Here is a 72089-nt window from a genome sequence, read left to right on the forward strand (position 1 = left end):
ATGGCGAGGGTCCCTTGTTAGAACTACTTAAACCTAACTAACCTAAGGACATCACACAACACCCAGTCAAAATTATCAGAATCTGAACGTGTAATGGTAGCTGCAGCTATGCACATGGGACATTCCATTTCGGAAATCGTCAGGACATTCAATATTCCGCGATCTACAGTGTCAAGAGTGTGCCGAGAATACCGAATTTCGGGTACTACCTCTCACCATCGACAACGCAGTGGTCGACGGCCTTCACTTAACTACTGAGAGCGATGGCATAGAGTTGTCACTGCTGACAGACAAGCAGCACTGCATTAAATAACCGCAGAAATCAATGTGGTTCGTGCGACGAACGTATACTTTGGGTACTGCAGCAAAATTTGGCATTAATGGGGATACGGCAGGAGGACCGACGCGAATGTCTTTGCTAACAGTACGACATCTCCTGCAGCCGCATCCCTGGGCTCGTGACCTTATCGGTTGGGCCCCAGGCGACTGGAAAACCGTGGTCTGGTGTGATTAATCCCGATTTCAGTTGGTGAGAGCTGATACTACCCCACGAAGCCATGGTCCCATGCTGCCAACGAGCACTGTGCATGCTGATGGTGGCTCCATAATAGGTGTGGGCTGTGTTTACATGGAATGGACTGGATCCTCTGGTCCAGCTGAACCGATCATTGACTGGAAATGGTTATGTACGTCTACGTGGAGACCATTTCCAGCCATTCCTGGACCTCACGTTCTCAAACAACGATAAAACTTTTATAGATGAGAACGCGCCTTTTCACTCGGCCACAGTCGTTCACGATTGGTTTGAGGAACATTCTCGACGAGTCGAGTGAATGATTTGACGACCGAGATCACCTGACATGAATCCCATCGAACATTTATGGGACATAATGTAGAGGTCAGTTGTTGCACAAAATCCTGGACTTTCATAATTACGAAAGTTTGTAAAGGCAGCATGATTCAACATTTATGCAGGCGACTTCCAACGATTTGGTCAATCCACACCACATCGACTTGCTGCACTACACCGCGCAAAAGCAGGTGTGCCACGAAATTAGGAGGTATGCCATGACTTAATGTCACCTCAGCGTATTTTCTCAGGAACGGGGGTGATTGCTGTAACAAACAATTTTTTTTTAATTTTGTGATACGGTACACTACAGCATCACCAGCCTCTCGTGGTGTAATTGTGTTGGTGAGCCAGTAAATAAAAACCATTGGGCGGTGACACTGCGTCACTGTAATATACTTTGGAGGTGTGGCGGTGGGACTTTGAGTCCCATACCACCTTGCAACGGTGACAGTACTCTTCTGTCCGGCATAACAACGTAGTCCGACATCGGTAGGTAGGACTGGAGAGTCGTGGACGTGGAATGGAGGGCAAGTCCTGCCAAAGGAGGCAGCCGTGGTGGTCGTGCCAGGCCCGGCGCTAGTCCTGTTCGGGAGCCGATTCCTCGAGGATGGTCAGCGGAACCGGATGGCGATCCCAGCCACGTGGATGTGTAGTCCCAACGTGGGGTAGCCCATGGACAGTGTCTCGTAAGGCAGCCACTTTCTCATAGAGCTGCCGCGCGTTGTTGCGTATGGTCTCCTTGAGAGGGACGATATCTGCTCCCTCACGGAGAGTCACAATGCGTGTGAGTGGCGGGGTGTGCAGGCTCCACCTGAGCACCTTGTTCTGCAGGCGCTGCAACGTCCGCATCCTGGTGACACTAATCGTGGCCCATGCAGGGGAGCCATCGTGAAGGCAGGCAGGATAACGGCCCGGTAGATTTGGAGCTAGGTAGGCAGGTTAAGTTCCCTACTGCGGAAGAGGGGCACAAGGCCCTGGTCAGCTTTTGCCCCTTGTTGGCGACATACTCTGCATGACAGTGGAAGAACAGCTTGTGGTCCACCCGGACCCCGAGATAGGTGGTCGTCGGGAAACTGAGTAAAGCGTAATCACATTATTATTCTGCAATTAGCCACTGGTGACCTTGTGTCCTTTACACCAAAATACGCAGAAGGTATCCCTGAACAACCTCTGCAAGTGTGTCCGCGGATTTCTGGTTCAATATGTATAGTGCAATAGTGGAGATATGGATAACTGAGCACAGTTGTCAGTTGTACGCTTCATTGTTTGACACTTGGCGATAAACGTGACAACTTCCGACTGGTGCTGCTCTCTTCTGAGTGAGCAGTAAACGGAGCAACTGGACAGGCCTCATTTGAGCTGTGGAATGGCTCAGTCTGGGACAAATAAAATTGGCCAGTTTCCTGCTACTTTCAGCAAACAGATAATGGGAAGGTAAGCTAATAACTACAACTGATTTACTTTTATCTGAGTACTTTACTAAAACACGTGATTCGTTGTATCACAGCATGCATTTACTATATACAAGCGTAAGGTGACAGAAATGATTTTCCAGTTCGATGTAGATCACTTACGTATGCAGCTACGAACATCTGTGTACTGCAAAACCACTGTCGAGTGCATTGCAGAGGATACTTCATCGGCTATTATACACAAGAATTTTTTTCCTGTTCCATGCAGGTGTGATGTGCTGGAACAATGATTCCTTGAACACCTCTGTACGTACTGTAATTAGCCTGATCTAGTTTCCACAGTCCCTACGGAAGAGATACATAGAAGGCTGTGGTACATTCCTCGATTCTGTTTCTTTCAATGGTTCTTAAAACTTATGAGGATAGTGATTGGGTATTTCAGCACGTAAATGGAGCTGATAATCTAATAATCATAGGTGGCTCGAACGTTGTAACAGTAGGGTAAGATGTTGAAGAAAGAATTACGGGTGAATATGGCCTAGGTAGTAGGAAGTCAGTGGAGAGAGGCCAGTTGAACTCTGCAATTTCTGCTAGTAACAGTGAATACACAGTTCACATTTCACAAGAGGAGGTGGTTTACCAGGGAAAGGTCTATAGAAATGGAAAGATTCAAGATGTAGGATGTAAGGTCCACCTGTTATGCAAAACACCGTTTTTTTACAAGTACCCAAACATGTTTCAGCACCACTGCGCCATCATCAGTGGGTTTCCGTTTTATTTGTTCTGTAATGTGAACAGCTTTTTATTAAATGATTACAAAATTATATGGATATTTCTTTCAAACAATAGATCGTTTCTTTTTGATGATACCTTTCCACTTGGTGTGCATGATTTTTCAGGACCACTTGTGTATTGTTTATTACAGGTAGCTTGTCATCTCCCATCTGTAATAAACAATGAACAAGTTGTCCTGAAAAATCATGCACACCAAAAGGTAATAACAAAAAGAAACGGACTATGGTTTGAACTAAATATCCATATAATTTAGAAATCATCTAGTAAAAATGTTCACATTACAGATTAAACAAAACGGAAAGCCACTGATGACGGCACGGTGGTGCTGAAACATTTTTGGGTACTGAGAAAAAACGGTGTTTCGCGTAACAGGCGGATCTCACATCCTACAGTTTTAACTGCAAACGCTGTTAACACAAGGAGCTGCAAATCCAAATGGTGAAGATTCAAGATGGATTACAAGATGGTCAGGAAGGTATTCCGAAAGCAGATGTGGGATTGTAAGCCCTATCCATAAACAGATATGGCTTTGGATCACAATTTCGTTATGATGACGTGTATAGTGACCTGTTAGAGAATCGTCTGGGAGAATTATTGTGGAAAGAAGTGGGATGTGGAAGTACTTGTAACGTAATAACACTAACTTCGCACTCACGCAACTCCTATTGGTATTTGTTTTGTCAAATGTCCTTTTTTTAATTTATTGCTAAACCTATTTGAGTTATGCGATTATGGTAACATTGTTTGTTATTTTTTTCTTTCACTCAAATATGTAACTGTAGAATTGTCTGGAAATATATCAAAGAACATGCAATCGTAAAACATTATGTAAACCCTCACCTCGATTGGGATTAATATTGGTGTATCTTCGGTATGGGGAGACGCCGATGACGTGGAATGGCGCGGCAGATCAGCACGAGCGCCAGACGCACAGTAGTAGGTTGGTAGCTGGTAGTCAACAATGTCGTATGCATACAGTGGAAGAATGAACTGTGGTCTGTGCTAAAAAGCAATTAATAGCGAGAAACCGTATGATAGCAGTGTCGAATGGACAGTGTCGTGTGCTCTGCTAAGGATGTGATTATCTGGTGCTGTAAAGCGACAAGAATATTTGACAAAATGTTAGTCTGAGTTGCAATTAGAAGTCTCGACTATATATCACATACAACTCATGGCATAGTAATTCGATGTTACGTAATATCCAGAGAAAAAAGATATGCAAGCACTACATCCATGTACAAAATGGAAACTTAGAAAGATGCACCTTCAAACCGAACACGGACCTCATTTTCGTCCATCAAACTCAAGGCTTGCTCGTTGTATAAACGTATTTATGTAACCAGGTGCAGATTCGAGTTTTGATTAACTTGGCGTAATATGCGTGTATACGTAATCATAAGTTCTGTTTACTTCGTTAGTTAAAGACTGAAACGCAGCCGCTCACTCGTTCCCATTATATACCAGTAGGACCGTGTGAACTCCACAGTGTGGTCTATGCAATTATTTCTGCACAATGGATTCGGGAATGAACCAATTAGGCAATGTTTCTCTTCATTTCCTTGTACCCTGCGGCACACTCATAGGTCTATTACGCCTGACTCATACAGGTTAATGTGTTTCCTTCCACGTTTACGGTATTTGAACACGTCTTTTCTGCACATACAGTTTCTGTGTGTGTAACCATTGGAACCGATAAACAGGGTATCAACAGGACCTTTTGTATTGTTTCTGTACTTAGATAATCCTCGATCTCCCTATAACTGATTTTGCAAGGCAGACACCTATAATTCATTTGCGATGCCCCCTTCCTTTTTCATTTGTTTCGCTACCTTATGTTTTAAATTACGTATCTTCAGCTATTTGATTGCCATATCTGCTTTACAGAACGATTTGAAGTGTGCAACATTAAAGAAGCTTTCTTTTAGCGTGTTGTTAGGACAGATTTAGATGTTAAAAATAACTTTCAGTTGTGAAATGTAATAATAAGCTAGCTTAAAATTCCTGAAGTAGGAGTATCCATTTCAATTTAGTTATGATATGTTCTGATGGCAAGTGCAGTATATTAAGATTTTGAAAAAAATTACTTAAAAATTTCAGGTGATTTGTGTAATGATAAGTACTGGCTTCTGTCTTAGGCGTGCACACATATTTAGCTACGTAGTATACTTGTTAGTATCACTTTCTTTCAAAGTTCATACATAATTTAAACTACAAACAGCCGTATGTTAACTTGAAAAAGAAATACTGCGAATTTGTTATGTTCATACATAATTTAAACTACAAACAGCCGTATATTAACTTGTAAAGGAAGTACTGCGAATTTTTTATCTCAAAACTAAGTTAAAGATGATTGTACTCATGTGAGCACATTTTTACAAATGAAGCAACTGAATTAAACTGTATCGATATTGGTGGAGAATAAGCAGGTGGGAATTCTTCCAATCCATCTGTGGCATGAATCATCAAACCATTGCTTACTAGTATTAGTTGAAAACAGTGTTGGTCCTAAGAAATAACAAATTAAGGTATTTGCTCTTTCAGTATTTGATCTGTTTATACATACTTTTAGGTTATCCAAGTCTGCACAACGCGATCGAAATCCTTAAATAGATTTATTTGTTCTCTATTTTCTATGTAGATCAGCCTGAAGATGCCTAAATAAGGTGAAACGCGTAGTTGATAAATAAAAAAAAGGCAACCAAGGCTGGTTTCCACTAATGCCAGGTAGGAATTGATGTGATCCAATGTGTCATTGTGTCTTCGGATACTACTGCCTAAAATGTTAACTTGGGTCACAGTTTTGATACATTGAAACTGCTTCAGTCAGTAGCAAATTAGTTACTGTACTAAGATTGAAGTAGAAGACAAGTATTTATTTCATAACTAAAGAAATTCATAGTAACAAATTTATAAGGCGACTGTTTATGCACACAAATGAAAGTAATCAGTCCAATCAGTCGCACATTACTAAATGTATAGGTAGTCCTCAATAGCTTTTGTCACTGCAAAGTGCAATTAGTTCAAGAATACTTAAAGGCGAGACAGACTTGTCTTTGCTGTGATAGGACGACGTTAGACGAAGAGAGCTAGTTTCATTCGGCCCCTAGTGACAATATTAGGTCGTACAATTCTGAATATTTTAAATACTTGTTAGACAGAGTTGGGAGAGTTAAATCACGGCTGTTAGATACTGGCAAATGATGAGGTGCGTTTGAAGTTCTCTGGGGCTATAGATAGTGCTATAATGAAATCCACAGTAGGCATTTCAGTTGAAGAAGAACGGACACATCTAGAAAAGGAAATCACTAACGTTGCCAGACAACTAAAGAAACGAGGTACAGAGTAGATATCACTTTGGTAAGAAATGCATAGGAAGTGCTTGTATGCTAAAACGATATGGCTGCCAGAAAAATGCGAAATCGAAAGACAAAGGATCGTTGGAAGGAGAGATTCTGCACGTACGTAGAAATGTCAAAAGAGCATTTGATGAAATTAAAATGAAGAACTTCAATATTAGGAGTGCAATGACCAGGGCATTCTTAAAAGCAGAGGAGAGAGACGAAGAGAGCATATAGGTGGAAAGAGTATGCTTGAATGTCTCTACAAGGGACAATGGCGGGTGTGGAAAGTTGAGGGGGAGGGGGGGGGGGGAACTTATCGGATGACATGATGGAAGGAGAAACTGGTGTAGACGTGAAAGATACAGTGGTCCCAGTGTCAAAGAGACAGTCTGACAGACCTTTGATAGTCTTGCGATTATAATAGGCAGAAGGAATAGGAAATATTCCTTGCAAATTCCTAAAGTCATTGGAAGGAGTGCCAATCAAACGATTATTCAAGTTGGTTAGTAGAATCTACAAATCTGAAGATAAATCACCAATATTGAAAAAAATATCATCCACACATTCCCAAAGATAGAAAGGGCAGATAAGACTAAAAACTTATTTGTAAGCAAAGAATTAATAAAACACGAAGATACAGAGAATGTAAGAACAAATAACGCATTACAGAGAACAGTTCTCAACTACTACGAGGAAATCCTGTACAGAAAAGAAGGCGGGTCAGCTTGGATTTCAATACTTAGTGTTTTTCTCTCAATTTAGTCAGTTCTGCTAGAAGTCTACTGAAATTAATCCTGCTCAGTAGTGTACACCTTTCTGTACAATACTTAAGCAATTTTTATCGTTGAATAAATATTGCAGGTTCTTCATGATGAATAACAAATCCCATGATGGATTATATGTACAGTGACGGCAGCGTTAGAATTCCGAGATACCGAACAACGGCCTACAGAAAATTCGAGAAGAGACATCACAGATCACTGTAATTGCCTGTTTATGGGTCAAGAATAGCGGCCCAACACAGTTCGAGAAATGGCATCACAGTTCGCTGTTACTGCTTGTTTCGGGGTTAAGAATGTTTTTCATAAGCGCACAGTGTTGCCTCAGAATATAACAACATACAAGATAACAGAGCAAAAGGAAAGAAAGGGAACAAGCCTTCCTATTTCAATGTAGGTGAGAGTGGAGACTTCTTGTTGTGAGGCTAGCAGAGTTCAGTTTCTGCAAAAGATCTTGAAAGTGAAAGTGCCAGGACAGTCTGCCATACTTTTTGTGCAAATAGTTTAAAACGGTAGAATTTACGGACTGTTTGACCTCCTCCAGACAATTAAATTTACAGTACTATGATTAACAAATGCCCCAGCTTTTATCTTGAACAGACCGGTAGAAGCTTCAGAGTAAGATATCGAGAACACATGAATGCAAATTGACTAAAATATGCAAATAAATATGCAAAGCCTCTAACATGAATCAATATGGAATCCCCGTTTCTCACATTAATGACTTATTAAAGATATTACACACCACTAAAAAAAGCAAGAAAATGGGCTTCTTAGAGGAACCAAGTTCACTCACCCACTTCATTCCATTACTATGTAACTGTGCACCTGGAGCTAGCCAATGAACAATTCCTAAGTAATTTCATTGGGATGTTCACAGAAATCAACCCCAAACTGGCTCCATAACTCAGAGTAAAAAAATGTGTAAGATATCAGTATGAAATCCGTAAGTATAAACTACTATGAAGGACAAATGTGTTGCTCTCGTCACATCCTCCAACTTCTTAATTTTATATTTCCTGCAACTAAATTAGAAACTGTAACGATAACCAAACGTCTGTGTATTTAACTATGTGTGCATATATATCTGATTTATAGTATGTGTTTCATCCAAATTTCCACAGACAGTTAGAATAATAAAAAAGAGTGGTATCATACTGAAAACAATTTGGCAAAACGTCTTTTATTTTTAATAAGTTAACTCTTAGAGGGCCAGAATGTTTCTGGTAGTAACACAAACAAAAACATCACGTGTTTACACAATTATGATGCTCAGCACTGGTATTAAGAATATTATGAAGTGTCCCACTGTAATTTATTTACAATATGTGTACTGTTTGTAACTCAACTATATATATATATATATATATATATATATATATATATATATATATATATCGACCTGGAAAACCACATGGACTACAAAACAGATCACCATCTATTGATACATATATAACTAAATAGGACTATTTCGGATTGTATCTAAATAAATGCAACCAGTTTACCGAGTCTTTATTAGTGAAACAACTTATAAAGTGACACAAAATAGTCGAACATACTTGTGTGGTGTAGAAGCAATGACATGCTGTTGATCGAAACATGAACGTATTAGCCGTCTTAAGATGGACATGATAGACCGAAACCGGTTATGGCACTAAAACAAAACGTTTAAAAAGTATTTGTGGGTGGGTGCATGATTCAACATTCATCATCGGCCGCAGAGATCACAAAATCCCAGAAATATAAAAAAACAACAAATTTTGCTTTTACAAGAATTCTGTGGCAAGAAGTGAATGCTTTGCGTTTTTTTACAATCCAGTGTTAATCTATTCTCTGAAAGACTCTACTGACTATCGTATTAGCTAAATCATGTATATTGCATTCCATGTCTTTCACAAAGCACTTGTGTAGTAAGCGAAGAGCATAACTTTTGTGTGACCTGTCATGTTTAGTGGCAAATCATTGATAAATACCAAGAAAAGCAATGGATGCGGAACAGAAACCTGAGACACACTTTTCCAACTATACATTGTCCCAGGCAATTTCAGATCTCTTACCCCGTTTGTAGAAACTGGAGGACAACCTTTTGCTTCCTGCTTTCCACATATAAAATAAACCACTGTTGAGCTTTTCCTCGCATCTCTTAATGTTCCCAGTTACATAAAACTTTTCTGTGGTCCACACAGTTAAAGGTTTCTGTTATTATTGAACATTTTACATAAATCTGGTGGACCACCAAGAGTTTAATCCCGACACAATATAGCTGTAATATGAGGAGCAGCCACTTTCTGGCCTATACCTCTTTTACAACTGACTATAAAGTTTTTATTTGGTTCTGAGAGCTTTCTAGACTCTTGGTGTAATTCATTGTTTTAGCCCTATTATCTGCAGTAAAATTCTTTTACTGGGCTCCGACTACCCTTCATATTATGATACAGCTCCCGTTTCCTTGTAGGTGATATTCTGAGGTCACATGCCATTAATGCGAGAGGTGTTAATCCGGCCGGCAGTTTGAATCGCCGTGTTTATGGAGTGCGGGGCCATTTCTGTGCCGTTGTTCTCACGCGGCCGTGTTCCTCCATGTTACCTCGTGAGCACATCGGAGTGAGGAGGGCCTCTCGGCCGGCGTGGCAGTCTCTGTTTGCAGGAATGCGAAAAACTGACCGGTTAAAATGGATACCGGTATTTTCGTTCAGAATAACCGGTACTTTTCGGTGTTTGTTTGGTCCCGATTGTAACAGGTCTTTATAATTTTTTGCTAATATCCGGTTTAAAAAAAAAAAAAAAAAAAAAAAAAAAAACAGAAAAACCAAGTAGCCGTAGCAGCAGTGCTCTAATTTTTGGTTTTTAAATAAACCTTTTGTTTGAAAAATAGAGTAAATTTCGTCGTAAAATTTCCAGTGCTTTGCAATTTCACATTATTATAGAAAATGCGAAAGGATCAGAACTATCTTTATTACAATGCAGACAAAAATGAGCAACAGACAAATGGCATAAGAACTGGTACAGCACTGTTGAGGCAATGTAGCTGTCGACATGTGGTGGTGCCTGTTAAATGGCACGTGTGTACGTACATTCAGCGTGCCAGATTTTCCCTAGCTGGTCTATAACATGTGGTGGTTCTCACTGTCGTGGCTGGACTTTAATTGGTTACAGAATGGCGCCATTCCTAGTCTGGAAGTGTTTTACGAAGCACGTTGTCAATGAAACACAATGCTCCATTTGCTTAAAATGATTTAAAATGGGGTACAAATAACTTGCGACTACAGGACAGGGGAAAATTTAAAACCTAACAAATCAGTCATAGTTTAAAATGGAATTAGAAAGTAGCTAATTTGCTGCCTTAGTCTACAAAAGATGCCTTTATTTGCTTGTCGTGTTGAAAATCGACAAATTAACACGAGAAATAGAGTTCTTCATCTACAGTTTTCACTCTTTAGCACCGACTATTCGTAATGCCCGAATAGTGGTACGATTTCGATTACAGCATGATTTTTGAGCAGAGTTTAGAAAAATTCGAATCGGTAGGGGAATACTGTTAAATTTTCTAGTATTAAAACTCTTACCAGTTTTCGAGTGGTGAACGATGGACATACTGTATTCCTTTATTTGCAAGTTTAATATTGTGACTCTATATATATCTTGAAATTGAGGGAGTCAAAAATTTTCGATCTTTGTTCGACTTCTACTTTTATTCCAGGAAATAATAGAAATAAAATATCCGAAAATCGGGTACTTGAGAAACCAGTTATTTTGAGCGGTTTTAAGACTCCATTTAAACTGGCGTTTGAAAAAACCGGTGTAACCGAAAACCGGTTGTTTCGGCGATAACCGCCATCCCTGTCCTTTCGTCGCATGATGTGACAGGGCGTGCAGTTCATACACGACAGGGACAGTTTTGTCGTAGTGAGTGCGAAAGCCGGCTTCCTTGGACTTTTACGCTTTCCAGTTCGGGTGTAGCACAGGCTGTTGGATTCCTGCGTTTATGGAACACGGTGGAAAATTGGGTCTTGCAGTCAGCTAAATTTGTGGATATCGTGCTTGTGTGCCAGTATATTCCTGCTACAAGTTGGCATAGTCTTGTTGTGAACAATGGGGTTGCTAGTGATGTTACAACTATGATAAATGATGTTCCGCATAAACCTCTGCTTTACTCAGGCAACGGTATAATTACGGACTTAAGTGACTGTAGTTAAGTGTGTAGCGCTCGCCGATCACGGGCCCGCAGATAAGGTTGTGTATTATTTATTTCTGCGCGACGTCATTACTACGAAGCATTTAAGCACGCAAAGTTGCCTGAGCACTACTACTTCCTCTTACGCTGGAACTATTTTGCTAGCCTGGCTACGAAGCAGTCGCTTCTAGGTTGCTCCTGTGTTAGTGTCTTTATCTCAGTCCGCCCTCGAGGGGCTGCTGATGCGACTTGCTCGTGGTGCTCTGTTTGATGAACGACGACTGATTTAACCTATCGTGTCCATATTTGGAGAGTGAAGCCACTACTGCTTGCATCTGACAAATTTATTAAGACAACTGTAAGCAGAACATTGTGTTGATCGTTACTGTGTAGAGCCTACTTTGTGGATGTTCCCGAACGTTGGTTTGTGTCCTCAGTAATGGCTACTGCGAACGGCGTTAGTGGCCATGCTCACGGTTGCTGATTTGGTTACACTTAACAAAATGCGCCAGGCTTCTAGTTCCTTAGTGTTAGCTACTAGCAGCGTGGTCTCACTCAAATACGTTGAGTGAGCTCTGTGGTTCTAGCCAAAGGTTAATTATCGGTGTAAGACCTGGATGGTGAATATGTCTAGACCATAACTACTAACTGAGTAATTATAAATTACAAGTCAGGTTACTGCCCACTTAAGCATTGACGCGCAAGTCGCCGAAGTGGCGTCAAATCGAAAGACTTGAACCAGGCGAGCGGTCTACCCGACGGGAGGCCGGTGTCACACGACCCACTAAAGTTATTATTAATACCAAAGCTAGTGATAAAAACATAGAACTAGTACTAAGTTATTCGTAAGGCACGCTACCCTATATAAGTAGTGCTTTTTCGTTACGGATGCTTATACTAGCGGCTCTGTAACATGTGTGCTAACGTCGTGGTGGTGTTTTGTACGTGCCTTTATGCCCAATGACGATCAGCATTATACACTCATGCTAATAAATTAAGGATAATTGTTGAATGTGGTGCCACACAACGTGGCACTACACAATCCTGGCGCTAATAGCATAGGCACATAGGGAACACACACGACACAGATCTGTAAGTCCACGGTATTGGTGATAAGTTAAGAAAACCGTCCCAAAACACACGTGCTACAAAACGCCACTGTTTCCTGTGCATGTACCCTGACATAGATATGAGATATGATCACCATGCACACGTACAATGGCCGCACAACGAGTTGGCATATCTGGATCAGGTGGTCGAGCAGCTGCTGGGGTATAGCCCCATTCTTGCACCAGTGCCTGTCAGAGTTCCTGAAGTGTCCTAAGGGTTTGAAGACGTGCAGCTATAAGTCGACCAGAGCATCCCAGACGTGCTCGATGGGGTTTAGGTCTGGAGAACAGGCAGGCCACTCCATTCGCCTGATATCTTCTTTTTCAAGGTACTCCTCCACGATGGCAGCTCGGTGGGGCCGTGCGTTATCATCCATCAGGAGGAAGGTTGGACCCACTGCACCTCTGAAAAGGCACTCATACTAGTGCAAAATGACGTCCCGATACACCTGACCTGTTACAGTTCCTCTGTCGAAGACATGCAGGGGTGTACGTGCACCAATCATAATCCCACCCCACACCACCAAACCACGGCCCCCATACAGGTCCCTTTCAAGGACGTTAAGTGGTTAGTATCTGGTTCCTGGTTCACGCCAGATGAAAACCCGGCGAGAATCACTGTTCAGACTATACCTGGACTCGTCCATGAACGTAACCTGGGACCACTGTTCCAATGACCATGTACTGTGTTCTCGACAGCAGGATTTAAGGGCTCTCCTGTGGCCAGGGGTCAGTGGAATGCACCTTGCAGGTCTCCTGCCGAATAAGCCATGTCTGTTCAGTCATCTGTGGACTGTGTGTCTGGAGACAACTGTTCCAGTGACTGCAGTAATGTCGCAAGCAAGGCTACCTGCAGTACACCATGGTCATATGAGGGCACTGATGGTGAGATATCGGTCTTCTTGTGGTGTTGTACACTGTGAACGTCCCGTACCGTAGCGCCTGGACACAGTTCCGGTCTGGTGGAATCGTTGCCATAATCTTGAGATCACACATTCTGTTTGACTAGTCTCGAGTCGCCCTAGTGTTCTACCCCTCACAACGTCATCAATATGTGTTCTTTGAGCCATTTTCAACCCTCAGTCGCCATTAGCACGTCTGAAAACGTCTGCACACTTCCACGCTGCACCGTACTCTGACATGCACCGTACTCTGCTATGTGGTCTGCTGCCAGTGCCACCGTGCGACGACCACAGGTCAAATGCACCACATGGCCATACCCTGAGGTGATTTAAACCCGCAAACCACCCACCAGAGCGTTGTTTTACACTGTATCAGCTTTATCCTTAATTTATGAGGATGAGTGTATATACACTCCTGGAAATGGAAAAAAGAACACATTGACACCGGTGTATCAGACCCACCATACTTGCTCCGGACACTGCGAGAGGGCTGTACAAGCAATGATCACACGCACGGCACAGCGGACACACCAGGAACCGCGGTGTTGGCCGTCGAATGGCGCTAGCTGCACAGCATTTGTGCACCGCCGCCGTCAGTGTCAGCCAGTTTGCCGTGGCATACGGAGCTCCATCGCAGTCTTTAACACTGGTAGCATGCCGCGACAGCGTGGACGTGAACCGTATGTGCAGTTGACGGACTTTGAGCGAGGGCGTATAGTGCGCATGCGGGAGGCCGGGTGGACGTACCGCCGAATTGCTCAACACGTGGGGCGTGAGGTCTCCACAGTACATCGATGTTGTCGCCAGTGGTCGGCGGAAGGTGCACGTGCCCGTCGACCTGGGACCGGACCGCAGCGACGCACGGATGCACGCCAAGACCGTAGGATCCTACGCAGTGCCGTAGGGGACCGCACCGCCACTTCCCAGCAAATTAGGGACACTGTTGCTCCTGGGGTATCGGCGAGGACCATTCGCAACCGTCTCCATGAAGCTGGGCTACGGTCCTGCACACCGTTAGGCCGTCTTCCGCTCACGCCCCAACATCGTGCAGCCCGCCTCCAGTGGTGTCGCGACAGGCGTGAATGGAGGGACGAATGGAGACGTGTCGTCTTCAGCGATGAGAGTCGCTTCTGCCTTGGTGCCAATGATGGTCGTATGCGTGTTTGGCGCCGTGCAGGTGAGCGCCACAATCAGGACTACATACGACCGAGGCACACAGGGCCAACACCCGGCATCATGGTGTGGGGAGCGATCTCCTACACTGGCCGTACACCACTGGTGATCGTCGAGGGGACACTGAATAGTGCACGATACATCCAAACCGTCATCGAACCCATCGTTCTACCATTCCTAGACCGGCAAGGGAACTTGCTGTTCCAACAGGACAATGCACGTCCGCATGTATCCCGTGCCACCCGACGTGCTCTAGAAGGTGTAAGTCAACTACCCTGGCCAGCAAGATCTCCGGATCTGTCCTCCATTGAGCATGTTTGGGACTGGATGAAGCGTCGTCTCACGCAGTCTGCACGTCCAGCACGAACGCTGGTCCAACTGAGGCGCCAGGTGGAAATGGCATGGCAAGCCGTTCCACAGGACTACATCCAGCATCTCTTCGATCGTCTCCATGGGAGAATAGCAGCCTGCATTGCTGCGAAAGGTGGATATACACTGTACTAGTGCCCACATTGTGCATGCTCTGTTGCCTGTGTCTATGTGCCTGTGGTTCTGTCAGTGTGATCATGTGATGTATCTGACCCCAGGAAAGTGTCAATAAAGTTTCCCCTTCCTGGGACAATGAATTCACGGTGTTCTTATTTCAATTTCCAGGAGTGTAGCTTTTAAGTTGTGATCTATTACCACTTCAATCTACGTGCCAAGTTTCACGCCCTATCAAATTTAAAGTGATTAAAATCGTTTGGGGACCTTGTTATTAGATGCTTTCAAGTCATAATGTTTCTTTCAAAATTATCGAAACATTTTTAGTTAAGGAGTTCATTCTAAAGTAATACATTTTTTAAGACCAAAAAACGTCAGTCAGTTTAGAAATCTGAAGTTTCATAATTGTAGTAGTGAATTGTTTTAAAATGAAGAGACGATTGTTGCCAAATAATCGAGAGTTTAAGTGTCACAACGTCTTTGGTAGATGACTAGCTTGCCTCCTGCCATCTATCGCAGGCGCCAGAAAATGCAATGTGATTGACACTAACAGTTAAGAGCCTGTGACTTACACAGACCTCTATTTCAGAACACACTGCTGGTCCTTGTCGCTAGAGTCTGTTATACCTGATTTCATATGGAGCAGTTATGCCCTCGCTTCTAGAAAGAGGATGGGCCAGAATCTCTGACATACATTCTACTGCTCTTACGAATATGAACAAGAAAGTTCATTTCAAACGTATCAGTCAAATAAATCTAACCTTCCACTCCTTAACCATATACTTTCCAGTAGTGGGACAAAGAGAGGGTAAGCATATTTAGTTAGTGCAGGTTGCCTACATCAGGGGCAGGTGTGCACTCAGGAGCAAACCTATTGTTCTGCTTTGATTGACAGGTCATTAACCTATTGTTCTCCTTTGATTGACAGCATTTAGCAGAACAACAGGTTAAGGACCTGTCAATCAAAGCAGAACAATGGGTTTGCTCCTGACTTCATACCTGCCCCTGATGTAGGCAACCAGCACTAACAAAATGTGCTCGCTCTTTCTCCCACTCATGATTACATTATTCAAAAATAAAAGAAAGAACCCAGAATATTGCACGTTCAGAGCAGTACAGGTGCATTATAGCGGCAGCTCAATGTGGCGACCACCAACATTGTTACACACATTGTACCTAGGACCCAGAAAGCATTCTCTGGTACGTGCTCTCCATCCCACCTCGTGTCTCTTCAATTTCTATTGCTGCGGCCATAACTTGTCACAGCAGATCTTCCTCTCCCTTCAGGAGGCAGATGTTAAGGGAGATCAGGTGACTGTCTGTTATAATACACGTCATCCTGTCTACCCTACCGCACATCTGGACAACTCTAGGACATTCTCTTTCCCTCAGCAGACATGGACGCGTTATACATCTGAAATGAAACTGTCGTGGAACAGACACATTACACTTCCAGAGATGGGTTCCTTTTCAGAATGTTATGTACTCAATTCCCTCTAAAAACCCCAGTAGTTTATAACGGGAGTTTCTGGGCACCATGTGTTTGTCCTTTCAGTTGACTGTATTGTATGTAGACTTCTTGCCAAGCTTCCCCTTCGTGATTGGCTTCAAATATCTGCGTTGTAAGTGGTCTGATATCTCTAAATCCGTGATATACTATTTCGGGATATGACTCTACCTTGAGTCTTTTCAGTATTACTATCTGTGGCACACAGTCCGACAGTCAACTACTGATTTATCACGCATTGCACCAGTCAACGAGAGAAAAATCTTTAAAGGCTTTTTCTACGATCGTGCTGCTGTTTTCTAATGCTGTAGGTGGAAAGGATACTACCATACAATTAGCTTAACAACACACACATGCAGTCTGGTAACAAGAATAGTTTTCCGAAGAAGGGAATGAAAATCTAGAAGTTAATACATCTATGAACTTCCGGATTTCCTTTTCCATCCTTTTCCATTCCAGCAATTTGACTTTAGGAGAGACAAAGGCACCAGAGAGCCGACATTGCTCTCGATAATGGTTGCATGAATTAAAAAAAATCAAGACAGCACAGGATTTATCGACGAAGAAAACGCATTCGACGATGTACAATGGCGAAACATGATCCAAATTCTCGGAAAAGTAGGTGCAAGCTATAGGGAAACACGGGAAATATATAGTATATTCAGGGGAGAGCAAGAAGAATGGAGGAAAAGGAACTATGTACTCAAATAAAAAGGGAAAATCACATAGCAAATGAGGGGACGAGGTTCTCTGCAGAATCGGCGAGGAGAAGGACATGTGGAAAACATTACCAAGAAGAAGGGTCAGGATTATAAAACATGTGGCGTGGCGTAAAGGCATGACTAACAAACACTTGAGGGACCAGTAAAGCGCAATGTTGTTGGGGAAGACAGCGATTGGATTATATCCAACAAACAATTGAGAATGGATGAATAGTCTACAGTAAATTGAAGAGGTTGACACAGGAGAGTTGTTAGCGATGGGCTGCACTAAACCAGTGAGAGAAATAACGAGAGTAAAATAACCGACAGTATTGAGTACATTTCGGATAAAGGTTAGGCTCCGGTGCTGATATCCGTGGATGTAAATGTGAATATCGGCAACATTAATTAATTTGTGCTTAATTGATAAAGGATCGTATCGATGTTACGATTGGCATTTATTTACATTAGATACAGAAAAATAGCCTTCGGTGTGAATTCAGTGAATTTATCGACGTTTCTCTTACTCGTATATATATGTCCACGCACGCAACGCAAACCATTGAGATGTGTAGACCGTTAAAATTAGCTAACACTGTGGTGAATTAACGTAAATTTTATAAAAGTACTACGTGACTAATATTTAACAGTATGTAAGGCGAGATGTCATCTGGTAACTTTTCTTAATTTTACTTCCCAGTATTATAGAAATATTCCAAGAAAACCTACTTTAGCAGACGAAAATTCCGGCCAAGTGCAAGCCTATTGTAGGATCTTCGGAGTATTGAATGGATTATTATAGTTTTTTCTCTTTTTTCCTGGCCTTCATCCAGTATCTTCACTGGATCAGCATATTAATGACAACGTTAGTGTGTAGAGGGTAGCCTGATCTTTTTACTGTCGTCCCTTGCCGCCCCCCCTCCCCCCTCCCCCCGCGCCCTCCTTTCCTCCGCGAGACAGAACTTCTGTACCCCAAATGCCTGCTCATAGTGATATCCCATGAGAAAATGTGCGACCGTTGACAAAATCGCGGAAATGAAGGCGGGACATGGGTAGCAGACCGGTATTCACCTAGTCGGATGTGCGTGACCACCCCAAAACCGACTCCAGGCTAGCTAGTACGCCAGGCTTCGGTGTTAATCCTCCCAGTGGGCTCGATCCGGGACCGGCGTGCCTCCCCATATCCTGGAAGAGGTGTGCTGAAGTGCCAGACGGCTGGTCCCGGCGGAAGTTAGAGTCCTCCCTCGGGCATGGGTGTGTGTGTTTGTCCTTAGGATAATTTAGGTTAAGTAGCGTGTAAGCTTAGGGACTGATGACCTTAGCAGTTAAGTCCCACAACATTTCACACACATTTGAAAATTTTTTTGAAGTGCCAATCTATCAGAGCGGGTCACTGGATGAATTAAGACGGTTCAAAAAATTTTAAAATCCCTGTATACTGATAATAGACTGGAAATGTGGTTGCAGGGGCGCATGATGTGAATGCGGATAGCATTTCACTTACGTATGCAGACATCTAATGAGGCGCTGTCAAAGTAACACTAGGTATAATTGTAGTTTCACTCACCAAAACACTGGCGGAATGTTGTTATCTCCTGTCGTCGACCAGACTACTCTGATCCGAAGAAGTGAAAAAGTGAAATTTATCGCTGAAAATTATGTGACGACACTAATCAGCTCTGTATGTTTCCTAGCTACTACTCCCCCACCAACGTAATATTGACATTAACAGCGGGTTACTTGCGAGTTGTCGGTTCAGTAGCTCTGTTTCAATAGTCTGTACAGCGCAAAATATTTTCCTTCTTCATACGGTATTCATCTTCAGTGGTCAACCCTGACTTGGGTCTCCAGTAGTACGCCACTCCACTATTCTGTCGGCATTCCTTTTGATTTCCGCACACTCCTGTCAGACTCAAATTGTGCTATCTGTATGATTTGGTCGTCAGCGGCAATTCTTTCTCTGAATAGCTCATTTTGCCATAGCTCCAATGTTGTTATTGTGTTTTAAAATGTGTCCTACGAGTTTGTTTCTTCTTGTTCGAATGTATATCCAAAGATACCACGCACGACCGCTACGGTCGCAGGTTCGAATCCTGCCTCGGGCATGGATGTGTGTGATGTCCTTAGGTTAGTTAGGTTTAAGTAGTTCTAAGTTCTAGGGGACTTATGACCACAGCAGTTGAGTCCCATAGTGCTCATAGCCAGCCAAAGATACCACGTTTCCAACAATCTGATCAGTGCCTTACACTATACTACTGAAACTATTATCTTCGCTTTTCAATCTCCCCAAATGATCTTCAGCATCCTTCGGTACCACCACATCTCCAGAGCTTCTAGCAGACTTCTCTCTTCTTTTCCTATTGTCCGAGTTTCACACCCATACTCGTAGGTCCATACTCTAAACACCTGCTTTCACGGTTTGTTTCCTTACTTCTAGACTTACGTTCTTACTGGTGAATAAGGTCTTTTTTTCCCGAAGTTAAACTCAGTATTGCAGTTTTGGTCTGAGGTATACTGCTCACAATTTAGTTTCGCTTTCGCATATAATGCTGTTTTCCGTATGGGTAAATTCCCCTATCACTCCTAACTCTTCCAATTCTCATTGTCTGAGACAATATTATTCTCCAGCATTGCATAGCATCGCTTTAATTTTTCTCTTGTTTATTCTCACACCAAACTATTGAAAGCATTGTCTCAGGTGGGTCAAATTATATTAATTGCACACACATTCGCTGTCGTTACATTCCCGTTGCTCCACAAAGCTCTATTTGCGACCTTTGGTTATCCGGAAAATTTTGCTCGATTCGACATTCCTTGCCCTTGTCCAACTTTATTATCAGGCTTCTGCAACCTGCAGACTTGAGGAAATAATTACATGGTGAGAACACTAATATGTAAATGCACAGGTTTTCACAATCAATGCCAGTGTGAATAAAATCATTCTCTTTGTTAGTCGTTCTGAAGAGAACCGCTGCAAAGACCAGCGAAACATAGATGGGCCTGTTCGTATTGCGTATCGCGCAGCGCGCTATCATGCGAGACAGGATAGTGGATCAGACCAGGATCGAGTCCCCGCAACGGGATATTGACCACGGCTGGTGCACCGGCCACTCTACGAGGATTTTAGATGGTTTCCCACGCTCGTTTAGGCAAAATGCTCTGCTTAACCCCACTGTCCTCCTTAGAAATTGCGATACGCAACCAGCGAAAATACAATCACACACGGAACTTTAACAGTTTACAGACGACATGCACACACGACTTTCCTCCCTAAGATAAGTCACGAGTGTGGCAGTAGGAAGGGCAGCTGATTATATAATTAAATAAAATAAATTTGACATACTTGGAGCAAAGGACTGCCCGCTCTAGGGAGGTAAACACTAACGAAAAGAATAAGTGTTCCATAATGATGAAGCGTAAAATGCAAAAGAATTTGATCAAAAATCACTAATGTGCTCTGGTGGCCGTGATAGCCATCACATGGGGGTTCAGCTCTAATGAAATACATATTTACTTGAAGATATGTACGGAGAGTACTTTTGCTTCTTATTACTGCTCTCGCTAGCGTACCAAACATCGACTCGGGAGAGATTTCTGAAGGCCGAAAATCTCCACTGCAGGAATTAACATGGATTCCGAAAAGAACGATTTTTGTCAGAACAACACATTTTTTTCTAATAATAACTCAATTTCAATTAATACAGCGAAGCCGGATACCAGTGTCGGAAAGAATGACAATTTATTTATTTAATTGATCACATGTTCACTCCCACAAAATAAATCCCTACATCCTGTTTGGTGAGATCTGTGAAATGAATGAATGTATGGTCGTCTGCTAACCGCAGATAGTGAATGTGAATGTATGATCATCTTTGAGACGATGCTTTGGCCACCTTTGGTGGGACCAAAGAGATGAAATTTACCTGAGCTTTGAGCGCCTGAAATGTGGCTAACCAATATGGTAGCATGGTCTTCCTCCACCTCGACAGAGGCGCGAGAGGACCTGAAGAACGGCCATGTTTCGGCACTCTGCCGCTGGATCTTGTGCTGTTAAGACCTGTCTTACTTGTGCTCCGTAAAGACAAAAGAGTGGAGACATGGTATGCATGTGGAATATTTAAGAGTAGTTTGAAATAATAATTTCTCTATTTCAGGAACTTTTGTGGGGAGAATTAAATGTCAGGCAGGTAATATTAATGGGATCGTAGTAATCTTCGGAAGTGACCAACGGTCACAATGAAACCACGTGTAGCAATAAGTTGAAATACTTCCGTGTGCTTAAGTTAAGTTGAATTACTAGCGTGTGTACAATAAGTTGAAATATTTAAGAAGTAGCGTGTGTACCATAAGTTGAAATATTTAAGAAATGGCGTGTGCAGGACTTGACATTAGAGACGAGTACTTCCACGTGGTGAGTACTGTGTGAGTCTCAATCTGTGTATGAGACAAAGGATAAAGTGAAGTACTCGTCCATGGTATCAGTTGAGGACTCGCATGTGTGATGAATATATTCTTAATATTACTTTGCATGATATGATTCCGTGTGACGCTAGATTCAAACTCTGAGAGAGAAGCAAGGTGAGTCGGCCGTCTATCCAGCAACGCCACTTGGCTTGCATTGCACAGGAAGACGTGCATATATCTCCAGACTTCATAGTAGGAAAGTAGAATTACAAAGTGAGGCAGTGTCGTGTGAAACTGGGATAAATACTAATTGAAGTTTGAAAGCTGAAAGTGATAGTGTTGTGACTATTCATTGCATTGTATTCCATGTTGTAGTGTGGTGTATGTCATGTAATTTGGGTATGTGTGGTTTGCATGGGAGAGTAGCAAGGCAGTTTCAAAAGATTAGTGGGTTATGCTTGTTCCTTGGAAAGTTTAGTGATGATGATTGTGAGAGTCGAAGTGTGAGGTATAATAAAAGATCCACCATCCTATCCAGAAAGTGCACTGTAGCGTTAAATAATTACGAGACCATAAGGTAGAGAATCACCAATGTAAAGCCATGCCCACTGGGCGGAATTTCTCATATGTTATTGTTGTAGGTTATAGAATTTGTGTGTTTAGGTTGTAGAATATATCGGAATAAATAAGATAGTGAAAAGAAAAAGATTGGTGGACTTTTCCTTCGAATTGTATGTTGTCATGATGTCCCGAATTTATAATGTGTGCGCCATTGATATTCAGTGCGGTGGCCACGTGTTGATAAAAGCCGTTAAATAAAAGACAAAAAGAAAATGTGGTATTGCAAGTGCGTAGTGAACAGTCAGAGTTCCGTAAATTACTGATAGTCAGAAGTGCGTTTCCGTTGCGTATTATTCATACAGGAGGATAATTTGTAACTTAATTGAGAGTACGAGAGTTCATATTACTCGATAAATAAGAATGAATCCACTCGGTTGGCAGACCACTCATCTTGCAGGCCTGACTGCTTGATGCCACAGTACGAGCAAGGCATGTGGGTGCCTTTCAACGCCTAGCTACCCGATAGAACGTTTCACAGTCTAAGGTATGTAGGATTCTTCATGAGAATGGACTGTATCCTTTTCAGTTGCAGAAAGTTCACCATTTAGAGCCACATTATTGTGCCAAGCGTTTGCACTTTTGTAACTGGTAACTGGCAGCTCTATCGCTTCGTAATGTTCAGTGCTGAGGCAACCTTTACAAGAGATGGCATCAACAACATGCATAACATGCATGTCTGGGCAGACGAAATTCCTCATGCCACGGTAGTACTTCAGTTTCAATGCAGACTCAGTGTCAATGTCTGGTGTGGTGCTGTGTGTGACCTGCTACTGGGGCCGTTTATTCTCCTGAGAAATTTAAATGGTCAGATGTACGGTAACTTTTCACGAGAAGACTTACCGCAGCTTCTTGAAGATGTTCCTCTGGAAACAAGACGCCACATGTACGTCCAACACGACGGGGCACCTGCACACTTCCACCATGTGGTAACAGCTTGTAAGAGGTCCATGATTAAAGAATTTGTTGCTAGCGCACATGAGCAGATGTAATTTTGATGGATTGCTCACGCGCTGCCTGCGATATGTAGGCAATAAGAGAATCTCAGACCGAAGAGCAGTGTTGACTGCAGTAGGAACTGTGTGGTAGTTGGAGTAAGTAGTTGCTAACGTGCAGTCTGGTGTATCGAGTTGGCTGGGCCGGTCGTGTGGAGCGATGGCGATGCCTGAGCATTGTAGTATAAGCTAAAGCAGCCTCGCACGTATGTTGTATTACTATATCAAGTCCCATGTAAATGTTTAAAAAAAATCTCTCAATAATAATCTTTCTCATAATAAGTAACTTTTGACAATCATTCATCTCAATTTAAAGAATTTACTAATTTCTCCAATCCATGGTCATCCCGATTATTGTAAAGAAAAATCAGTTGTTTCTTTTTATACATGACAAATCTATCGGCCAGCATTGCACTGAGCTGTGCCAGAAAAATTTCATATAGGAGCAGATATATATGAGCTATCCGGCGACCTTATTGAGGTAAGAATTTTCAATTTATTCTGGGTGATCTTTCAGAGCCATGATGCAGCACTGCTGACGATCAAAATTTACCAGTTTAAATTCACAGTCAATTATTGAAAGGTTATAAGTGAGCCACAATTTTTATTGAGAGATTAGTCACATTTTATTATTGATAGGTTACGGAAAAGGAGAAAATACAAAAATGCAGTAAATGAAGCAGGCAAACAGGAATACAAACGTCTGAAAAATGAGATCGACAGGAAGTGCAAAATGGCTAAGCAGGGATGGCTAGAGGACAAATGTAAGGATGTAGAGGCTTATCTCACTAGGGGTAAGATAGATACTGCCTACAGGAAAATTAAAGAGACCTTTGGAGATAAGAGAGCCACTTGTATGAACATCAAGAGCTCAGAAGGAAACCCAGTTCTAAGCAAAGAAGGGAAAGCAGAAAGGTGGAAGGAGTATATAGAGGGTCTATACAAGGGCGATGTACTTGAGGACAATAGTATGGAAATGGAAGAGGATGTAGATGAAGATGAAATGGGAGATACGATACTGCGTGAAGAGTTTGACAGAGCAGTGAAAGACCTGAGTCGAAACAAGGCCCCGGGAGTAGACAACATTCCATTGGAACTACTGACGGCCTTGGGAGAGCCAGTCCTGACAAAACTCTACCATCTGGTGAGCAAGATGTATGAGACAGGCGAAATACCCTCAGACTTGAAGAAGAATATAATAATTCCAATCCCAAAGAAAGCAGGTGGATTCCGTAGAAATACTGGAACACGTGAGGCAATACTGACCTTACGACTTATCTTAGAAGAAAGATTAAGGAAAGGCAAACCTACGTTTCTTGCATTTGTAGACTTAGAGAAAGCTTTTGACAATGTTGACTGAAATACTCTCTTTCAAATTCTAAAGGTGGCAGGGGTAAAATACAGGGAGCGAAAGGCTATTTACAATTTGTACAGAAACCAGATGGCAATTATAAGAGTCGAGGGACATGAAAGAGAAGCAGTGGTTGGGAAGGGAGTGAGACAGGGTTGTAGCCTCTCCCCGATGTTATTCAAATGGTTCAAATGGCTCTGAGCACTATGGGACTCAACTGCTGAGGTCATTAGTCCCCTAGAACTTAGAACTAGTTAAACCTAACTAACCTAAGGACATCACAAACATCCATGCCCGAGGCAGGATTCGAACCTGCGACCGTAGCGGTCTTGCGGTTCCAGACTGCAGCGCCTTTAACCGCACGGCCACTTCGGCCGGCCCCGATGTTATTCAATCTGTATATTGAGCAAGCAGTAAAGGAAACAAAAGAAAAATTCGGAGTAGGTATTAAAATCCATGGAGAAGAAATGGCAATGGCAATGGCAATGGCAATGGCAATGGCAATGGCAAGGAAAGCGTTTCTGAAGAAGAGAAATTTGTTAACATCGAGTATAGATTTAAGTGTCAGGAAGTCGTTTCTGAAAGTATTTGTATGGAAGTGAAACATGGACGATAAATAGTTTGGACAAGAAGAGAATAGAAGCTTTCGAAATGTGGTGCTACAGAAGAATGCTGAAGATTAGATGGGTAGATCACATAACTAATGAGGAAGTATTGAATAGGATTGGGGAGAAGAGAAGTTTGTGGCACAACTTGACCAGAAGAAGGGATCGGTTGGTAGGACATGTTCTGAGGCATCAAGGGATCATGAATTTAGTATTGGAGGGCAACGTGGAGGGTAAAAATCGTAGAGGGATACCAAGAGATGAATACACTAAGCAGATTCAGAAGGATGTAGGTTGCAGTAGGTACTGGGAGACGAAGAAGCTTGCACAGGATAGAGTAGCATGGAGAACTGCATGAAACCAGTCTCAGGACTGAAGAACACAACAACAACAACAACAAGGTTACGGAAATTAACTGTTGGGAGGTTACGCTGAATGTTAATTATATACTTATATTTTTACTGTTGGGAGGTTACACTATAGATATTTTTATTGTGTGGAGGTTACACTAAATGTCAATGTTATAGTTATATTTTTTACTATTGGTAGGTTACGGAATAATAAACTGCTGCTAGGTTACACTAAATGTCAATGCTATTCATATTTTCACTGTTAGGTAGTTACGCTAAGTGTGAATATTATTAATATTATTTTATTGTGGGGAGGTTACACTCACTGTTGGGAGGTTACAAGCTTACCTTAATCAGCAATTCCCACATTGATGGATAGGTCGCGGGGGCCCTATCAACTGGCCTGCCAGATCCCCAGGTTTAACACCCCTAGATTACTGCATCTGGGGGTGGATGAAAGACATCGAGAATCAAGTGAAGGTGGAAACACGAGAAGAATTGATACAACGCATTTTCGATGCCGCAACGTCAGTAAGGAACGAGCGTGTGGAATTACGGAATGCTACTCGAGCAGTTCACTCCCGTGCGAAACTGTGCCTTCAAATGCAGGGAGGAAATTTTGGACTCTTTCTTTAATCCACTCTGAATGCAAATGACTGCTACAAAACTGTTTATTATCTGCATATTTGATAGTCAAATCCTACAATAAAAGTTTTTTTTCTGCGATTTTCCACAGTTTTTCACATCTACATTTATACTCCGCAAGCCACCCAACGGTGTGTGGCGGAGGGCACTTTACGTGCCACTGTCATTACCTCCCTTTCCTGTTCCAGTCGGGTATGGTTCGCGGGAAGAACGACTGTCTGAAACCCTCCTTGAGCGCTCTAATCTATCTAATTTTACATTCGTGATCTCCTCGGGAGGTATAAGTAGGGGGAAGCAATATATTCGATACCTCATCCAGAAACGCACCCTCTCGAAACCTGGCGAGCAAGCTACATCGCGATGCAGAGCGCCTCTCTTGCACAGTCTTCCACTTGAGTTTATTAAACATCTCCGTAACGCTATCACGGTTACCAAATAACCCTGTGACGAAACGCGCCGCTCTTCTTTGGATCTTCTCTATCTCCTCCGTCAACCCGATCTGGTACGGATCCCACACTGATGAGCAATACTCAAGTATAGGTCGAACGAGTGTTTTGTTAGCCACCTCCTTTGTTGATGGACTACATTTTCTAAGCACTCTCCCAATGAATCTCAACCTGGTACCCGGTTTACCAACAATTAATTTTATATGAAAAAAATGGTTCTGAGCACTATGCGACTTAACTACTGAGGTCATCAGTCGCCTAGACCTTAGAACTAATTAAACCTAACTAACCTAAGCACATCACACACATCCATGCCCGAGGCAGGATTCGAACCTGCGACCGTAGCGGTCACGCGGTTCCAGACTGAAGCGTCTAAACCGCACGGCCACAGCGGCCGGCAATTTTATATGATCATTCCACTTCAAATCGTTCCGCACGCATACTCCCAGATATTTTACAGAAGTAACTGCTACCAGTGTTTGTTCCGCTATCATATAATCATGCAATAAAGGATCCTTCTTTCTATGTATTCGCAATACATTACATTTGTCTATGTTAAGGGACAGTTGCCACTCCCTGCACCAAGTGCCTATCCGCTGCAGATCTTCCTGCATTTCGCTACAATATTCTAATGCTGCAACTTCTCTGTATACTACAGCATCATCCGCGAAAAGCCGCATGGAACTTCCGACACTATCTACTAGGTCATTTATATATATTGTGAAAAGCAATGGTCCCATAACACTCCCCTGTGGCACGCCACAGGTTACTTTAACGTCTGTAGACGTCTCTCCATTGATAACAACATGCTGTGTTCTGTTTGCTAAAAACTCTTCAATCCAGCCACACAGCTGGTCTGATATTCCGTAGGCTCTTACTTTGTTTATCAGGCGACAGTGCGGAACTGTATCGAACGCCTTCCGGAAAAATAGCATCTACCTGGGAGCCTGTATCTAATATTTTCTGGGTCTCATGAACAAATAAAGCGAGTTGGGTCTCACACGATCGCTGTTTCCGGAATCCATGTTGATTCCTACATATGGCTCTGAGCACTATGGGACTCAACTGCTGTGGTCATCAGTCCCCTAGAACTTAGAACTACTTAAACCTAACCAACCTAAGGACATCACACACACCCATGCCCGAGGCAGGATTCGAACCTGCGACCGTAGCAGCAGCGCGGCTCCGGACTGGAGCGCCTAGAACCGCACGGCCACCGCGGCCGGCGATTCCTACATAGTAGATTCTGGGTTTCCAAAAACGACATGATACTCGAGCAAAAAACATGTTCTAAAATTCTACAACAGATCGACGTCAGAGATATAGGTCCTTCATTTTGGATATGATCCCATTACATTTTTTGTTCCAAATAACCTAAGGAATACCCTGCAGAAACCGGGGAAGACCTCGTGACTCATCCTTGCATGTGCTGTGTTGCTAGTTTAAATCCAGGGCTTCCACCTTCATAATACCCGTCATCATAGGCTGTTAGCGCCCATTTGACCGTACAGCCGTCTTCGAGAGCAGTGGAGTGGGCCACAACACTAACTGCTGGTGAGCCATGGCAGGCTTGACTGCTGCTTTGACTACCCGCACGACATCACCGCTGAGTCCTGACTTACACAACGACCACAGCTGGCGAAGGGCTGTGTCCGCATTCCTTGCCGCACACTCGCGAGTGCGAATCACCATGCGTTCTGTTGCGCCAGAGAAGACAATCCATACCGTAGAATCACAAGAAATAAACATATTTGCGGCCAGCATTGCTTCACAAACGGCTTAGGGCGAATGACAGCAACCCACACCAGGTCCTGAACTCGGCCTTCTGCGCGAATAGCGCCACCACCTCACCTGCTCAGCTTCCTCGTCCACTAAAAATCCTAACCGCTATATAGCATCAGATACTGGCGTTTTTGAACAACTTTGAGACATTTGCACCGTTCCTAAAGCATCCTGCAACAGAACACCCTTGTCTTCTTTAGATGTTCTGTACTTCCTCCACCAATCCTATCTGGTTCATACCCCAAACTAATGAGCAATATTCAAGTAATGGTCAAACAACCAGTTTGTAAGTTACATCTAACATTCTTTGCTGGTAGATTATACTTTCTAAGAGTACTTCTGATCAATTTCAGTCTGTCATTTACCTTAAAATAGCTCTGAGCTCTATGGGACTTAACGTCTGAGGTCATCAGTCCCCTAGAACTTAGAACTAATTAAACCTAACCAAGGACATCACACACATCCATGCCCGAGGCAGGATTGGAACCTGCGACCGTAGCGGTCACGCAGATCCAGACTGTAGCGCCTAGAACCGCTCGGCCGCTCCGGCCGGCTCATTTGCTTTATTCTGCAATTAGATTTGTGTGGTCGTTCCACTTTAAATCGCTTCACACACATACTCATAGATATTTTTATTGCAAAATTTTTTTATTCATATGACCGGTTTCGATTCATCCAGAACCATCTTCAGAAAATTTTGCAATCAAGACGGGTTATAAGTAACATTATACAATCACTGATTGCTCCTATCCCATCAGACAATATGTTTGTTTTTGAAAAATCATAGATATTTGGTGGTTGCACTATTCACATTGATTGTTCTGCTACCGTATAAACACACAATAATGAGTCATTCTCCCTATTTGTGCACCATACGTTGATAACCAACTGCCAGTCGCTGTGCCAAGCGTCGATCGCCTTCAGATCTTCCTGAATCTCGCTACACTTTTCTGACGTTGCTTCTCGAAATACAACAGCATCGTCTACGAAAAGCGGACTATGCCGACTAGGTCATTTATGTATACTGTGAAAAGTTGAAATTTTCGTGCTTTAAACTTTGTGTGTTAATGTACTGTGTAAGTGCACGAAACTAATCACTAAAAGATGTAGTAGCGGTCTAAGGCGCTGCAGTCATGGATTGTGCGGCTGATCCTGGCGGAGGTTCGAGTCCTCTCTCGGGCATGGGTGTATGTGTGTTTGTCCTTAGGATAATTAAGGTTAAGTAGTATGTAAGCTTAGGGACTGATGACCTTACCAGTTAAGTCCCATAAGATTTCACACACATTTGAACATTTTAAATAATGTAGTTACTTAAGCTCTGTAGACGTCATAGTGAACAGTTTTCAACATCTCAAAAATATGCTGAGATAAAACCAATCAAAATTACTATTCAAATCAGCTGCTAAATTCTGTTTGAATAACTTAACCAAATTACTTTAATAAATGCCCAGTGCTGATTTATGGAGCTAATTTGCGAATCAAAGCCAGAATACGAAAAATGTATCACACAGTAATATATGACAGTGTTCACTGAAGCGTACTTCGTATAACAAGAAAATAACTTCCAAACTGAATGTAAGCTATCTGACCTAAAGACTGATCAGTTGTGCAGTCACATTTGTCTGTATGTGCGAAGTAACTGTGTAACTATGGCCCTGAGCTATTCTTGCACTTGATACGGTAAAAGCATTCTTTCGAGTGTGGAGCACAGTAAACAGCATCGCAGCAAAGCTAAATTAAAATGGTAAGCGAAAAATGATATTCAAAAGCGTGTGTACCGCCACGTGCAACACGGACGAAAGTAGCACAGAATTTCTTTCATGGGAATAATTTTGGGTACTAATATTCTACAAATAATTTCTCGAACACAATTTTACAGCAAAGAATTGCTTTATGACTTCACTTTCAAGGCTCTGAGCACTATGGGACTTAACATCTGTGGTCGTCAGTCCCCTAGAACTTAGAACTACTTAAACCTAACTAACCTAAGGACATCACACACATCTATGCCCGAGAAGGGATTCGAACCTGCGCCCTGAACCGCTAGACCACCGCGGCCGGCCCACTTTCAAGATAGTGAACAATATTGATGTTATACAAATGTGACTGGTTTTAGAAACAATTGTCGGCCGCGGTGGCCGAGTGGTTCTAGGCCCTTCAGTCCGGAACCACACGGCTGCTGCGGTCGCAGGTTCGAATCCTGCCTCGGGCGTGGATGTGTGTGATGTCCTTAGGTTAGTAGGTTTAAGTAGTTCTAAGTCTAGAGGACTGATAACCTCAGATGTTTAGTCCCATAGCGCCGGCCGCGGTGGTCTAGCGGTTCTGGCGCTGCAGTACGGAACCGCGGGAGTGCTACGGTCGCAGGTTCGAATCCTGCCTCGGGCATGGGTGTGTGTGATGTCCTTAGGTTAGTTAGATTTAAGTAGTTCTAAGTTCTAGGGGACTTATGACCTAAGATGTTGAGTCCCATAGTGCTCAGAGCCATTTGAACCATTTAGTCCCATAGCGCTTAGGACCATTTGAACCATTTTTAGAAACAATTCTGATCGATTATTCAAAATTTTACTTTAACAGAATGATCTCTATTCCTACACAAAATGCGTATTTTGGGGAGGAGAATTAACTTCTCTAGGTGTGAGCAGTCCACGATATTAATGCTGCAACCAAATCTCGGACCACAATTTAACAAGAGAGTGCTAATTATGCACAAGTATGCAAAGCTGCGCATTTACACTGAATCACAAGTGTTTACAAAACTCTTTTCAAAATTCGTTAATTCTATCATTGTCATTTTATTCAGATATTGCCAGAAAATCCGTATTCAGTGCTTAGCAGCTCAATTGCACATAAACAGTGTGCTTCCCACCGCACCTCAACTAATAATAATCTCCCTCTCCGCCAGCACCTTCAGGCAGAAAGACAGTAACAACGCAACCAAAGTTCGCGAATCAAAATGGCTCGCTCTTAAAGTAAGAAGTTAACAGTTCTGTAACAACCAAGTTGACACGCACAGCTTACAAAGTAACGGTCTTAAAATACTGCCTTTCGTAATTTACTTTTATATCTGAAGATCTCTCTCCATTAACAACGATATGCTATGCTACGTTTACTAGGAACTCTGCAGTCCGCTCACATAGCTGCTCTGATATTCCGTACGGTCTTATTTTAATCATTGGGTAGCAGTGTAGAACAGCATCGAAAGCCTGCTGCAAGAAAGGAGTGGTGTCCTCAGCGACAATGAAGTGATTTCCTGGATGGAACCATCCTTGTCTGGGCCTCGAGGTAAATAATGAACGGGAGGTTTCGCTAGGTTAATTGGATCGCTATGAATGGTCTTGAGCTCTCAAGTAACACCGAGGGGTGGGCGTGCAGAGGGTAGGCGTCAGGAAGCGGCCGTGGGGGTCACGCAGGGAGGCCGGATCAGCGGCTCGCCAGACTCCCTGCATCAGCCCGTCATTAGGCGCGACCACTCGCCAGTTAATCATCAGTTCGGATCATTAGCCTCCACCGAGGCAGAGCCCGGCCGCCCAGGATGGGCAGGAATAATTGCGTGACGGCGCTTGCAGGTATTGTCACAATTAGAGCGCTAACGAACTGCCCTCTTCACAGAGGGACCGGTGATGCAGTTCACGCAGCCCCGAGGGTGGAGATCCCGCGTGGTAATTCGCAGAGGGAAGCCGCCTACAGATGACGGGACTCTGAACTGCTGAGCGAGGGTTGTCCTCTCTGCTTTGCCCACCACTATCCAAGTGTTGAACATTCTCGGCAGATATAACGCAACAGTTCGTTTTTACGTGGTACACTATTGGCCATTGAAATTGCTACACCAACAAGAAATGCAGATGATAAACGGTTATTCATTGGACAAATATATTATACTAAAACTGACATGTGATTACATTTTCACGCAATTTGGGTGCATAGATGCTGAGAAATCGTAATAACGACCTTGATACGCCTGGGCATTGAGTCGAACAGAGCTTGGATGGCATGTACAGGTACAGCTGCGCATGCAGCTTCAACACGATACCACAGTTCATCAAGAGTAGTGACTGTCGTATTGTGACGAGCCAGTTGCTCTGCCACCATTCACCAGTCGTTTTCGATTGGTGAGAGATCCTGAGAATGTGCTGGCCAGGGCAGCAGTCCAACATTTTCTGCCTCAAGAAAGGCCCGTACGGGACCTGCAACATGCGGTCGTGCATTATCCTGATGGAATGTAGGGTTTCGCAGGGATCGAATGACGGGTAGAGCCACGGGTCGTAACACATCTGAAATGTAGCGTCCACTGTTCACTTGCCTAACAGAATGATCAATACGTCAAGAAATGAAGGAGTATATTATTCGATAAAGTAGTTTACTCACATATCAATAACGACAGATTAATTCTGAATATGAAAAGTCTCAAACAGGAAGAAATCAGATACGGGGAAATAGTTTCACATACTGGGTAAATAAATTCTGGATATTCGCGAGTCGTGGGCTTTACTTACTTTCACCCTCAGTCCTATCCTTTCGCTAGGGATACATATGTACAGACATACATTTGTGTAGTGTGTATGGATGCTTATTACAGCGTGAGTCTACCACGAATTAGTATAAAAATAATAATCAGTAAAGAAATAATGTGTAGACTCCAAAAATCAGATAGTATTGAACATGAATGGGAAAACATTAAAAACTTTGAACATAGCTGCTAAGGTTCAGTGACCGTGTCAGAATTATATCAGAAACAAATAAGCCCTCGTTCACAAACATTAAGTCAAAATTGACCAGGTTTCGACGCTACTATGAGCGTCGTCTCCAGAATTAAACTAACTGTTCTAAAACATATTAGGTATATAATACATTAATAAAATTAAAGTTTGTACTGACTGGAAAGAGATGCAGTACTTACAAGTCACATTTTAAAAAATCTAAGCCGGAAAGGCGACATCATGAATAGTTGTCAGTGAGATGGCGAGCCGCTAAGGGCTGCTCGTACTTGAGTGAACAAGGGTTGCAACAATATGTTTTAGAACAGTTATTTTAATTCTGAAGACGACGCTCATAGTAGCGTCGAAACCTGGTCAATTTTGACTTAATATTTGTGACCGAGGGCTTATTTGTTTCTAATATAAACATTAAAAACGTAATTAGAACTGCAGTGAGTAAAGTGTTACGTAAACAGAACAAAGCAAAAGGGGGAAATGAGACGTCTTTTAGAGAAAATAAACGTAGGAAACAGTCGAGATAAAGAGAAAACTATATGCCAAGTGCCTGCAGCACCCAATTGAGGAGGATAAGGAAACATGCTTGAATCAAACAGCGAAGGCGAAACAGGCAAGCAGGGAGCTACATCATGATGGATGGCATAACTTTGTAACCACGACTGGAAAAGGTGTCAGCGGGAAATAAAGAGTTGCGTATAAAATAGTAAGACAGCTGAATAAGTAGAGAAAGATGTGGCAGGTAGTATATAAGAGGCGATCATAAAGTTCCAGGCGAAGGCCGTACAATTGAGAGTCGGTATGCAAATCAGGCGACGTCGCCGTGTCCATTGAGCAATCACACCCACCGACGCACCCTGCTGAAGATACCAGTTTTGCAAAACTGCTGCGTGAACAGCTCCGTAAATGCCTGCTCCACGGCCTCGTCCGACAGTAAACTTCGACCCTCCAAGGCGTTTTTCTTTAAGGTCCAGAAGGCGACATAATCGCACGGGGACAGATCAGCACTATATGGCGGGTGCTCGAGTGCGTCGCACTTGAGCTGCAGTAACGTCTGCTTTACGACTCTTTGCGATATTGGGACGTGCGTTATCATCAAACAACAGCACCCCTTGGCGTACCTCTTCACAACGGTGGTTTTCTACGTACGCCCTCTTCATTCCCCGATGAGCCTGTGTTTGTCCTACGGCAGCCAAGAAAAGAATAACAGCTCTTTCTTCGTGTTTGGACGCAAATAGTGATAACGGCGCCATAGTGTATGTTTCCACATTTACCGCAAGTGCGTTGGAAATACACGAATGCCACACTAGTATCTGGCCCCCATGTCGCTGATTCTATTACCGAAATCGCAGTCGCTCTACATTGGGTATACACTGAGCTGACAAAACTCATGGGATAGCAATGTGCTCATATATACACATCAAAAAAAGTTTTGCATCACCCCGGTTCCCAGAACTCCTGTAGATAGACGTTGACAGTGGATATTTTATCACAGACGCAGTCCCTTTGACTGTTCAGACACGTCACTAAACCCGCCCAAAGATGTAAACAACCATGCATGAGCAGCGCCTGTTAGACTGTGAATCAGTTCCAGTCATTCCACCAGGAAGGAGGTACACGTCTCGTGTTGTCTAGACGGTCAATACCGAGGTCCGATCGCGTCCGCATTGTTACTTTCTGCCAGGAATGGCTCTCAACAAGCGAAGTGTTCAGGCGTCTCAGAGTGAACCAAAGCGATGTTATTCGGACATGGAGGAGATACAGAGAGACAGCAACTGTCGATGACATGCATCGCTCGGGCCGCCCAAGGGCTACTTCTGCAGTGGATGACCGCTGCCTACGGATTATGGCTCGGAGGAACCCTGACAGCAACGACACCATGTTGAATAATGCTTTTCGTACCACCACAGGACGTCGTGCTATGACCCAAACTGTGCGCAACAAGCTGCATGATGCGCAACTTTACTCCCTACGTCCATGGCGAGGTCCATCACTGCAACCACGACACCATGCAGCGCGGTACAGATGGGTCCAACAAAATGCCGAATGGACCTCTCATGATTGGCACCACGTTCTCTTCACCAATGAGTGTCGCATATGCTTTCAAGCAGACAATCGTCGGAGACATGTTTGGAGGCAAACCTGTGAGGCTGAACGCCTTAGACACACTGTCCAGCGATTGCATCACGATGGGGATTCCCTGCTGTTTTGGTGTGGCATTATGCGGGGCCGACGTACGCTGCTGGTGGTCATGGAAGGCGCCGTAACGGCTGAACGATAAGTGAATGCCATCCTCCAACCGATAGTGCAACCGTATGTGCAGCATATTGGCGAGGCATTTGTCTTCATGGACGAAAATTCGCGCCCCCATCGTGCATATCTTGTGAATAACGTCCTACAGGATAACGACATCGCTCAACTAGAGTGGTCGGCATGTCCTCCAGACGCGAACCCTGTTGAACATGGCTGGGATAGATTGAAAAGGGCTGTTTCTGGATGACGGGACGCACCAACCACTCTGAGGGATCTACGCTGGATCGCCGTTGAGGAGAGGGAGTATCTGGACCAACAATCCCTTGATGAACTTGTGGACAGTATGCCACGACGAATAGAGGCATGCACCAATGCAAGAGAACGTGCTACTGTGTATTAGAGGTACCGGTGTGTACAGCAATATGGATCACCATCTCTGAGGGTCTCGCTGTATGATAGTACAGCATGCAATGTGTGGTTCTCATGAGCAATAAAAAGGGAGGAAGTTATGTTTATGTTGATCTCTACTCCAGTTTTCTGTACACGTTCCGAAACTCTCGGGACTAAGGTGATCCAAAAATTTTTTTGGTGTCTTTATAAATAGCGATAGTATGATGTATACGAAATATAAAGGGCTGGTGCATTGGCGGAGCTGTTATTTTTACTCAGGTGATTCATGTGGAAATATTCCAGACTTCATTATGACCACACGACGGGAACTAACAGACTCTGAACGCGGAACAGTAGTTGTAGCTAGACGCATGGGTCATTTCACTTCAGAAGTCGTTAGGGAATTCAATAGTCCGAGGTCCAATTCGTGAAGGGTGTGCCAAGAATATCAAATTTGAGGCATTAACACTCACCACAGTCAACACAGAAACGGCTTTCACTTAACGGCCGAGAGCATCAGCTTCTGCGTAGAGCTGTCAGTGATAACGGATAAGTAACACTGCGAAAAATAACCGCAGAAGTCAATGTGGGGCGTTATGACGAACGTATCGGCTTCCGTGTCATCCTCAGACCATGGGCGTCACTGGATGCGGACATGGAGGGGCATGTGGTCAGCACAAAGGTCTCCCGGACGTATGTCAGCATACGAGACAGGAGCCGCTACTTCTCAGTCAAATTGCTCCTCAGTTTGCCTGGACCGAGTGCACCCCGCTTGCCAACAAAGCTCGGCAGACCGGATGGTCACCCATCCCAGTGTTAGACCAGCCCGACAGCGCTTAACTACGGTGATCTGTCGGGAACCAGTGTTACCACTGCTGCAAGGCCGTTGGCATCGGTCAGGACAGTGCGGCGAAATTTGGAGTTAATGGGCTACGGTAACAGACTACCGGCGCGAATGTCCTTACTAACAGCACGATATCGCCTGCAGCGCCTCTCCTGCCCTTGTGACCGTATCTGTTGGAACCTAGAAGACTAGAAAACCGTAGCCTGGTCAGATGAGTCCAGATTTCAGTTGGTAAGAGCTGGTGGTAGCGTTCGAATGTGGCACAGACCCCATGAAGCCATGCACCCAAGTTGTCAAGAAGGCACTATGAAAACTGGTGGTGGCTACATTGTAATGTGGCTATAATTTCGCATCTTACGAGCACTCATAGACATACTTCGCCATGAACTACAACCACAGTTAGGTATCATTTGGTAGGTTGTACATCGTATATACAGGGTGTTTCAAAAATGACCGGTATATTTGAAACGGCAATAAAAACTAAACGAGCAGCGATAGAAATACACCGTTTGTTGCAATATGTTTGGGACAACAGTACATTTTCAGGCAGACAAACTTTCGAAATTACAGTAGTTACAATTTTCAACAACAGATGGCGCTGCGGTCTGGGAAACTCTACAGTACGATATTTTCCACACATCCACCATGCGTAGCAATAATATGGCGTAGTCTCTGAATGAAATTACCCGAAACCTTTGACAACGTGTCTGGTGGAATGGCTTCACATGCAGATGAGATGTACTGCTTCAGCTGTTCAATTGTTTCTGGATTCTGGCGGTACACCTGGTCTTTCAAGTGTCCCCACAGAAAGAAGTCACAGGGGTTCATGTCTGGCGAATAGGGAGGCCAATCCACGCCGCCTCCTGTATGTTTCGGATAGCCCAAAGCAATCACACGATCATCGAAATATTCATTCAGGAAATTAAAGACGTCGGCCGTGCGATGTGGCCGGGCACCATCTTGCATAAACCACGAGGTGTTCGCTGTGTCGTCTAAGGCAGTTTGTACCGCCACAAATTCACGAAGAATGTCCAGATAGCGTGATGCAGTAATCGTTTCGGATCTGAAAAATGGGCCAATGATTCCTTTGGAAGAAATGGCGGCCCAGACCAGTACTTTTTGAGGATGCAGGGACGATGGGACTGCAACATGGGGCTTTTCGGTTCCCCATATGCGCCAGTTCTGTTTCTAGACAAAGCCGTCCAGGTAAAAATAAGCTTCGTCAGTAAACCAAATGCAGCCCACATGCATATCGCCGTCATCAATCCTGTGCACTATATCGTTAGCGAATGTCTCTCGTGCAGCAATGGTAGCGACGCTGAGGGGTTGCCGCATTTGAATTTTGTATGGATAGAGGTGTAAACTCTGGCGCATGAGACGATACGTGGACGTTGGCGTCATTTGGACCGCAGCTGCAACACGGCGAACGGAAACCCGAGGCTGCTGTTGGATCACCTGCTGCACTAGCTGCGCGTTGCCCTCTGTGGTTGCCGTACACGCTTGCCCTACCTTTCCAGCACGTTCATCCGTGACGTTCCCAGTCCTTTGAAATTTTTCAAACAGATCCTTTATTGCATCGCTTTTCGGTCCTTTGGATACATTAAGCCTGCGTTGAAAACTTCGTCTTGTTGCAACAACACTGTGTTCTAGGCGGTGGAATTCCAACACCAGAAAAATCCTCTGTTCTAAGGAATAAACCATGTTGTCTACAGCACACTTGCACGTTGTGAACGGCACACGCTTACAGCAGAAAGACGACGTACAGAATGGCGCACCCACAGACTGCGTTGTCTTCTATATCTTTCACATCACTTGCAGCGCCATCTGTTGTTGAAAATTGTAACTACTGTAATTTTGAAAGTTTGTCCGCCTGAAAACGTACTGTTGTCCCAAGCATATTGCAACAAACGGTGTATTTCTATCGCTGCTCGTTTAGTTTTTATTGCCGTTTCAAATATACCGGTCATTTTTGAAACACCCTGTATGAATATTTAAAGGAGACTGACATTGTCACATATGCCTTGTAAATAATTGTTAGCGCTTATTGCATGAAAGGAGAAGGATTGCCTTCATTATCAGAACGCAAACAAAGTTGTATTTCAAAAATGTTATTCATTGTCTTCATAATGTTAACCACGTATAGATAACGGAAGACGTAGAAACGATATTCCGAAACGAATACGTATAGCGTAAGTCAAACGTTCGAATTAGAATAGAGACCCCACGAACACAAATTCACTGTGGCAGGTATGAAATATAAACTCCGTTACTCGCTCGTTATACTTGAAGGACAGATGTTGATTGGGCCGAAAAGAGCCGCCGCATAACAGCGTAGTTGCCTGATAACTTCGAAAGAAGGTAGATGCGGTCCCTAGCGCAACTTATAACATCGTCGAAAATCAGTGCGGACGGGAGAGCTTTGGTACACCCAGTTAAAAAAACGGAAAAATGGAGGCGGTACAACTGGAGAGCGATCAGCCTTATCAGCCTTCACCAACATGCATAAGCAATTCATTAATGGTATATATATATATATATATATATATATATATATATATATATATATATATTTGAATTACAAAAAACTAATAATAAAAAAATTGCATGGCGCGAGATTCGAACTAGCGATCTTCGGATTACGAACCCAAGCGCTTACCGCTGCGCCACGACGCTGTAGAAAACTAGTAATCTTAGAGAGTATTTCACGATAACGATTTCTTTTAACTGTCGATTTTCTCGACAACGGCTGAGAAGTGCATCTTGGTGCTTTGCCACATTACACCTCTGGCCATGAGCTTTTATTACGCGCAGTATGAATCGAATCTGAATTTCACAATTGGCGGCCTCCCCTTGTCAGACTGAAACGTTCTGATTGCTCCTTATGTGATTAAGAACAAAGTTGAAACACGTATGTATTCATTACCAGCGATGGCGAGGCATGACAGAATCTCTGACCAGAGAGTTATTTATCGTTGATAGTCTGCACTTGACCGCGCGAGTAGTCAGTTCCATGTAGCGAGTCGGCAGGAGCAGTTGTACTCTGTCAGTCAGTTGCGTGTAGCGAGTCGGCAGGAACAGTAGTTCAGTTGTACTCTGTCTGTAGTTGTAGTCAGTCGGCAGTAGTAGTAGCGAGTGGACGGTTGTACTGAGCAGGCTCTTCTTGCGACTCTGGCCAGGATTGTGGTGGACGATGAGTATTGTTGTAGAAGGTAATGAAGCAGCATTGCGCACATCTAGTAATGTATGTTAATTGTAATTAATCTGTTCAAAAATGCCCCAATAATAATTTTTTTTATAAAGTAACTCTTTTAAAGAAAAACATTCATTTCAATTTAAATAATATTTCCTATGCATTTCCTCCAAGAATCAAAATTAAATATACGCCAGCATTGCACGAAGCTGTGTCGATAAATAAGAGCAGATATAGTTGCAGTTTATTGAGGTAAGGATTTTGCTTTTGTTATTCAGAATACAGGGCCGAAGGTGAGCGCTGCTGTCCTTATAAAATCTATGAGGTTTAATTATTTCACAGGACCGAAGGTCAGCGCTGCTGTCCTAATAAAATTTATCAGGTTTAATTATTTCTGTTCAGATGTTACATTCAGTTCATGGCTCCATTTCAAATTAACATTTATTAAAATATTGCGGAGAGGTTACAAAGTGTGGCTGGATTATAAGGAAATTTGGACTGACGATATTAACACAGCGGTGTCGTGGGCGAAATAGCGGTCAATGACCGGCGGAACCACAGTGGCGTCATCTGCATGGTATCGCTCAGTGGCCGGCGACACCACAATGGTGTTGTGAGCATAGTATCGTGCAGTGGCCGGCGACAGCACTTTACTATCTTTTGCATCCTGTTGGTGTTTTGTTTAGGTAACAATAAGTTAAATATGTCAACAACTTTTTTTAGTTTTTGTGCCGTTTCATCATGGCGGACGAAAGAGACAATAGAATTATTTACGATGAATGCGCGGACGTCTTGTCTGACGTTCCGGACGAAGACACTGGATATCAAAAAAATGAAAGTGAACCAGAATCGTAGGAAGATAGTGAAATACGTCCAAGAAGAATTCGGCGAACGCTACGATTGCCAACTGATTCGGCTGAATCGGACGAAGAAGACAGTGCACAGTGGTCAGACTTTGATTTACCGAGGACCAATAATAAATTTGAAGTATCCCCGGGTGCAAACATATTTCCCAAAGATACACAGAGCGTCGAGGATATCGTAGAATTATATACTGTGAACGATCTATTTGAATTTATTAGCAACGGAACAAACAAGTACTACAGTCAAAATTGCAATAGAAGGAAACTGGATTTTAAAAAATGCAAAATTTGTCGACGTTATGGGACCCGAACATAGAAAATGGTTTGGGCTTGCTATCCTTATGGGAATTGTCAAAAAAAGCAAGTATCGATAATTATTGGTCAACGAATCCGTTAATAGACACACGGATATATCGCAAAACGGTGTCCCGCAACAGATTGAGACAAATACTATCATTTTTACATTTTTCCGACAGCAAAAATAAACCGGGTAATGCCGACCGGCTTGTCAAAGTGCAATTCGTAATTGATTATTTTTCCAAAAAGTTGAAAGAAACGTTTAACCTAAATCAAAACAAATCAACTGATGAAGGAATGATACCCTAGCGTGGACGGTTAAATTTTAAAGTTTACAATCCGTCGAAAATTACGAAATACGGCATACTCATTCGGTTGCTGTGTGACTTGAGTACATTTCCTCATTCAAGATAGATATATTCCGCGGCTGGACAGGCTTTAGCAAAAACAGTGATGGAACTGTTGCCCCCTTCTGATGAAAAGTGGCATCACCTCTGCATGGATAATTATTATAACAGTGTAGAACTTGCAGAGAAGTTATTTGAAAAGAGAATTCGAGTTTGAGGAACGATACGGCAAAATAGAGGATTTCCGGAATACTAAAGCGCGTAAAAGTCAATGTGTTTGAAGATTGTCATCAACGGAAAGGTGCAATAGTAACAGAACGCAGTACGTTGTCCTCGATGGTGAGTGTTCATCGGAGGTGAGGGTATCAACTGGAGTGCCCCATGGACGTGTGGTAGGTCCGCTGGTGTTTTCTATCTACATAAATGATCTTTTGGATAGGGTGGATAGCAGTGTGCGGCTATTTGCTGATGATGCTGTGGTGTACGGGAAGGAACCGTCGTTGAGTGACTGTAGGAGGATACAAGATGACTTGGACAGGATTTGTGATTGGTGTAAAGAATGGCAGCTAACACTAAATACAGATAAATGAAAATTAATGCAAAAAATGTTTCAAATGGCTCTGAGCACTATGGGACTTAACATCTGTGGTCGTTAGTCCCTTGAGCTTAGAGCTACTTAAACCTAACTAACCTAAGGATATCACACATATCCATGCGCGAGGCAGGATTCGAACCTGCGACCGTAGCGACCACGCGGTACCAGACTGAAGCGCCTAGGACCGCACTGGCACACCGGCCGGCTAAATTAATGCAGATGAATAGGATAAAGAATTCTGTAATGTTTGAATACTCCATTGGTAGTGTAGCGCTTGACACAGTCACGTCGATTAAATATTTGGGCGTAACATTGCAGAGCGATATGAAATGGGACAAGCATGTAATGGCAGTTGTGGGGAAGGTGGATAGTCGTCTTCGGTTCACTGGTAGAATTTTGGGAAGATGTGGTTCATCTGTAAAGGAGACCGCTTATAAAACACTAATACGACCTATTCTTGAGTACTGCTCGAGCGTTTGGGATCCCCAGCACGTCTGATTGAGGGAGGACATACAAGCAATTCAGAGGCGGGCTGCTAGATTTGTTACTGGTAGGTTTGATCATCACGCGAGTGTTGCGGAAATGCTTCAGGAACTCGGGTAGGAGTCTCTGCAGGAAAGGAGGCTTTCTTTTCGTGAATCGCTACTGAGGAAATTTAGAGAACCAGCATTCGAGGCTGACTGCTGTACAATTTTACTGCCGCCAACTTACATTTCGCGGAAAGACCACAAAGATAAGAAAAGAGAGATTAGGGTTCGTATAGAGGGATGTTGTTAAAGTGGTCTACAGTCCTGAGACTGGTTTGATGCAGCTCTCCATGCTACTCTATCCTGTGCAAGCCTCTTCATCTCCCAGTACCAACTGCAGCCTACATCCTTCTGAATCTGCTTAGTGTATTCATCTCTTGGTCTCCCTCTACGATTTTTACCCTCCACGCTGCCCTACAGTACGAAATTGGTGATCCCTTGATGCCTCAGAACATGTCCTACCAACCGATCCCTTCTTCTCGTCAAGTTGTGCCACAAACTCCTCTTTTCCCCAATTCTATTCAATACCTCCTCGTTAGTTATATAATCTACCCATCTAATCTTCAGCATTCTTCTGTAGCACCACATTTCGAAAGCTTCTATTCTCTTCTTGTCCAAACTATTTATTGTACATGTTTCACTTCCATTCATGGCTACACTCCATACAAATACTTTCAGAAACGACTTCCTGACACTTAAATCTATACTCGATATTAAAAAATTTCTCTTTTTGAGAAACGCTTTCCTTGCCATTGCCAGTCTACATTTTATATCCTCTCTATTTCGACGATCATCAGTTATTTCGCTCCCTAAATAGCAAAACTCCTTTACTACTTTAAGTGTCTCATTTCCTAATCTAATTCGCGATCGTATGATTGACTGATCTGGCCTTGTAACACTAACCAAAACGGCCTTGCTGTTTTGGTACTGCGAACGTCTGAAAGCAAGGGGAAACTACAGCCGTAATTTTTCCCGAGGGCATGCAGCTTTACTGTACAGAGGCATATAGGCAGTCATTTTTCCCTCGTTCTGTTTGGGAGTGGAACAGGGAGAGAAGATGCTAGTTGTGGTACGAGGTACTCTCCGCCACGCACCGTATGGTGGTTTGTAGAGTACGTATGCAGATGTAGATGAAGCGGCCGGCGACAAGCCAAGTAATCCGAATAAGCGCAGCCGGCGCCAAGCGAATAAATTTGTACGAGACGTGCGGACGGTAAAGTGTTAATATTTAATAAAAAAAGAAGTGGGGAAGCCTTGAGATCAAATCCGGGTCAGTGCAAGTGCAACAGCCGAGTAAGGATGACTAAAGAAGAAGAAGAAGTATGAGAGGTGGCATGAGCCCCCTCTCATATTTCTATCTTACGATTTTCCTCTCTAATTGCATGCAGTGAAAAGTCGCTATTCCTTCACATGCGGACTTCCCACACAGCGTCTCTCGTCACCCAGGTGGTCCGGTGACAGGCGGGCTCTGCTGATCTGGAAAGGGTTAAGCCGACGGGTGTGAGGAAGTCGAGTGAATGCTTTGCAGACGCCCACATTGTCAAAAGACGCGCCCGGAGGGGCCTGAAGTAGCGGCTGGACTAGAGGTTCCGTTACTTTGCAGAAACTTAGCGAAAACACTTTCTGGCGGGCTACCAGTGAGGCGTGGGAATGACTTGTGTACCCAGGCAGTTGTGGCGGGAAAATTCCCGCGCTTTCTGCAAAATGGTAACTGTGATTGGCTTTTCAGGGCATAGCTCCGTGACGTAGCAAAATCAGCGCAGAAATTGGCGCCAAGAATCTCCATTGGTGGAATGGTAGTGCTCTGGCAATAGAGTGGAACTTTCCGCCGTTTTTCGAGTTGCTGATTGGAACGTTTAACCACGGCCACTGTCGTGGGGGCGGGAATGTTGTGTGTTCGGCCTGTACGGGTGCTCTAGGTAGTCGGCTCTCGCCTTTCGGTCGAGGACGTCGAAGCAACCAGCCATCGCCTCCGGTACGCCAGATCGTGTTCTTGCAGTTAAGAAGACAGATTGGTAAGGTATGTCAGCAGCACCGGCAGACAGGGATTTTCCTAGGTGGTAATCAGAGATCAGCAGAGCGCGCCTGTTCGTCTTTTTCCAACTTTGTTCTGTCTTGGGTAGCAGCAATTAATGTTGGGTTGGCTATGTGTTTTCTCTTAAGATTTGAGTTGCAAGGAATTGGCTCCACGTACCACTTCGTCATAATCCTCAAAATCTAGTTTAGGGACAACTTCACATTCACAGCGTTTGTTTGAGTATCAAATTTGAGCCAATTTGATGTATTGTAAATGTTTCATGTGTTTTTGTTTATTATTTTGTGTTTAGTCTTAATAAATCATATTGTTATTTTTGGACAGAACTTTCATTCTGTTAATCGGTAGAGCAACCCTATCATTCCTCACTATGTTAATGAAACCTTCGTTTATTTAACTTATTTATCAAATTAAATTATTGCAGGTGCCAAACTCTCTTCTACTCCACTGGCAGGGTTGATTAGAGTCAGTTCGCGTATTTTTTTTAATCCTTGTGCAACAGCAAAAGTCGGAGTTAGAATAGGGGGGGCTTAGAGCATCACTTACATATGTATATTCTAGAAGAATTTAGTGTTAAATACACTGCTAGCCCCGGCACCTCGCAAGTGGATGAAGAGGAATTGATGAGAGAAGTGGGTGGAGCGGTGCAGAGCAGTGCACAGTGTTGGTGTCACGCGCTGCGTTCAGTCAGAGCGAGCCAGCCTTTCCGGCAGGCGACGGCGGCCGTTGGGGCTGACGCAGTGCAAATCACGGCAGCAGTGGCTGAAAGCCGCCGGCCCGCCGCCATGAATCATTCCGCAGCCCGCAGCGGCCCTCTCTCTGCAGTTACTGTGCCCGGGCGGGCGCGCCTACCTGCTCCGCTATGCTATGCTGTTAGCGCCGACAAGCTCTCGCGTTCGGCTTCCTGCCGACAGCACACACGTGCCTGGGGTCCAGCGCTCGTCACTGCGCGGCTTAAACCAAGTCATTTTCACAACGGAAATGTTGCGATTACAGCAGAAGAGACTAGCAATTCAACCTTTCAATCCTATATACACTACTGGACATTAAAATTGCTACACCACGAAGATGACGTGCTACAGACGCGAAATTTAACCGACAGGAAGGAGATGCTGTGATATGCTAATGATTAACTTTTCAGAGCATTCACACAAGGTTGGCGCCGCTGGCGACACCTACAACGTGCTGGCACGAGGAAAGTTTCCAATCGATTTCTCATACACAAACAGCAGTTGACTGGCGTTGCCTGGTGAAACGTTGTTGTGATGCCTCGTGTAAGGAGGAGAAATGCGTACCATCACGGTTCCGACTTTGAAAAAGGTCGGATTGTAGCGTATCGCGATTTCGGTTTATCGTATCGCGACATCGCTGCTCGCGTTGATCGAGATCCAATGACTGTTAGCAGAATATGGAATCGGTCGGTTCAAGAGGGTAATACGGAACGCCGTGGTGGATCCCAACGGCCTCATATCACTAGCAGTCGAGATGACAGACATCTATCCGCATGGCTGTAACGGATCGTGCAGCCACGTCTCGATCCCTGAGTCAACAGATAGGGACGTTTGCAAGACAACAACTATCTGCACGAACAGTTCGACGACGTTTGCTGCAGCATGGACTATCAGCTCGGAGACCGTGGCTGCGGTTACGCCTTGACGCCGCATCACAGATAGGAGCGCCTGCAATGGTGTACTCAACGACGAACATGGGTGCACGAATGGCAAAACGTAATTTTTTCGGATGAATCCAGGTTCTGTTTACAGCATCATGATGGTCGCATCCGTGTTTGGTGACATCGCTGTGAACGCAGATTGTTAGCGTGTATTCGTCATCGCCATACTGGCATAACACCCGGCTTGATGGTATGGGGTGCCATTCGTTACACGTCTCGGTCACCTCTTGTCCGCATTGACGGCACTTTGAACAGTGGACGTTACATTTCAGATGTGTTACGACCCTTTTCTCTACCCTTCATTCAATCCCTGCAAAACCCTACATTTCAGCAGGATAATGCACGACCGCATGTTGCAGGTCCTGTACGGGGCTTTCTGGATATAGAAAATGTTCGACTGCTGCCCTGGCCAGCACATTCTCCAGATCTCTCACGAATTGAGAACGTCCGGTCAATGGTGGCCGATCAAATGGCTCGTCACAATACGCCAATCACTACTCTTGATGAGCTGTGGTATCGTGTTCAAGCTGCATGGGCAGCTGTACCTGTACACGTCATCCTAGCTCTGTTTGACTCAACGCCCAGGCGTATCAAGGCCGTTATTACGGCCAGAGGTGGTTGTTCTGGGTACTGATTTCTCAGGATTTATGCACCCAAATTGCGTGAAAATGTAATCACATGTCAGTTCCCGTGTAATATATTTGTCCAATGAATACCTGTTTATCATCTACATTTCTTATTGGTGTGTATTTAGGCCGCCGCCGCTGAGCAGAGGGTCTTTCTCAGTCAGCTGTCCAGTTTGGCGTTTGTCAGTTTACTTGCAGAGCGGGTTTAGTTCGTTGCAGCCTTCGACAGTACATAGCGACCAGTATTAGTAACTATAGCGGGACTGTTGCTGATGAGCTTGTACTACAGAACATGGACTCTATTCAAATTAAGTAAATGTTTCCAGTAGATGTAAATAAAGAACAGTAGTAAACCAAATGTGCATTTGTGTTTTACAAAGAGGACACCAGCCACACATAAAATCCTCTCCCTTACTCCGTTGCGGTACAAGACTCTGCGATACTGATACCAATCCTGAGCTGTGCTTTCTCTCCACTAATGGAACCACACTTCTTTCGAGTCATACATGAAAAGTCCTAAAAAGTTCCCAAGGAGCCAGTATCACCCTGCAGTAATCAGTAAAGGGTTTGAGATACATATCATAAATTCCATCAACAAGGCAAGAAGGAATCTCAGGAAGGCTAACTGGGATCAGTACACTCAGGAAGTCGACAGGAGCTTACGATGCATAGCCCCAAAAGTAGAAAACTATAAGAGATTTGTGGGAGTCATGACTCGCGCAGCCAAACGCAACACATCACGATGGCTCAGGAAACATTACATCCCTTGCTGGGTGGTGAAAACAGGAAAGATGTATCCAGAACACCAACACACTAAAAACCCTACTACTGCTAAAGGAGTACTACAACAGGTAAACGAAGTGATAAAGTGGAAACTGATGAACTTGACTCCCAGTTCAAATTTCACTCATTCAAACAGAAAGGCTATGGCTGTGTGCTTTTATTGCATAACGCTGTGTAAGGCGGGTGACCTTGAACGAGTTTCGCCTGGCTGCCGCTAGGGCTCGGCGGATCGCGCTAGAGTTTTAACTTAGCGCGATCCGCTGAAAAAGTCTGCTTCCGGTGCCGCCATTGCGCTACTGAGCGGGCTTACTTCCTGCCACGCCCAGATAAGCTTATCAGTATGACGTCACGGGACTGTATATCTCTCTCGTGAGAACACAGCATGCTCATTCGACTCGAGGCAGCCCCACGAAGCACACAGCCATGCCTTACCGACGGAGAACTTGGCACTGCAACCAATGTTTGCAGTCAGCAACCGAAGATAACCACATCAGAACTAGCACTACACATCACATGAGGAGGTGAGAAGATCCCTGTAGATTCAACCACAAAAAAAAAAAAAAACAAAAAAAAAAAAAAAAAATAGCGTGAACTGAATGAAATTAACATCACCTTATCAGACCCCTTTAATGAAAGAGATATAAATGAAGCTACCAAAACATTCAAAATGGGGAAAGGAGCGGGAGTGGATGGCATATTCCCTGGATTTATAAAAAGTATTGGGAAATTTGTAATAATTAGCTGAAGAGACTCTACAACAATGTACTCGAGACTCCAAAAGTAACTCAACAGTTCAAGATTGTACTTACATTAGAAATCCTCGATTCGAAAAAGCCAGTTTCTGACCCTCAAGTTACCGGCCAACTGTGCTGCTCAGCGTGTGCATCAAACTACTGGAACGACTTACCAGAATTCAAGGAATAATAACTACTGGCTACGATTTTTCCTTAACAGAATTCAAGGAATAATAAACACCCTAACGTATCAGGCCGGGTTCAAAAGCCAGCGCAGCTGCTGTGAACAGTTTTAGCCTTGACATCCTACATCGAAACTGGATTCCAGAACAAGCTAAAGACAAGGGTGGACTTTGTTGATTTGTCAACAGCATCTGATACTTTGTGGCTGGATGCTCTACTGCCGAAGCAAAAAAAAAAAAAAAAAAAAAAAAAAAAAAAGTGTGTCCCAGGTAAGAAACTGACGAGACTTGGGGGAAATATGTTAACCATCCGTTACTTAAAGTTTAGCTTTGGACTAAAAACAGAGTAAGTCATTTATTATAAAAAAACTAGCTTCCCCAAGGATCTGTACTAGCACCCTTGCTCTTTAACTTGTGTACCAGTGACATGCCAAACACTACTAACAAGAAGATTTGCTACGCCGATGACCTTGCCATGGCCATAAAAACCAACACACTCAAGGCAGGAGAAAATATATTGTCTACAGACTTAAAGTATCTCAACACCTATTATAATGCATGGATACTGCAACCAAATGCAGCCAAGACAGAAATCTGCGCATTCCACTTAAACAAAAGAATCGCAAACTAACAGCTCAATTTGAATTTCTGCCAACAGAGCAGACACGATTTCCAGCCTAAATATCTTGGTGCCACACTATCTCTCGTCAACATATAAAAAACACGTGGAAAACACTAGCCAAAGGCTAAAGAATCGAACTAACATAATAAAGAAACTAGCTGGTGCAACCTGGTGTGTTGAAGCTTCCACTCTACAGACTGCAGCTCTGACACCAGTACATCCAGTAGCTGAATGCTGTTCCCCAGTATGGCAACGCAGTGTTCGTGCAAGGAAACCAGGCGTCCATCTCAATGAATCGATGAGAATTACTACGGGTACTCTAAAATCCACGCCGGTTCCCTGGCTGCACACCATCAGTAACATTCCACGACCAGAATTGCGAAGCCAAGAGGCAGCCGATCGAGAACGAAAGAAGCTGCATCACCCCGAGGACCCCCAAGACCTTCAAACTGATAAATCTTAAACGACCCTCCTCCAGACCGCCTGAAATCATGCTCTTCACTATGGCATAATGGAAAAAACGCTAAGAGGCTTGACCTTAAAAAAATGGTGCAGGAGATGGAATGCTGCAACAAGGAAACAACACGATTGAATATTAGCTTCGTGTCCAAATCCTTACATGCATAATTGTGAACTGTATGCATTTCGCAATGTTTGCTGTTGTCGTCATATGATAAATAAATAAACAAAACCAATAGTGTCGGCATTGCATGCCATTATCGCCAGCCAGGCAAACATTTGCTGCCACCGAGTCACTATTTGCACGCGTCAATACCCATACACATGTCCAAGGCCCGAAGTAAATACACACATCAAAAAAAGTGTTGCATCATCCCGGTTCCCCGAACTCCTGAAGATAGACATTGACTGTGGATGTTGCATCACGGACACAGTGCTTTGGACTGTTCAGAGATGTCACTAAATCCGCCCAAAGATGTAAGCAGCCCTGCATGAGCAGCGCCTATTAGACGGAGGGGGCTCGACAGCCGATCAGTTCCAGTCATTCCACAGGGAAGGTGTTGTCTGTAGTTCAGCCATGCCTAAACGGTCAACACCGTGGTTCGATCACGTCCGCATTGTTACTTTGTGCAAGGAAGGGCTCTCAACAAGGGAAGTGTCCAGGCGTATTGGAGTGACCCAAAGTGATGTTGTTCGGACGTGGAGGAGATACAGTGAGACCGTAACTGTCGACGACATGCCTCACTCAGGCCACCCAACGGCTACTACTGCTGTGGATGACCGCTACATACGCAATATGACTCGGAGGAACCCTGACAGCAACTTCACCATGTCGAATAATGCTTTTCGTGCAGCCCAACAACATGCCGAATGGATCGCTCAGGATTGGCATCCCGATCTCTTCACTGATGAGTGTCGCACATATCTTCAACCAGACACTCGTTAGACACGTGTTTGGAGGCAACCCAGTCAGGCTGAAAGCCTTACACACACAGTCCAGCGAATGCAGCAAGTTGGAGGTTCTCTGACGTTTTGGGGTGGCATTATGTGTAGCGAAGTACGCCGCTGTAGGTCATGGAAGGAGCTGTAACGACTGTACGATACTTTACTGCCATCCTCTCACCGATAGAGCAACCATAGCAGCAACACACTGGCGACGTATTCTTTTTTATTGACAATTCGCGCCCTCATCACGATAACGACATCGCTCGACTAGAGTGGCCAGCACGTTCTCCAGACATGAACCCTATCGCACATGCCTGGGATAGATTGAAAAGAGATGTTTATGGACAGCATGAGGGATCTACGCGCAATCGCCGTTGAGGAGCGGGACAATCTGGACCAACAGTGCCTTGATGAACTTGTGGATAGTATGTATCAATGCAAGAGACGTGCTACTGGGTGTTAGAGATACCGGTGCGTACAACAACCTGGACCACCACCACTGAAGGTCTCACTATATGGTGGTACAACATGCAATGTGCGGTTTTCATGAGCAATAAAAACGGTCGAAATGATGTTTTTGTTAATCTCTATTCCAGTCTTCTGTAAAGGTTCCGGAACTCTCGGAACCAAGGTGCTGCAAAACTTTTCTTGATCTGTGAATATATGCACAAGATTTCCTGAATTGTCACTACTTTACCGTTATGAAACCATCTTAGAACTGTCTCATGTATCAGTATAGAGAATGCTTTACTGTTATAAATCCATTATGGAACTGTCTCATGCATCAGTACAGAGAATGTTATGTACCATTTGTGATTTGCAATACATTCACCGTAAGTAAAAAAAAAAAAAAAAATCCGCACAACGAAAGAATTATCCGAATGGAGTGGAAACAGGTATATGTGACGTTGATATACAGACAATCAAATTACTACAGTTTGAAAACAATTGGGTCATTTATTTTAGAGGAAGAGCTTGATAAACTGAGCAAGTGAATAATGCATTGTTCCACCTGCAGTCCTTATGCGCTGAGGGGTGTCATGTCAAATAGTGTCCAATTGGCGCTTTAGATTATAAAAGTGCAGAACTGTTTCGAAGGTCCTGCCCTTGATGCTCCAAATATTCTCAGCTGGGGGAGAACCAGTGACCTCGCTGGCCGAGGTTGGGTTTGGCAGGCACGAAGACAAGCTGAACAAGCTCTTACTGCATACAGTAAGTCGATATCTTGCTGAAATATAAACCCATAATTGCTGACTGTGAAGGGTAACAAAAGAAGGGACGTAGAAAATAGCCAGAATACCGCTGTACTGTATGGGTGTCACAGGTGACAGCAGGAGGGGCCCTGTTATGAAGCCACGCACCAGAGCATCATGCCTGGCTATCAGTATGTGTGGCGAGTGGCAGTCAGGTTGGTATCCCACCACTGTTCGAGGCATCTCCAGACACATCTTTGCTGGTCATCGGTAGTATTGGGGCAAAGGGGGTACGAGCAGACTCTACATTGTTGCCAGATGTATCCAAGATCGCGGCGATGAAGTTCATAGGAAGAAGTGGCGGTTGGGTGACTTAGGTTAGTGGAGCCAGGCCAAATGAGCTATCCTCCTGCGATTTTCTTAGCTTAGTAGAGATAACCATAGTGTGATGCATTATCCTGTTGGAATTTGAACATCCCACCATTTTTCTTGGGGAGATGGCAGTCGAGTGACTGAGGTTAGTGGAGATAGGCAAAGTGACCTATCTTTCTGCGATTTTTTTAGGTTGGTAGCCAAACCCCAAGTGACCTTTCTTTACCTCCAAAATTAAAACTTGGTGCCAGTTCATAGGAAGAAATGGCAGTTGGGTGACTTAGGTTAGTGGAGGTAACCCAATTGTCCTATCTTCCCACAATTTTCTTAGGTTAGTATAGATAACTGTGGTGTGATGCATTAAGCTGTTGGAATCTGAACTTCCGCCATTTTTCTGGGGCAGGGGAGGGGAGGAGGGAGTGGCACTTTCCCACCAAAATTCAAATTACTTGAATGGCGTCATGGCCGCCATCTTGGACGACGTCATGTGCTGTTGCCAAGTCTAAAAAATGGTTCAAATGGCTCTGAGCACTATGCGACTTAACTTCTGAGGTCATCAGTCACCTAGAACTTAGAACTAATTAAACCTAACCAACCTAAGGACATCACACACATCCATGCCCGAGGCAGAATTCGAACCTGCGTCCGTAGCGGTTGCTCAGCTCCAGACTGCAGCGCCTACAACCGCACGGCCACTCTGCCCGGCCTGTTGCCAAGTCTACACGCCGCCATATTGGATACATCTGGCAACAATGCAGAGTTTGCTTGTACCCCCTCTGTCCCAATACATCGGGGCTCAGTTCGAAGAGTGACTCATGACTGAAGACAACTGTACTACAGTCAATGAGATTCTAAGCCGAAGACGTGTTTGGAGATGACCTAGACAGTGGTGGGATACCAATCCGACTGTTGTCCGACATACTGCACGACAACCAGGAGTGATGGTCTGGAATGCCAATACTTTTCCTAGCAGGACCCCTTTGGTTGCCGTCCGCAGCATCCTTACAATATTATACGGCAAGTCATTCTTGGCTTACAGTTCAGCAAGATAATGTCTGCCTGCACAAGGCAAGAGTTGGTCATTCGTGCTTGCCAACTCTACCTTGGCCAGCAACGTCGCCGGATCTCGCCCCCATTGAGAATGTCTGGAGCATTATGGGCAGGGCCCTCCAACCAGTTCGAGATTTTGATGATCTAACGCGCCAGTTGGACAGAATTTGGTACGATATCCCTCAGTACACCCAACGGCTCTACCAGCAATGCCAAGACGAATAACAGCTTGCATAAGGGCCAGAGGTAGACCACGCATTACTGACTATTAGTTTTTGAAGCCTTTCTCTTCAATAAATCATCCATTTCTTTCGAAACTCTACTCGTTTGTTCGTCTGTACATGTACATCACGTCTACTAATTTCCGTCGCATTCGGATAATTCCTTCCTTGTGCATCGCCATTTTTTGTTGTCTTAGAATGTATATCACACATTTGACGATTGCTGTGTAACATTCTCGTTGCTGATCCGACTACGTTGCTGCGGCCGTCCTCGCTGTCTCCCTCTCCAATCCACCGAACTCTCAACACTCGGGTAGGGGAGCGAGAACGCCGTCCTGATAACCAGAAGAACGGCTCCTCCCGGCTTCGTACCGGTAGTAGCGGCATGGGACCGATTTGTGTGATTACACTAATTACAGCGAGCACAGTGGCGCCTAAATGATATTCCCTTCATCACCTCTTTCACCCCAACTAAGTGGTACAGCGTAAAGTACTCTCTGGTAATTTCTTCACAGCGGTTTGCAGACTATCGAAGTAGAAACGATGAAATAGTATTCTCAATTTCAAAGCATCATTATTAATGCGCTGCACGCAAGTCGAGTCAGTCACTGCAAACTGGGCAGTACAGTTGTGACTTAAAATGCTTAGCACTCGCCCGTAGCCGTCCTGAAATCTGGATTGGCTAGAATACTCAGATTAGCACTATTTACAGCTCATGCTAGTTGAAGGTGTACAGCAGTTCTCTATTCATCATTGCGTGACTGTCAGCGTAAACTGGAACTTCATCACTACAACCTTCAACTAATCCGACTAATCACTAATTCCTAGATAAGGAATAGATTTTCATTATAAATTTGACCTCTCTAATCATTAGTACAGAACGTTGAACAAAACACGAAAATTTTTAATAATTTAATTTATTTAAGTAGCGGAAAAAATATGCCAGACATAATCAAAAGCAAAATCTCCGAGATTGGCGATCTTGTACAGAAGGTCAAAATTTATCGCGGACTTCAACCCGAGATGCTTACAACAGTTCCTTCGTCTCGAAACCTGGCAGAAAATCCAAAGACATTCTGATCGTATGTGAAGTATGTTAGCGGCATGACACAATCAGTGACTTCTCTGCTCGATAGCAATGGAGATACTATCGAAGACAGTGCTGTCAAAACAGAGTTACTAAACACAGCCTTCCGAAATGCCTTCACAAATGAAGAAGAAGTAAATATTCCAGAATTCGAATCAACAACAGCTGTCAACAGGAGGAACGTATAAGTAGATATCCCCGGAGTAGTGAAGCAACTTAAATCACTTCACATAATTAGTTTCCTTTCAGAGTATGCTAAGGCAATAGCTCCATACCTAACAATCATATACAACCGTTTGCTCGACGAAAGATAAGTACCGAAAGACTGGAAAGTTGCACAGGTCACATCAATATTCAAGTAAGGTAGTAGGACTAATCCACTAAATTACAGGCCCATGTCATTAACGTCGATATGCAGCAGGATTTGGAACATATATTGGGTTCGATAATTATGAATTACCTCGAAGAAAACGGTGTACAGACACACAATCAACACGAATTTAGAAAACATCGTTCTTGTGCAACTCAACTAGCTCTTTACTCGCATGAAGAGTTGAGTACTATTGACAAGAGATTTCAGATCGATTCCGTATTTTTAATTTCCTCCTTCCCTTTCATACATTCGGTAGCTTGGGCTTTAATGTTTTTATCCAAGCCTTCTACACTTTCCTTTACACTGTTTTCTAATTTCTCCTGATTCTTATTTAACTCTCTCTCTCTTTAAAAGTCTCTTTAACATCATCTTTAAACTTCTCAAAATCTTTCTCAATATCTGACTTAAAATCCAACATTTTCTTTTCCAATCCCTCTTCCAATTCCTGTTTAAATCCCTTCAGACATTGTTCAAACTTTTCATCTAGCCTTTTGTTATCTTCACCCATTTCTTTGCTAACAGATTCTATCTTGTCACTCATATCTTTGCTAACAGCTCGTATATCCCCTCTCATCTCTTTCTGTGATCTATTAATAGCTTCAATCTTGCCACCCGGTCCCTTTTCCATTGCCTTCATATTCGTTAACAGCAATGCTAACACACTTTCTACTCCTCCCTTCACATCTACTTCTCTTTTGACACCCGATTCCAATTTAATGGCTGTCCCCATATCTACTTTTTCCATAAAAAATTCTGTGTCTTTTTCCACATTTTCTTTATCTTACCACATCTGAAAGCTAGCTTCTCTTTCTTCCCCTTTGATCGTCATACTGCCCACAAAATTAAATACAGTTAACCCAAGCAAAAACACAAAATTACTCTATCAAACTCTGAACTCGTACCCGAAGACAGCATTAAAACTATACTGTCCTGCCGCTACACGGTCGCCATCTGTAAAGAAACTGGTTCTCTACTTAAAAAAAACCCTTTTAAATAATAAAACATGACCTACACAAGACACCTGATTACCCCTGTTAGTCATCAACGAAAAAAAAATTAGGTAATGCAGTACAATTATTATATAGATGCGATAAATCACTTTAACGGAGGCCAAATGAACAATTAGTCAATATAATTCCAGTAAACCTGCAAAAGTAATAACAAGTTATTGTATGGGCCTACATAGACATCGCGCATCTGCTAGATGCCCACGAAATACGTAATTCTTCTTTGAAGCTGACAGCCAATGAGAAAATTGGTGCAGCTTTCAAGCAGTAATGGCGGACAGTAGCAGCTGGTAATATTTGTACTCCCTCCAAAAGAAGTTACAAATAAACATTAAAATAAAATTATAATGTGCAGCAAAATATCTGAGAAGAATTTTGAAAGAAAATTACCAATTGAAATTTAATTTAGCGTGTTTCAACACTGTCAACAAGACGAAATAATGGAAAAAATATTTATTGTAACCAAACAAAAATTGAGATATTGTGACAGTATTTTAAAATAGTTAATTTAACTGCAATTGTCTTTAATTTTGAAATGAGAGAGAGCGTAATAATTTTCTTTTAATGTCTTAACTGTTGCTGCAGGCAGTGCGATGACGTCAGCGGTGGTCCGCGCGGACGAAGTGTGAAGTTAATCCTGGTTCGTGGCGTGAAGATAATGATGGATCCTCCTGTTTCATTAATATTCCAGTTACGTCGGTGGTCCACGTCTCCGTTGTAGTCGAATCAGCTAGCAGCACTGGCGCGTTGTCGTAACGCGCGCGAGGTTTTATTATTAAGAGTTTATTACTCACGCGGTGTGGGTAGGTCGGAATTATGCAACGTCTTTAGCATTTAAGATATATATCCGGTTAATGTCAATACTTCGTACAGTTCTTTCGCCGTGTTGCTACAGGAAAACAGTCACATGTGTTTTTCACTATAGCAGTCGGTTAAACATCAGTTCAATTACGTCGTCGTCTTTAAAACAGTCTGGACGATATAATAAATGTTTCTTGATCAAATCACAGCACTGTTTTTTTACTTAACATTTTGGTTTGGTCCACATTCACGCAATTCTAACAGCTAGTGTCTCCACACGACAATGGTGTCTGGTTCATGGCTAATTGTCACAAGTTCACACAGTTTGTAAAATCGTCACCGCAAACACTCGATATAATTTTCAGGTTTTACTGTTCACCTAATAATGCACAATCTCCTATTAACACATCGGACGCACTGTAATTAATTGTTCCTCCGAGTGTCACCGTCTTTCACGCCGAAATTTGCATCGATTTACACCCGCGAAACGACCACGTACCACAACTCGCACACACACTATCGATAGTCGTTCGCTCTCTCTCTGACACAGTACTTCTCTGAGCCTAACCAAAGATTTGCAAAGCATATAAAACCAGAACATTCATATTCGTACACTATGAAATATAAAACAGTAGCACAATGAATGATGAAACAATGTGACGTATTAACATATAAAAAATAGTTGAAATAAATGATACATACGCACAACGACAAGGTAATGCACAAAAAAAAGAAAAGATTATCGACTTTCGGGGAAAGCAATGTAGCAATGTCTTTACATGTTCCACACAAGCGGCTTGTAGGGAAATTGCGTGATTATGGAATATCGTCTCAGTTATGTGACTGGATTAGTGATTTCCTGGCAGACAGGACACAGTTCGTAGTAATTGACGGAAAGTCATCGAGTAAAACAGAAGTGATTTCAGGCGTCCCCCAAGGTAGTGTTATAGGACTTTTGCTGTTCTTTATCTATATAAACTATCTGCGAGAGAATCTGAGCAACCGTCTTAGGCTGTTTGCAGCTGACTCTGTCGTTTATCGACTAATTAAGTCATCAGAAGATCGAAACAAATTGCAAAACGATTTAGAAAACGTATTTGAATAATGCTAAAAGTGGCAGTTGACTCTTAATAACGAAAAATGTGAGGTCATCCGAGTGAGTGCTGAAAGGAATCCGTTAAACTTCGGTTACACATAAATCAGTCAAATCTAAAGGTCGCAGATTCAACTAAATACTAAAGAATTACAGTCATGAACAACTTAAATTGGAAGGAACGCATAGAAAATGTTGTGGGGAAGGCTAACCAAAGACTGTGTTTAATTGGCAGGACATTTAGAAAATGTAAGAGATCTATTAAGGAAATTGCCTAAACTACCCTTGTACGTCCTCTTTTAGAATACTGCTGCGCGGTGTGGGATAGAGGGAGTACATCGAAAAAGTTCAAAGCAGGGCAGTACGTTCTGTATTATTGCGAAACAGGGAGAGAGTGTTACTGAAATGATACAGGATCTGGGATGGACATAATTAAAACAAAGGTGTCTTTCGGTGAGGAGGAATCTTCTCATGAAATTCCCATCACCAACTTAGTCCACCGAATACGAAAATATTTTGCTGTCGCCGACCTGCAAAGGTAAAAATGATCACCATGATAAAATAAGGGAAATTAGGGCTCGTACGGAAAGATACAGGTGTTCCTTCTTTCCACGCGCTATACGAGATTGGAATAACAGAGAATTGTGAAGGTGGTTCGATGAACCCTCTGCTAGGCACTTAAATGTGATTTGCAGAGTATCCATGTAGATGTAGATGTAGATGTAGCGTAGCAAATAGTACCACTGTGATGAAAAGTAACTTTAAAGCAGCAACTGCTGTGGAAAGATATAAAATTAAAATTTTATATAAGAGGCAATTCTTTCCGGTGATTAAATTCGTAAAATGCTTGAATAATATTTCGTGTTACATTGCACTGAGCAACTTCTACATCTACATTTACATCAATATTCACTTGACTTCGTGTGGCGAAGGGTATGTTTCGTACCACCAACTGATCCAACCTTTCCTGTTTCACTCACGAATGGGAATAATAATAGTCGGCGAGCGTCTGTATTAGTTCTAATTTCGAATTTTCTCGTCGCGATCATTTCGCGAGATGTATGAGGGAGGAAGTAATATGTTGTCCGACTCTTCCAGGAAAGTGCTCTCTCTCTAAATCTCAGTGGTAAACCTCTCCGTGACGCACGGCGCCTCCCTTGTAGCACATGCCAATGGAGTTTGTTGAGCATATTTTTGACGCTCTCGCGCCGACAAAGCGATCCCGTAACGAAACGCATAGCACTTCGTTAGATCTTTTCTGTCTCTCCTAACAGTCGTACCTTGCAAAGGTCCTAGACTGATTAACAGTGTCTCACGTCTTGTACGACATTTCTCTGGTGAATCAGTTACATTTTCTTAAGATTTTTCCAATGAATCTCCGTCTCGCATCAGTTTTCCTACTATTTGTTTTATGTGATTACTCCACTGAAGGTCGCTCTGGACAGTTCTCCTAGATATTTTACGGTAGATACCGTTTCTCAGTAATTTGTCATCAATAGCGTAGTTGTACAGTAGCGAATTTCTTTTCCTATGTATGCACAATATGTTACATTTATTAATATTTAAGGCAGACTGCACCATTCATGAACCCTCCGCAAGTCATTCTGCAAATCGATTCTGTCCTCTGGCTTTCATACTTCTTTATAGCCAGTTCCATCATCTGCGAACAGTCTTGAAGAGCCTCCGACTCTTTCTACTGGATCACTTATATACGTTGCAAACAACAATGGTCCTATCACACTTCCTGGGTGTACTCCGGAAATAACCTTTACATTTGTCGATTTTGTTCCTCTAAGAGCGACCTATTGCATTCTATCTGTAAGGAAGTCTAAAATGCAGTCACAAATCTGGTCCGATCCTGGGTAAGTTCGGTTTCTTTTCACTAATCGGCAGTACGGGACGGTATCAAATACCTTCCTGAAGTCGATGAACACAGCATCAACCTGAGCGCCGTTGTCTACTGTGTTATGGATCTCAAAGAGGACCAGAGCAACATGAACTTCACAATATCTCTGTTTGCGGAATCCATGTTGAGCTTCAAACATGTTCCATAATTCTACAACAGATTACCGTCAGTGATATAGGCATATGATAAAAGGCAGATGTCCTATTCAAATGCAAAATGACACAGAAGGATTGCATTATTGCAGCTGTTACTGTTTGATTGAAATTATGATATTTTGTAAGATCTCTCTCTCTCTCTCTCGCTCTGTGCGTGTGTCTGTGCGTGCGTGTGTGTGTGTGTGTGTGTGTATTTTGAGAAGCTGTGTTAGCGCGGTTGTGTGGCTAAATATGATTTTGTCTCCCCCCCTCGAGCTGCACCCCCCCCCCTCCCGCTCCAGGCCCTCTTTTCCAAAGAGATAGTCACTTAAAGTGATGTGGTATCTGCAGCATTAAAACATGAGGCATCCTAGCCGACACTGAAGCATAACACGTGTGTCATATAGCGCTAAACACGATTTTTTTGAAATTTATCGCTAAGTATTCGATAATAATTTGGTAGGAAATTAAATTTACATATATTGTCTTCCATTGAGTTAAATGCATCTAACTGCTAGATGGTTAGCTCAAGCTGTGATCAGTCCAACGATTACTCATTTCAGATCGGAGCGCCGGTATTAAGGAAAGAGTTGTAATATACTGTATGAGCAGAAACGTGTAGTGGAAAATAAGAATGGACGACCAAAAACGTATTGCTCGGATTAAAAATGGGGTTAAACAGGAATGTTGTCTTTCACCCCAACTGATCAAACTGTACATCGGAGAAACAATGAGGGAATTGAAAGAGATGTTGAAGAGTAAGAATGAAATTCAGAGTGCAAGGATGTCAATGATAATGTTCTCTGGTGACATTACTATCCTCAGTGAAGTTGGAGAAGAATTACAGGACGTGGACTGAATGCAATGGTCTAATGAGTGCAGAATACGAATTGAGAGTAAGCTACAGAAACACGAAAATAATAAGGATTAGGAGAAACGAGATAAGATTAAAAATCAAAATTGGTGAGCAAGAAGTAAGCGAAGTTAAGGAATTATACTGCCTTCTAGGCAAAATAACACATTACGGATGGAACAAGGAGGAATCGAAGGCACAGTGGCACACACAACGGGAGCTCTCCAGGCCAAAAGAAGTCTGCTAGTATCTTGTGCAGGCCTTAATTTTAGGAAGAAATATCTGAAAATGTCCGTTTGGGGGATGGATGGATGGTTTGGGGGAGGAGACCAGACAGCGAGGTCATCAGTCTCATCAGATTAGGGAAGGACGGCGAATGAAGTCGGCCGTGCCCCTTCAAAGGAACCATCCCGTCATTTTCCTAAAGCGATTTAGGGAAGTCACGGAAAACCTAAATCAGTATGGCCGGACGCGGGATTGAACCGTCGTCCTCCCGAATGCGAGTCCAGTGTGCTAGCCACTGCGCCACCTCGCTCGCTCCGTTTGGGGGACTGATTGTATGTTAATGGAACATGGACAGTGAGAAAACCAGGGAAGAACAGAATCGAACCACGCGAATAGCGATGCTATTGAAGGATGTGAAATATTAGGTAGGCTGATGAATCGGACAGTGAGGAAACAGTGTAAGTGCTACTCCGAGATGAAGAGATCAACTAAGGACAGAAAATCGCGGTGGCTGCATACAACCAGAGAGCTCAGTATTTCAATTCATTCGTTAGCTTTTATAGAGTGGTCGTTGTTCTGCGCCGGCCGGAGTGCCCGTGCGGTTCAAGGCGCTACAGCCTGGAACCGGGCGACCGCTACGGTCGCAGGTTCGAATCCTGCCTCGGGCATGGATGTGTGTGATATCCTTAGGTTGGTTAGGTTTAATTAGTTCTAAGTTCTAGGCGACTGATGACCTCAGAAGTTAAGTCGCATAGTGCTCAGAGCCATTTGAACCATTTTGAACCAATCGTTGTTCTGCGCTGTTACTCCTGAAAGGATGATTTCATGATACCAAGTTATTTATTGAATTTACTAGATGTGAGGTGTAAATACAACACTGCTTTGTCTTTCGTAAGGAGTGAGCTTTCATTTTGATGTCCGTTGTCGCTGGACAGGAATCTATGGCGACTTCAGTGGCGGCAGGTTGCAGGAAATTCCGCTCCATCCGGCAGAACAGTGTATTAGGTGCGCGCGGCCGCGTGTCGCAGAAGCGGGTAAGCTGGCATAAGAACAGCTCTCGAGATGCGCAAATACATCGGCGGTAGCTAACGATGTCGAGAGGGGGGGGAGGACGCTTACAACGTCTTTTCGCCCGCAGCCGAGGAAACAGAGTTAGGAAGGAGCGCGGATATTACGGCAGCACGGTGGATGCCCCCGCCGGGGGAATTCATGTGATCGAGCGGCGCGCGGAGGCGGTGGGGGTGGCAGCGGTGGTGGCCGCGGGGGCTGGGGGGGGGCAGAGGGGCCGCGCAGATCACCGCGACGGGGGCGGCGGAGGCGGCTGACTGCGCTCAGCAGTCGATGCGGACAGGGGAGCCGAGCGCCAGATACGCGTCGCTATGTTGCCCCCGAAGACAGCGCAAAACCGACTGCCAGAAACAACGGCGAGCGAGCGTGCTCTATCGCGCGTCTGTTATTCACGACAAGCATGCAGTGCGTAGAGTTCAAGAGCGGAGGTGCTATAACAGCTTCGCAGATGCATGTCTCCTATACATCTGCTGCAATATGAAAGCAATTCATTGTAACGGCTCCATGTAAGCCGCTACATGGCTCGACCCCACAACTAAAGACACCTGGGTGCCCTTCCGACACTCAGGGAAGAGCCTGATGATAATTAGTAAGATAGGGATATTTAAATATAGACGATCATTTTAATATTAGATATGGTAATTGTCTACAAAGTGTGAATGCGAACGTATGATGCGGTATGCGTGAGATGTCGGCTATGGGTGTGCTATAGGCATAGTGGAAGTGTAGCCAACCTCGAATCTAGTAGAGCGCGACTGCACTGGACCAGAGAGGCATAAGCTCCACGCGCGTCATTAGCGCTCGTTAGGTTGGCAAATAACCGCGTGCGGTATCTCTGAGTCCTTGCGGCCACGATGTGTGGACCCGGACGAGGGAGACCGTATTGGGGTGGTTGCTGGGAAGACCTGGGTGAGTAAGCACGCTCTGCTCTATCGCTCCGATAGTTAGCGAAGATTTAGAATTCCATGTTCACTTTGAACTTGGAAGCAGCTTCCCTGCTGAGGAAAGCCGCTATGGTATTTCCTAGAATCATCTCGGTTAGGAGAGATAGGGAGATGATTTCTTTGCCACGTAATTCCATGGGAATTTGTGTTCACTGCACTTGGGAGTGAACAGGCGCTCATTGCCGAGTAATACTCAGAATTGCTCAATTTGCATTTCAGTGTGAGTGTGAAGTACATATGCAAAGTGTATTTTATTTAAATGTGTTTATTGACTTCTGATTGTGGAGAGGTTGGTAACACGTGGTCTGCAGACCCCGTGCATTTCTTGGTGAGAAGCTTCAGCTCGACGTAATCACATTTCGTGTTCGAGCTGGATCTTCTACGTAAATTCACGCGTGTGATTTAATTGTTCCTTCATAATATACAGTAAAACTCGCTGAGTTAGTTAAACGTGAAGAAGGGACTTGCCCGAATTAAGGTTACAGTTGGAACCAGTGCTCTCTCCCAATGTTGTCCCACTTGGTGTATGGGAACCTTCCTCTTTTATCTGTTAGATAAAATGAATAGAGTGAATGTTAGTGTGCGTGTGTGTGTGTGTGTGTGTGGATAAATGATGATAGAAATGTGCAGGCGGTAGTCATTGTCGATTCACGGCACATGTTAGCCGGATGTTTAACTAAGTTTACTTAGATATGATACTATTTGTATCACGTCAGCATTCCATGATAAGTGAGAGGGAATATTTGAGATGGTAATGTTTATTGAATAAATGTGATTGTGTTGTTATATAAATATGTTACAGTGACTTCTCCCAGCCACACCATATTCCCTTATCATTTCACAGAATATTTGGTACGCGTATTTCAGTTAATCACCTATGTCCCACTCATGGGCATATTTCATTTAATAAACTCTGTAAGGTGGTATTGAAACTTCACTATAATAATATTCTAATTCTAACTTGATCAAAACCACCGAATAAAACCTTAATTTGAGTATTGATGCTTCTTGCTGCAAATGGCCGCCGGCGTCTTCTATAGTACAGGTCCCATTTATAAAATTGAGGATGCCTGCCGAGGGTGCGGAAAGCAAGTATCATGCATCATGGTAGGCCCCAATATTAATAATCATGTTTCCAGAATGTGATTTTCACTCTGCACCGGAGTGTGCGCTGATATGAAACTTCCTGGCAGATTAAAACTATGTGCCGGACCGAGACTCGAACTCGGGACCTTTGCCTTTCGCGGGCAAGTGCTCTACCATCTGCGCTACCCAAACACGACTCAGGCCCCTTCCTCACAGCTTTAGTTCCGCCAGTACCTCGTCTCCTACTTTCCAAACTTCACAGAAGCTCTCCTGCGAACCTTGCAAAACTATCACTCCTGGAAGAAAGGATATCGCGGTTACATGGCTTAGCCACAGCCTGGGAGATGTATCCATATGAGATTTTCACCTTGCAGCAGAGTGTGCCCTGATATGAAACTTCATGGCAGATTAAAACTATGTGCCTGACCGAGACTCGAACTCGGGACCTTTGCCTTTCGCGGGCAAGTGCTCTACCATCTGAGCTACCCAAGCACGTCTGACGCCCCCTCCTCACAACTTTGGTTCCGCCAACACCTCGTCTTCCACTTTCCAAACTTCACAGAAGCTCTCCTGCTCTCCTCATTTTGGAAACATCTCCCAGGCTGTGGCTAAGCAATGTCTCCGCAATATCCTTTCTTCCAGGAGTGTTAGTTCAGCTAGGTTCGCAGGAGAGCTTCTGTGAAGTTTTGAAAGTAGGAGACGAGGTACTGCCGCAAGTACAGCTGCGAGGACGGAGCGCCAGTCACGCTTGGGTAACTCAGACGGTAGAGCACTTGCCCGCGAAAGGCAAAGTTCCCGAGTTCGAGTCTCGGTCCGGCACACAGTTTTAATCTGCCAGGAAGTTTCGATCATCATGTATTTCGTGTAAGCAGTTTTTTGATGGAAGTTTATTTTATGGTGTCAGTTCCGGCCGTTCTCCCGTCTTCAGAGGTATCATTTTACTTACTGCTTCTTAGCATATGCCAATGACGATGTTCCATAGTGAACATGTATGTATATATATGCAGTCAATACAAGAAACTGAAATTTATTGTGCTGAGTTGATTTGTATGTACATATAAATCATACAATCACATTATTTTGTTATTAGTACGGAACAATGTTGTTGACATAAGCAAAAAAGCAGTATATGCGTAAGATACCACCAATGATAGGAGAACAGCCGAAACTAATCCTATAAAACAATCTGCCACCAAAATCAGTTTACGTCAAATACGTAATTATCAATTTTCCTTGTATGAAGTTTCTGCGGAGTACCAGATGTACAGGACTTATCACAGCTTCATCGTGTAAAATACTTGAAATACTAAATAGTAAAGCGTTTGACATTCCGGCGATGTTGTTTTCCGAGACAAGATAGGCAACGGGCGGATAAAATCAGTGCTGGGGGCGAAATCGTCATACTTAAAACGATTCATCTGCTCCAAAGTTATACATGATGTCCATAAATTGGCATTACTACTTAAGACTTTAATAACTCTCAAACTATACTGTACGAGGTGTGGCTAGAAAAAAACCGGACTAGTACTGGTGAAACAATAAAACGAATGCAATAAGGCTGAAAGTCGCGTGGCCTGTCACGTGACTCTCGCTCCGCCTACTACTCGAGTTTCATCTGCCTCCTGTACTCAGTCTGCCCGTGGCGTCTGTTTTAAGTAGTTGACGTTTTGTCTGTGCGTCGGAAAATGTTGAGTGTACAGAAAGAAGAGCGTGTTAACATCAAATTTTGTTTCAAACTAGGAAAATCTGCAAGTGAAACGTTTGTAATGTTACAACAAGTGTACGGCGATGATTGCTTATCGCGAACACAAGTGTTTGAGTGGTTTAAACGATTTAAAGATGGCCGCGAAGACACCAGTGATGACACTCGCACTGGCAGACCATTGTCAGCAAAGACTGATGCAAACATTGAAAAAATCGGTAAACTTGTTCGACAAGATCGCCGTTTAACAATCAGAGCAGTGTCTGAGTTAACAGGAGTTGACAAGGAAAGTGTTAGGCAGATTCTTCATGAAAGTTTCAACATGAACAAGGTGTGTTCAAAAATGGTTCCAAAGTGTCTCACAATTGAACAGAAGGAACGCCGAAGAATGATTTGTTCTGACATCCTGGAAAACATTGAAAGTGATCCCACCTTCTTACAAAATGTTATTACTTGCGATGAATCGTGGTTTTTTACTTACGATCCCGAAACTAAACGCCAATCGATGCATTGGAAAACTCCTGGTTCTCCCCGACAAAAAAAAGCACGAATGTCAAAATCGAAATTCAAGGCAATGATGATTTTTTTTTTTTTGACATCAAAGGGATTGTGCACATTGATTGGGTACCAGAGGGACAAACAGTGAGTCAGCATTACTACATTAGCATCCTGGCTACCCTACGTGAGCGAGTACGGAGAAAACGGAACGATTTGTGGAGAAAAAAGTCATGGATCCTTCACCACGACAGTGCCCCAGCTCACAGTGCGTTGTCAGTGAAGACGTTTTTGGCAAAACACAACATTCCCATCTTAGATCATCCACCCAACTCACCTGATTTGGCCCCCTGTGACTTTTTTCTTTTCCCTAAAGTCAAGTCAGCTTTGAAAGGAACTATATTTGAGACTGTTGAAGCAGTAAAAGAAAAAGCGACGGAAGTAATGTATGGACTTACCGAAAATGATCTGCAGCATTGCTATGAACAGTGGAAAATTCGTATGGAGCGGTGTAGAGACCGAGGAGGAGAGTACATTGAAGGAGATAACATGAAATTGTAAATAATTGTAAATAAATGTTTTTTCCAGCATCAGTCCGGTTTTTTTCTAGCCGCACCTCGTATATTAACAAATAGTATTCAGTATGTGATGAGATAACTCATAGGTTCCGCTTTTTTGTCTTCCACATGACTCAATTTTGATGTAATATTGAAAACGAAAAACTAATAAATTGTGGCCACCATGGGAGAAAGCTCAGTGTGTGGCCTAGTTCATATGCACGACGTCCGACACACAAATGCAACGAAGCTTTCGAACACGGTGTGGAAGGCAACCACTGCCCCGAGCAACTGTTCGGGCTTAGTTGAAAAACGTTTCAAATGGCTCTAAGCATTATGGGACTTCATATCTACGGTCATTAGTCCCCTAACTAAGGACATCACACACATCCACGCCCGAAGCAGGATTCGAACCTGCGACCGTAGCATTCGGGCTTGGAATAACCCGTTTATGAAAACAGGTAGTGATCTCCATAAAAAGGGAGCAGGTCGCCCATCTGTTTCAGACGTCAACGCGGATAAGTTACGGCAGACGTTTAGAGAGCCCGACAAAATCTGTGCTTACGGCTGCCGGAGAGTTGGAAACGAGACGATCAAAAGTGGCTTAGTTGAAAAACGTTTCAAATGGCTCTAAGCATTATGGGACTTCATATCTACGGTCATTAGTCCCCTAACTAAGGACATCACACACATCCACGCCCGAAGCAGGATTCGAACCTGCGACCGTAGCATTCGGGCTTGGAATAACCCGTTTATGAAAACAGGTAGTGATCTCCATAAAAAGGGAGCAGGTCGCCCATCTGTTTCAGACGTCAACGCGGATAAGTTACGGCAGACGTTTAGAGAGCCCGACAAAATCTGTGCTTACGGCTGCCGGAGAGTTGGAAACGAGACGATCAAAAGTGGCTTAGTTGAAAAACGTTTCAAATGGCTCTAAGCATTATGGGACTTCATATCTACGGTCATTAGTCCCCTAACTAAGGACATCACACACATCCACGGCCGAAGCAGGATTCGAACCTGCGACCGTAGCATTCGGGCTTGGAATACCTCGTTTATGAAAACAGGTAGTGATCTCCATAAAAAGGGAGCAGGTCGCCCATCTGTTTCAGACGTCAACGCGGATAAGTTACGGCAGACATTTAGAGAGAGCCCGACAAAATCTGTGCTTACGGCTGCCGGAGAGTTGGAAACGAGACGATCAAAAGTGGCTTAGTTGAAAAACGTTTCAAATGGCTCTAAGCATTATGGGACTTCATATCTACGGTCATTAGTCCCCTAACTAAGGACATCACACACATCCACGGCCGAAGCAGGATTCGAACCTGCGACCGTAGCATTCGGGCTTGGAATACCTCGTTTATGAAAACAGGTAGTGATCTCCATAAAAAGGGAGCAGGTCGCCCATCTGTTTCAGACGTCAACGCGGATAAGTTACGGCAGACATTTAGAGAGAGCCCGACAAAATCTGTGCTTACGGCTGCCGGAGAGTTGGAAACGAGACGATCAAAAGTGGCTTAGTTGAAAAACGTTTCAAATGGCTCTAAGCATTATGGGACTTCATATCTACGGTCATTAGTCCCCTAACTAAGGACATCACACACATCCACGGCCGAAGCAGGATTCGAACCTGCGACCGTAGCATTCGGGCTTGGAATACCTCGTTTATGAAAACAGGTAGTGATCTCCATAAAAAGGGAGCAGGTCGCCCATCTGTTTCAGACGTCAACGCGGATAAGTTACGGCAGACATTTAGAGAGAGCCCGACAAAATCTGTGCTTACGGCTGCCGGAGAGTTGGAAACGAGACGATCAAAAGTGGCTTAGTTGAAAAACGTTTCAAATGGCTCTAAGCATTATGGGACTTCATATCTACGGTCATTAGTCCCCCAACTAAGGACATCACACACATCCACGGCCGAAGCAGGATTCGAACCTGCGACCGTAGCATTCGGGCTTGGAATACCTCGTTTATGAAAACAGGTAGTGATCTCCATAAAAAGGGAGCAGGTCGCCCATCTGTTTCAGACGTCAACGCGGATAAGTTACGGCAGACGTTTAGAGAGACCCGACAAAATCTGTGCTTACGGCTGCCGGAGAGTTGGAAACGAGACGATCAAAAGTGCACGTCTTCCATAACAGGTTACAGCTGTATTACTACAATGTGGAACTGATTCAGGCATTAAAACCTACGGACAAACTTTAGAGCTAACGGTTTACTGTGGATATACTAGGCGAAATTGACGGAAACTGACTTTTTGGAAAATATTTATTTCTCTGATGAGCAACGTCTCATGTATGTGGCAAACTGAATCTTCAAAAACGTTCGTATATGGGGTTCACAGCATCCTCATGTTACACGTGAAATGGAAAGAGACAGTTCCAAGGTCAACGTTTGGTGCGGACTAATGCACAGTTGATTCTTACTCATTATTTTCATCGAGTCTGTGGTCAACGGTGATGTTTACCTGGACGTGTTACAAGAGTTTTCCGTACCACAATACAACCTTCAATCTGTTGTCACATTACAGCAGTTGTGGCACCACCCCACAGTTCCCCAAACATCTGTCGGTTTCTAGGTGAAAAATTTCAGCATAGGGCGATTGGACGAGATGGCACAATTAGATGTCAGCCACGATCCCCTGACCTCATACCACTAGACTACTTCCTATAAAGGATCCGGTATTCTGAATAAAGCTTAGAGACCTAAAGGACTTGATGGCATAAAAAAAAAAAAAAAATAAAATAAAATAAAATAAAATAAAAAGCTTCAAATGGCTCTGAGGACTATGGGACTTAACATCTGAGGTCATCAGTCCCCTATAACTTGGAACTAATTAAACCTAACTAACCTAAGGACGTCAAACACATCCATGCCCGAGGCAGGGTTCGAACCTGCGACCGTAGCAGTCGCGCGGTTCCGGTCTGAAGCGCATAGAGATGGCATCAATTCGCAGTGCATTTGAACATGTCTTCGAGGAGACCTTGAACCAAACGTGGGGAGAAATGGAATTCCGATTAGACATTATCCGTGCCATTAAGGGTGCACACATTGATGTGTACGGATGAGGAGACAAAACTTTGTGAGTAATCACTTGATGAAAATCATTTGTTAACACCTAGTATATTTTTAAAGGTATTGAAGTCTTTAGGTACCTTAAATTGTGGGCTTATATTAGGGCCATTCAAAGGGTGAAGAGACTCGGGCTGTCAAGTGAAAACCACTGAAGAGATCATAGTGTGACTGCCACGTAGCGCTCTGTATGAAAATCACTGATTGTGCTGGAAAACATCTTACATTATTTCATTTTCAAAAAAGTGAGCAAAACTGGACGTACTCAGCCAGTTCTCTCTTTACTTATTCTGGTCATCACTAAACGGACAAACAATATTTTTAGCGCAACGCAATCTGACTTTCAATAATCCCCACAAAAGAATGGTCCACACTATCAATAACCTATACCTTTCATGAATCACTTACCTCACAAAAATCTTCGTTACTCAAACTACTGCAGTACAGCGAGCGCCAATACTGCCAGCTAAATAAAAGATTCTAACTACTGAAGGCACTAACTACTGATAGGCATAGTTAGCAAATGAAAGATTTTGGTAGAGAACAAACAATGTATTTGCCTTAATAATGCTCAAAAGTCATCATATATATATCTATCAATTCACGACATCCACCTTTACAAATTTACTTTTACTTGCGGACACACTTCCAGATTGTCCACATCTCAAAACTCCGCCATCTCTCTCCCCACATCCACCACTGCTGGCGTCTCACCTCCAACTGCACAACGCTACGCTCCGTCCGCACCCAAGTACCCATCATTACACAAGCGAGTAATCTAACAATGAGTCCAACCAGCCACAGACTGCACACAGCACAGTCAGTGATTTTCATACAGAGCGCCACGTGGCGTTACCAACATAAAAACCTAAACGAAGATTTTTGTGAGGTAAGTGATTCGTGAAAGGTATAGGTTATTGTTAATCTGGGCCATTCTTTTGTGGGGATTATTGAAAGTCAGACTGCGTTGCGCTAAAAATATTGCGTGTCAGTTTAGTGATGATCAGAATAAGTAAAGAGAGAACTGTCTGAGTACGTCCAGTTTTGTTCAGCTGTTTGAAAATTAAATAACGTAAGAGGTTTTCCAGCACAGTCATGCTTAATTTTTTTCCAAGGGAATGTTTCGGACTGTCTACGGAAGAAGGTGTGGCCCCTGTAAGGGCCCTAAGACTCCAAAACACGCCGCTAGAGGAACATGGCCACACACTCGCAAACTTCCTGGCAGATTACAACTGTGTGCCATAACAGGACTCGAACCTGGAACCTGCCCGCCTCTCGTGGTCGTGCGGTAGCGTTCTCGCTTCCCACGCCCGGGTTCCCGGGTTCGATTCCCGGCGGGGTCAGGGATTTTCTCTGCCTCGTGATGGCTGGGTGTTGTGTGCTGTCCTTAGGTTAGTTAGGTTTAAGTAGTTCTAAGTTCTAGGGGACTTATGACCACAGCAGTTGAGTCCCATAGTGCTCAGAGCCATTTGAACCTGGAACCTGGTGGAAGTAAAGCTGTGAGAGTGGGTCGTGAATGGTACTTTGACAGGTTGTCCTGCAACGGGTGGAAATCCGAAAATAAGGATGTTGTTTATCTAAATATTATTTGCAATCATAAACTTACTTTTCTTTGATATTCGTATGTGATGTTTCTCCATACATCCGCCGCCAAATTCGTAATTGTCGAGTATAAGGTGGCGCCGTTAGAGAAGAATGGTGCCCAAAAACGTATCAAAAAACGAAAAAATAAAAATAAAAAACCACAAACAAAAATGTAAAAAAAGCAAGAGGACAGTTCCGTTAGTAGAGCACTTGCATGCAGAAGAGAAAATTCCCAGGTTCGTGTCCCAGTACGGCACACAGTATTGTTCATTTCCCTATCAGAACTTACGGTTTTGAAAAAGTTATGTCCCGTAATTACTATCACACTAAATACACACCAGACTCCCTGCGTGTAGCTCATGAGGATTTTCAGAATTCCAACGTCGACTGTTTTACGACTTCACGTGCCCTCACAAATAGAGCCACGTTTAATTAGAAGAAGCATTGAAGGTTGAATCTCGTACATACGGGGTGTTTCAGATAATGTGTATGCCTCTGTAACTTACAAAATGGTATATGACAGGAGTATGTATCGAGATATGTCCACATAAGATACGTTACACTTCATGCAGGATTATGAAGGTAGTTTATTGAGTTATTTTTCAGAGTTACTGATAACGGGATGCATTACCGCCTCATAGGGGTAAGTGGAAGGACTGGATCTTTTGGAGAACTTTATTCAACTACTGTACACAATACTCTATTCATCTAAACAATTAATTCGAAAAACAGTTATAATAAAAAATATTGCCAAACGAGTAGTTACCA

The sequence above is a fragment of the Schistocerca americana genome, chromosome 1, assembly GCF_021461395.2.
Source record: "Schistocerca americana isolate TAMUIC-IGC-003095 chromosome 1, iqSchAmer2.1, whole genome shotgun sequence".
NCBI classification, from domain to species: domain Eukaryota; kingdom Metazoa; phylum Arthropoda; class Insecta; order Orthoptera; family Acrididae; genus Schistocerca; species Schistocerca americana.